Below are 72089 nucleotides of genomic sequence, written 5' to 3' on the forward strand. Positions count from 1 at the left end.
TCAAATCCTAAATCCAAATCCAAATCCAAACAGGTTGAATTTTGTTTTAAGCTATTTTTCACTCAAATTTGATGACATGATCAAAATTTCAAACAAAGCCCAATAAAGCAGAAAGTAAAATAGAAACATTTACAATGAAAGGAAAAGGCAAGGATATGGTGATGGAAATAATAACTAATTGAAGGATGGACCAGTGCATAAACACCTTTAAGGTTAGGCTATTTTTGACCAAACTATAAACCAGATTTCATAACATACAATAGACAATACTACAGATTCTTGGCCCCTTAGAAAAAATAAAAATCAAAACCATATAACATCCATACCCCATGATAATATATTTATTTTCTTTAGTTTAGGACCACTCTTACAAATATTTTGAAGGCAGACACTATTTAAAAAAAAAAACACAAAATCTCATATTATATCACCAAAACCTCAAGACATGCTCTAGTAGTCATTGTAAATTCACAATTCATAAAAATCCCTCAAAATTTGGCAAAAGAATGTATAAGATATAAATCATGATAGTTCATATAACTAAATATATATATAGATATAATAGAAGTACCTAAAAAACTCCAGTAGATCAGCGATAGCGTCGAAGGGAGAGGGTCTGGTTCCTCTTCCATGTAGCCCTTCTAGAAGGCATTGCTTTGTGGTTGAGGTGGCCTCTTCCTCGAAGACCTCTGTATTTCTTCCCAGCAGAAGTGAGCCCGCGAAATTCCCTGTGTTTATGCACTGGATTGCAGATCCAGTTGATCCTTGGGTCATTGCGGACGGCAGAATGCGCCGGATCCACCAAGATTACTTCAATGTACTTGTAGGTGGAGTCCTGATGAGAAAATACAGAGTTATCATTAAAGTGCAAGTATCAGACAATCAAAATTATCAAAAATATGAAATAACTAGCTGCATATCAAGATTTTGAATATTCTACTATATATATATATATATATATACACATTCGATTTCTAACTAGTGTATATATTTCAGACATCCCTAAATACATTAAGCCAAGAGGACTTTCTGAAGAACTCTGCAATTTGTCTAATGTTCTGTGTAATCCAATTTTGTGATGTTTGATGCAGAGTCGATACAAATTCATCGGCTTGTTGAAGGAAAATAGAAATAAAAAAGATAAAAAATTAAGGGCGAATCTGCTATGCAAACCTCATTGATCCAGTAGGAATTCAGAACCCTAAGACCACCAAGTTTCCGGCCAGCACATTCCTCGGCCGTTACTCATTTGTTCTTCTGAGATTTCAGCTGAGTGACACCCTGGTTTCTGGGCTTACCGTACACAATACCCTTAGGAACCGGCCTCTTCCTTCCACCACGTCTAACACGAACTCTGTAAACCACATACCCCTGCAAATTTTAAGAGATTTTATTCACCAATTGCATATACACGAAACCTAACAAGAACTAATGAACATAAATGTGAATAAAAAGGCTTTTGTCTTAGTTGTCTGACAAGCATTACACCACATCAAGTGTTAGGCACAACAATACAAGACAACAGATACATCAGATGATACAGAATAGGAACAAAATCGAACAATCAAATATATGAAAGTGTATAAACTTTTCTATGGAGGGAGAAATTTTATTAGAAAGGGTGTGATCAAGCCCTTTCAACCTACGATTTTGATGAATTGAAATAGGAATTACACAACACTGACAGAAGAACAGGACGATACTAAATTGAAAAACCCTAAACCCTAAATTTTACGAATCCTAAGTCAATTTCTTATTCTAAATCGTCACGCGCATCAGATTCAACCAATCTTCGAAAGCTAATGCCAATGAACAAAAATATAATTACGAATTGGCACCTGCTTGGCGCTGTAGCCGAGGCGCCTAGCCTTGTCGGGGCGGGTGGGATGGGCAACTCGCACGATAGAGGGAAGCTGGCGGTACTCCCAGCAGCGAACCCTAAGCAAGAACCGCATCACATCCGATTGCTACTTCTTCCATAACACCGACATGTACGTGTAGGCACCTACAAATTCCCCAACAAACCAAATAGAATCAAAATTCAAGAAAAAATATAAATTAAAAAAAAAAAAAAAATTGCATGACCTCCAATGTCACAATTTCGAATCAGTAGAAAGAAGAAGAAGAATTACCCATTGCTCCGGCCGTGGCCCCACACCTTCGCCGCCGGGGGATTGGGGAGGGAGATGACGATGACGATGGTTTTTCAATGAAAGATGAAGAACATTAAACTATGGGCCTAATTAATACAGAACCCCAAGGCCCAAAGTTCAACAATGTTGGGCTATCTATACTATATCTTTATTGGAGTTATATTAATTATACTGAAAAGTATTTATTTGAATTTTTTAGTATATGGAAAAATAATTGTTGATGCTATTTTTCAACAATAAAAAGTAAAATCCGAAAATAAAGAAATATTTTCGAATTCGATAAAATTAGTGCCTGAAATTAAGAATCTCTAAACACTGTAGAATACTTAAATAACAATAAGAAAAATATAAAATAGAACTGAAAATAAAGTGGTGATCCCCAAATCTGACTTTGTTTAGTTGAAGTTGATTGAAGATGTCTTTTTTCGAATAGCACCGGATCCTTAAATAACCATGTTGAAGAAACGGTTCGAACGGCTATCTGGTCGGTTACCATAACCGCTGTTAACCGCCCCAAAAGTTCTCTTCTATTGACACGTGCGTCAACCGTCCTACCACGTCCGACCTTCAAAAACCGTTCGCCAGTTGCAACTTCCTCCAACCGCTCCAGAACTGCTCTCTCACCCGACCTGCTCATGCTACTTTACTATCCGACCTCATTACGCCCGACCTTATCCTGCCTCATCTCCACACCAGACCTTACCATACCCGACTTTCGAATTCGGCCTGTTTGCGCCCGACCTTTAAGCTTGGCCCGACCAGGTCCTGTCTGACTTCCGTGTCCGACTTTATCACGTCCGATCTCCGTGCCCGACCTTGTCCTGTCCGACCACGTATCGGTCGATCATCCTTCCTTGTCCGACTTCTTTTTTGTCCGACTTCTGGGCCGTTTGGCTTATATCCAGATCCATCCAGAATCCTACTCCCTCCACATCGTGAGCAGTGAGTGCCTCTCTCAACCGATCATGCATATTGCAGACCACTAAGTTGGTCAACTCTTTTTCATTGATTACTGTAAGACATCGTCCTTTCATCAACCGTATCCTTTCGATGAACTGTGAGGCTGACTCTTCCGGACATTGTTTCATTTCCAACAAATCGGAAAGAGAGACGGCTGGTAAAGGGTTGATAAATCTAGCATGGAACACCATCTCTAAACCTTCCCAAGTTTGTATTTGCCCAGGTGGCATATTTACAAACCATGAAAAAGCTGTCCTGGTAAGAGACAAGCTAAATAGTTGCAGTTTATAAAAAGGGTTATTACCGACTTCTCCTAACTGTGCTGTGAACCGACCCACATGCTCTATAGTGGATGATCCGTCTTCTCCTGAAAAAACATGAAAGTCTGGCGGTCGATAATTCCTTGGGAGAGGATAATCGTTGATGATTCTCTCTGGAAATGGTCTCTGATAAACCGGCATGTTTATCGTTTGCGGATTCATGCCGAAATGCACCCGTAAAACTTGAGCGATTTCCTCCGGATCTATCCTGGTGGAATTGGATCGAACACCAGAATGGGATGAATAGTCTGTTCCCCAACCTCTCTTCTCTAAGGATAGTTGGCTCGGCTGGGAGGGGATTGTGAGCCTGTACCCCCAACCTCTCATTCGGCTGGGTATTATCAACCCCCGGTCCCAAAGAAACATTATCTGGGAAAAGTTAAAGGAGTCTTCCCCATATCTGTTCGGTTGAAAGTTGTGACGCTTGGAAATGTACTGTCAACGTATGTTGGTCCTACAAACGTTGATCCTGAGAAAGTCGCCTAAAAACGAGAAGGTGACACGGCTGGAGACATGTTTGAATGCAGGGTGAATCTGGAAAACGCCTTATCCAACATGTTCTGCATTAGATTTTGTTGCTCGCGCAGCATGATGTTCTGTTGCTCACGCAACATATTCTGCATAGCCAGAGTATGCTTGTTGTTCAAGTGTTGAACATATGACATTCAATCGGCAGGTACTTGTGGTGCGTCCCTTGCATTCGGCATAGCAGGTGATGAAATTGTTTCTCCTATCGATGTTGAAGATACTTGGGGCTGTGAGCCTGCCATGTGGATCCTTTCGACGATTCGGCCGGACCTCAGTCATATGAAACTCTCCGTTGACGTAGGATCAGCAATCTTGCCTTTCTCCCACTGTGGTCGCCAAATTGTTGATGCTATTTTTCAACAATAAAAAGTAAAATACGAAAATAAAGAAATATCTTCGAATTTGATAGAATTAGTGCTTGAAATTAAGAATCTCTAAACATTGTAGAATACATAAATAAGAATAAGACAAATATAAAATAGGACTGAAAATAAAGTAGTGATCCCCAAATCTGACTTTGCGTAGTTGAAGTTGATTGAAGATGCCTTTTTTCGAACAGCACCGGATCCTTAAATAACCCTGTTGAAGAAACGGTTCGAACCGCTATCTGGTCGGTTACCATAATCGCTGTTAACCGCCCCAAAAGTTCTCTTCTATTGACACGTGTGTCAACCGTCCTACCACGTCCAACCTTCAAAAACCGTTCGCCAGTTGCAACTTCCTCCAACCGTTCGTCAATTGCAACTTCCTCCAACCGCCCCAAAACTGCTCTCTCACCCGACCTGCACATGCTATTTCACTGCCCGACCTCATTACGCCAGACCTTATCATGCCTCCTCTCCACACCAGACCTTACCATACCCGATTTTCGAATTCGGCCTGTTTGCGCCCGACCTTTAAGCTTGGCCCGACCAGGTCCTATCTGACTTCCGTGTCCGACTTTATCACGTCCGATCTCCGTGCCCGACCTTGTCCTGTCCGACCACGTATCGGTCGATCATCCTTCCTTGTCCGACTTCTTTTTTGCCCGACTTCTGGGTCGTTTGGCTTATATCTAGACCCATCCAGAATCCTGCTGCTATTATTTATTATTATTATTTTTTTTTGTGTTCAACAATAATAATATTTTATTAATTTTTGTAAGTGTGTAAAATAAATTTGATATTTTTATTATTGCATATACTCCCTCAATCCCATAACAAATATCAATTTTTTCATTTTACTTCGTTTCATAACAAAGTATTTATTTTTTTTAGTAACTGTATTATCTACTTAACATTACAAATACCCTTACAATTTACAATATATTACACAAATGTCATTATCTTTATATCACACATACTAATAAGGTTATTTTAGTCATTTCTACATTATTCCTACTATATTCCAATATAATACTAATATTTCTAAAACTACGTGAAAAATGGATACTACAAGGGAGTATTTTGTTTTTTTTTACTATTGTATATGTCTTAGTTGTGATAGGCACATAATTTAAAAAATATTGATTTTACAGTGATGGTAAAAAGTATAGATAAAAATCTTTTGTTCTTGTGAATGTATTAATGTAAAAAATAATGATAATTTTGTAATATTATTATTGTTATTATTGAATAATTTAGATTTCTACTTACATAAATTCTTTAAGTTTTGAAAAACAGATTGAATTAGAAACTCTAATGTCGGATGTTGATGCTTGCCATAATGGAAGTTTGAGGATTTTGTATGTATTTATATCCATAGATAAATAAAGATAAAATTTTGTTTATATATTTTAGATTTGGTGGAGGATTTTTTGAATTAGAAGATGAAGAATACATTAAAGTTAATTTTCATGGCTAACAATTGGAGAGTGATTTTGATTCCTTCCGGCTACATCAGTCCATCTAAGGTTGGCAAATCGGGCCAACCGATTTTTTCTTGCCGGATCGACCCGAGAATATATTGGGCCAACTAGGCACAGCCCAGTTTAAAATTGAATCAGAAAATTTAAGCCCGAACACAATCTGCTTTCAAATTGAACTCATGACTTTATATTTACATTTGACTTTATATAAAATCATTTTGTAATATAATTATAAATTTAAAATTTACAATTACATTTAATCTGAAATTCGAGCTGGCCGGGCCGGGCGCCAGATTCGGGTCGAATTTTCGAGTTAGTGCCAAATTTTGCCATCGAATTTTCGAGTTAGTGCCAAATTTTGCCATCTCTACGTCCACCACCATTAGGAGTCATCGGCCTCCGCCGCTGAGAAATTGCGTTTGTTGCATTTTGAACTTGGGTGAAAAATGAGTTTTAAGTTAAAAAAAAAAAATTAATAATAATAATTTTCAAATTGCGCCCGTGGTATAGTCTTAAGCACTCGAAACACATGTTCCGAGAATAGGATCGAATAAACCCATTTATAAGGGGTAGCGTCATAGGGCACTAAACCGGAAAATTTGGAGAAAGAGATAGTGTATTGGAGATGTTCTTACACATCACCAACTCATAACTCCATTTTTACATATACGATTTTCTATTTTTGCAAAATCTCTTGAAGTAATTTATCTTTGATAACCTACAAACCATAAGGGTCGACATATAGAGGTCCACGCATGAGTGTTAAGACACAAATTTACTGTTCATTTTTATACATATGATTTAACTTGAAAAGAGAAAAATGACAGTCTCATATGTAATAATTTCACTAAATATAGACATGCAATATATATATATATATGCATATAAATATGAAAACCATGGCACAGGTCCAGCAACATTTTGATGCCAATAGGCCAGTAATGTCATCAAAGAGTAGAACTAAATCAACAAGACAAAAACAAATTAAATATGAAGTTTTCGAACATGTACACATAAGAATGGCGTAACCAACCGTTGCCCAGAAATCGCAGCGTTGTAGAATGAGACGACTTGGAGTTTCACAATAATGAATGCCGTAAATCTGCAAGAAGCAAAAACCAGCGAGATCCGAGATCCCGAATCTGTGATATCATCAGGCGAAAAGATTTAGACGTTTCTGAATAATAATGACAGAGAAAGATGTAAAAACTCCATTGAGAAAGAATAGTTTTTTGTGATTCACTCTCGAGCTTCAAATCCGTAAAATAGTTGTCAAAGATACGAAAAAGCAAATCCTGATACTTTTACACATTATGTGAAATGAGTAAACTGCTCATGCTCCTTCTGATAGTGTTAATTGAAATGAACGTTGCGAAGTAGAATAACATTTAATTATGAACAGCATGAGAAAAGACGAGAGATAAACAAGGCGCAGATTAAAAGCCGAATAAATAGAACATTTAGAAACGTAACCTTGAAATCAGGAGCTTGTGCTGCCGAGATCGAAGTCCATAGTGTTATCGTACTCAATAGTAGGTATCACAGAGGCCATAAATTTCAAGAACAAGAAGAGGTACCTGAAAAAGGCAAATAATAATTCGTACAAACTTATGCCGATAAACATAACATGATTGGAAAAGTTACCAATATTAGACCATGATATATAATACATATTAAAGAATACTGCACGACTGATCGATACAACTAAAGTTTAAGAAATAATGAAGAATGTGAGCTTTCATATACCAAAGCATGGTTAGGGTATCCCGAAGGATTGAACTAAGTAATGGTATCCCACAAATAGCAGTCATTATTCAAATATATATATATATATATATAGTGAAGAAATTTACTTGTCCACTTCAGGCTCCACCCCCCGTGACATTAGAACGTCGATAATTTTTTTCATTACAGCCCCATGGCGGCATGGATGAATGGAAGCATGTTTCCCAGCCAAATGAGGATGGTCTTCGATTGTCACCTGACCTCAATGCATAGATAATATCAATCATAAGCAACAAATTGCTGAATTACGGTCAAACGATTGAAAGACCTAAATAAATATAACAAAGACATAAAACCAAAAAACATTTCCATCGTTTCACCAATTGTAATGCTCTTAGATATCGACACTACAACCTCGAGAAGTTTTCTATTTTTCTAAGAAAGCTAGGTAAAAATAATTCCGAATCATTAAGACAGACAATTTGTCTTACAGTTTTTCGTGCATGGTCTTGACTGACATCTTCGAGCACAAATTCAGGTTGCAAAAGCATCCTTGACTGCAACAGAGAAGAATAAACAAGCAGGTATTTATCACCTTCTAAGGATTCTGCTCTGAACATGAATTGTTCATTTTAAATGGCTCAAGAGGTTGGATGAATAACATATTAAACCATAACATCGAAGAAAAAAATACAGATAAAAAATAATACATAACTAACCTCATCATATCCAGTGAGCCACACACGAGGAGTTTGGTAATACTTGTCGTACCTGAGTGAGATATTGTCAGGCAAGGTGACCGAACTTCACTGGTAAAGAATATTTTCAAGCTATATTAAAGCTTACGTGATGGTGACATCATATGTTCGAGTTCGTAGGATGTTGTCATCTTCAGGCTCATGAGCTACAAGGTAAGCGTTCTGGAGAGTGGCCTACACTCGTTCGAAAAAAAAAAAAAAGTAAATAAATTAAAATTGCTACCTGCAGTTTATCAGCGTGGAGATAAGCTTGTACAAAAAATTATCCAACATTTAAACTAAGAAAGTAACTAAGAATATATAACGATTTCATAGTAAGAATAAAACATACAAATATGCAAAAATTGAATTTTATAATAAGCTCAAGGTTTCTTCTACCACATCATATATTGCAAAGGCACAAACTAGCAATACTAGAAACTATCAGTTACATCAGAGAGTTAATAACTTACAGGATCAGTTTCAACGAGGTTGTCCGTGCCTTCAAGTTCATCCATGTCTGGAATATCCTCCTCTTCACCTCCTCCAAAATAAGATGAGATGGATTGTATTTTTCTAGTGTTTGAGCTGATTTCTAGTGTCTCCATTGATGGCAAATTTTCATCCTCTTCATTTTTATTTTCTAGAGGAAAGAGAAGCTCGAATTCAACAAATGAACAAGCAGAACCAACGTAACTAACCTAGTTCACAGCATTTCTTTCTTCCGGGAAATGTAGACCACGTACCTTTAGGTTTTCCATGGGTTGCCAGCCATCCATCATCATCCTCATCATCAAGTAGTACTTCACCTCCAGCATCCTCATACTCTTTTTCAATTGAAGAAGCTCTACGGAGACAGGCAACTGCACAAAAAGACATAGTAAGACCAAGAAATGGCAACAAGAGAAGAAAACTGCAAAATATTTCATGAACATAGATTTTAAAAAGGTAGTCATTCAATATAAAAATATATGTATATATAAATTTATTTACTTTTGATCATACAATATGATATAAGGAAAAAAAAAAAAAAAACAGTTAAAAATACTTAAACTTTTAAAAAATCGATCATAGAATTGATGGTATGCTTGTGAGTGGACGATACAATAATTGTAGTCCACAAAGAAGGTGAGTGGGAAGATACAGCAATTGTAGTCAGCAAGGTTGAAATTGTGAAAATTTGAAAATAAAATCAATGAATATGACCATAATAATATAGAATTTGAAATTTAGACATGTATAATTATAAAGATTTGTAACTTCCATTTTGAAAACTATTAATTTAAATGGGCTTGGGATGGGTCAGGGAGGGTTTTCGATCAAACCCGTAACCCACCATAAATTCAGCTATGTTCAAATTTTTAAAACTAATAACCCGTTCCAAATGTTAAAATATATTTTCCTCTAAAAATCATATCCAATCCATTTTTTTTATTATTAAAAAGATCACATCCAAAACTTATTTTTTCATTCAAACATAAAATTCAACATCTATTTTCTATTAAAAAATTTGTAAATCTAAAGCGCTTCAAAACATCACAAGCACAAACACATCACTAATATAAGGACTTTAAGTGATAACATCATGCTACATAAGTTGATTGAAGTTTTAAAGATATCGACACCAAGATAAAACCATCAACGGCAGTTTAATATCAAAACAATTATACAACAACATCCATAATAACACCATTGAAGCTGAATCAAAACTCAGGATAAAGATCCACTAACCATTTCTAGTCACCAAGAACTGCTTATCTTGTGGCAGATACGACTTCCTCTTGCTAGGCTCGCCCGATTCCCTGCAGAACATACCAATAAGATGCAATCAAATATCAAAATAATGCCCCATTTTATCACCGCCCAAACCAAGAAGTCGGAAACAATTTCTCCCCATAGAATCAACCCAATTCCTCAATTCTTTTCCACAAATGCATATATTACCGTTCCAGATTACAACTGTGTAAGCTTTCGACGAACACAAATGGCAAACTTAGGAAACAAAAACTAAAACATAACCAAAACCATTAAAAAATCGCAACAAATCCACATTACACTTTTATGTCCTCTTCCTTTTATACTGAGAAAATTACAAACTTAGCATCAATTATCATCTAGAAACAACAGATTTCTAATTATGCTACCCATAATTACTCCCAAATCCCAATTCCACACATAAACAGCTATAAAATAAGTTGGAGTGAGCGAGGAATTTTACCAAGACCAGGTAGGGCACTTGGAGACAAGGTTATCGCCGGCGAGAATAAACTCGTTGATGCTTAGAACGCCTTTTTCTTTGAAAGCGGAGACGGTGCGGGGGCCCGTCATTCGCTCCACAGTCCCCTTGAACGCATCGTGGATCTTCTGCTTCAGCACCATCTCCGCCGATAAATTAGCCGGAACTGCAATCAGGGTTTAACCGGTGATCAAAACCAAGGATTTTTGCCGACGAAATTGGATAAATCCTGTGAGGTCAAAACTTCCGAAGGTTGTGAATGGTCGATTGTGAGTTTGGAGAAGGAAATTGACTCCCTGATTCTCAAGGAATCCTAGATCGATCGATCGCTTGGAGGAGTATGTCTATTTGCTGATTTTTCTAAGACGAGAGAAAGTTCCGTAGAAATTGGGTTTGTTTGGATTTGATTTGTGATTTATTTATTTCTTAAATTGATTTTAATTTAAATAACATTTTACCGAGAAAAAATTAATTTCAAATTTTTGTTCTCAATATAAAAAAAAAAACTCATAAATATCATCTTAAAAAATTTCAATCATTACCTTAAAAAATTTCAATCATTACTAACTTAGTGTTTGTTTATTTAGTCATTCACCCAAAGTTTCTATTATTCGGAGTCTACCTTTTTTTAAAAAATATATATTTTTTTCTATCATAAAATATTTCATTATACATTATTTTAATATCAAATTCAAGCTAAAATTTTCTCTTTAATTTATTTATTTTTATTTTTCGATATATAAATATTTTCATTTATATTTAAAATTTTTATTTTTTTAAAAAAAACTAATTTAACTTAAGCATAAATATATACTCCCTCCGTCCCAGGTACCGTGTCTGCTACGCTGTATACATGGTATTTTAGAAGATGTGTAATTAGTAGATAATTAAAAATATATTAGTGAAAATAATTATCCTATAATATAAATAATTATTAATTAAGATTAAGATAACTAATTAGTTTAATTAAAATTAAAAAAATAAAATTTAAAAATTTAAAATGAGATTAAAGTGTGTAATCATTTAAAAAAAAAAGTGACAAGACAGACAGAAATGGAAATGTGGGCATGGTATTTGGGACAGAGGGAGTATTATTTATTTATATTATATAAAATTTTACTCCATTTTCCCATGATAAAGTATCCATTTTTTCATTTTAGTCCGTCTCATAACAAAGTATTCATTTTTTTTACTAACGGCACTATCTACCTAACTAACTTTACAAATACCCTTACAACTTACAATATATTACACAAATATCATTATTTTTATATCATACATACTAATAAAGTTATTTTAATCATTTTTACTTTATTCATACTCCATCTAATTATAATATTAATATTTTTAAAATTACGTGCAAAAAGTAAATAAATAGTTAATTATAAACAGACTAAGTATTATTTATTGTTTACAAAATAATATTTATATTTATATAGTATATATCTTAATGAACATAATATTAACTATTTAATATATATTTTATTTTTTTAATTATATTTATATATTATTTTATATTTTTAGAATCTAATACTACTAATATTAAAAATAATAAAATAATTTATTATTAATAATTACTAATATAAATTATCTAAATAACAATATTAAAACAAATAGTCATTGTCCCGAGATATGTTAAAATATCACTATGTCCTAACTCAAAATATTTTTTTATTATTTTTGTTTATTTCACTTTAAAATATCTGTTTTTAATTTAATAAAAATAATTATATTTTAATATTAAAATATTTTTAACTTTTACCTAAACTACAAATATACAATTACATATACAATTACTTTTTAAAAAAAATAAAATTGTCATATGCACTTATAACTTAAAAGATTTTTATACTACCTTTCAACTCGAGTCTCATTTACTTTTTACTATATAGTTTTTAAATATTAATTATTATATCAAAATGTAGTATAAATTAAAAAAAAATTATAAAAATACTTCAATTAATATCTTGTAATACTGATAGAATGACGTGATATAAAAAATTATACAAATATAAAAATAATTTTAATATTAAATACAACAACATAAAAACATAAATGTGACCGTACCGAAGAATTATTATATTACTCCAAACTCTACCTATTTGTTTACTATTTTCATATCTCATTTAAAATATTAATTTTATATTTTAATAAATTAATTATACATTAATATAAAATATTATTTATATTATTATTTTATGACTTGAAAATCAACAGTCGGCTACCAAAAAATACGCATTGCATTGGGTAAATTTCGACGGAACTTAATACCTTCCAAACTAAAAATATTATTAATTTTTATTTAGGGTGTATTTTTTTGGAGAATTGGATTGGATTTACACTATTTATCCAATTTTTTTTCCCAAAAACATCAAATCAAACACTATTTCAGTGTCCACGTCACGTAAATAACCAAAATTTATCAATTTAGTAAAAAAATTTCTCTTACAAACATCCAATTAATGTATTGAAATTTTTGTTAAATAGTATAATTTTAGACAAAATCTTCCCAAAGAACATACTCGATAAATACTTATATTTGAACTAAAATTGATATATTTTAATTATATTATGATTATTTTTTTTTTTTCTATTTTAACTATATCAACTATTCTAAATTCAAAAAAAATAAATAAAAATATAACAAAAAATTAAAATTTTAGACCGAAACAGAAAGATACACGGCCGTGTAGAATTATACATGGTCGTGTAACAACATGGTCATATATAATTATACACTGAAATATATATGGTCATGTAACAACATAGTCGTGTATAATTGTACATGGCCGTGTAACAACATGGCCATGTATAATTATACATTGATATATACATGGCCCGGTAACAACATAGCCGTGTATAATTGTACATGGCCGTGTACTTTTTCCAGGTCAACTGCCACGTCACCTCCGTTATGTCCACGTCAGCAATTTCGGTTAGTTTTTTAACGATTGGACCAAAATTGATAAAAATTGTTTATAATGGGACCAAAATTGATTGAAATTGTTTATATTGCGACCAAAATTGATGAATTTTTATATTGGGACCAAAATTGATAAATTTTGGTTATATTTGACCAAAATTGATGAATTTTTTACATTGAGACCAAAATTGATTAATTTTGATTATATTGAGACCTAATTTTTTCCCTTTTTTATATTATACTATTAAAAATTAATTTTACATCAAAATATCACATAACCCTATAATTATTCAAATTCAAAATTTTTAGCGTTAAAATCCCAACTCAATTCGAAAGCCCCAAACAAATTCAAATCCCAACTCAATTCGAAAGCCCCAAACAATCATAACTTATTTTCACTATATTTTCACTGATCAACAGAGGATTGAACATCTATACGCCAACGCCGCCCCAATCGACCTTCTCTTCTTTTCTTCTTTTCCGTCTTCTTCTTCTTCCCCAACAATTTAAGAGAAATCAAAGACGGCGACATCGTGAACCCACGGTAAGGTTCTGCACCTAAACCCTAGAAAATATTATGGAAAACATTACATATATCTGAATATATATATATATAAATAATATATTCATGTATAGTGGAATTTTCTGATTTCATTCTCCCGGACCCTCTCGATATAATCAGTGGATCCAGTAAGCTTTCGATTGCACCAAAAGGTTATTATTCTCAAATCAAATAGCAGTTTTTTCTTGCTCGTTTAGTTTAGTTGTCCAGTAATTTAGTGCGAGATATGCACGCCATGTGTTCGATTAAATGCCTCGTAGAATGATAAATGCCGAAATTAGTGAAAAATTCACAGCGGTTTTATGGTGAACATTCCATGCCGTTTTGGTACTTTTTTTTTTGGTTGATTACTGCTGTTTGTTATTTTGGGGGATTGGATTTTTTTCTTGGAATCTTAGTCGTAAAAATTTTGAATTGAAATATTTGGATGATCTGATATAAATAAACATGTGCTGTGATGATTTGAATGTACAAGTGATTAATAGTATAATATAAAAAATGAAAATTAGATTTTTGATTTGATGTTGTTGGTTGAAAATTTTGATGAATAGTAGAAATTTTTCGAAATTGGATAAAAGAACACACCTTGAATATCTGGTACTGTTAAGTTTGAATACCTATGGTGTGTTTGTTTGGGGGTTTGGATTTTGAGTTGAGATTTAAATAGTTAAAATTTTGAATTTGAATAGTTGTATGATATGATATAAATAGGTGTTGATGTGATGTTTTGAATGTAAAATTGATTTTTAATATAATATAGAAATAAAAAATAGGTGTTTGATTTGATGTTTTTGGAGGGAAAATATTGAATGAACAGTGTATTTGGGGAAAAATCCCAAAACAAACACACCCCTAATAACTAATGGAAGTATTGGCTGTACACTATTGTGCTGTTTCTTGACCTGGTTGCGATTTTTTGTTTTCGCTTTTTGATTGTGGTTATGCTGAAAGTTTGTTACGATCATTGTTCTTATATATTTTTCTTCTTTTTGTTGACTTTTAATTTCCATCTTAATAGAATCGTCATTTACCTTCGCTGGTTCTTTAATACCTGCTTCGTTATATGTTTTCTACGAGTTTGTTGTTTGCTTGTAAGATTTTGGTTTTAAATAGTAAAATTTTAAATTCAAATAGTTGTTTGATGTGATATAAATGTGTATTGATACTATGTTTTGAATATAAAATTAGATTCTAGTGTAATATAATAAATAAAAATAGGTATTTGAGTTATTTTTTTTTAGGAAAAAGAAAGTTGGAATAGTAGAATCAAATGGAAAGTTATACAAGTAAGTAGATGTGTTTTTATTTTAAGCATAGAGAATTGTGTTTGTAATATAAAAAATAATATTGCGTTGAATTATTTACTTTTTGTGAGAAGATAAAATATATATTATATATATTGTGTTAATATGTGTGTAAATGGTATTTCTTTAATAAAATTCATGGGATTCGTTCCAGCAAAAAATGTTAAGTGAACAAGTCTTACTGGTGTGTTTGTTTGTGGGTTTGGGATTTTTTATTTGAATTTTTGAATAGAAAAAGGATGAAATTGAATATATATTAATGTGATTTTTGAATGTAAAATAAATTTACGGTATAATAGAAAATAAGAAAAATAATTTTTTTGACTTGATATTTTTTCGAGGGAGAAGAATTTGAACAGTAAAAATATGTGGTAAGATCTACAAAAGAACTGCCATAGCTGGGGCTTATCAATCACATTTTCTGGCTGACTCAATTGCTAAAAATCCAATTAATAAGTACTTGAATTCTGGTAAATGCTTTTGTCATCGTAGGGTTATAGCAGCGGGCATCAATGGAGTTCTGCCCGTTTTGTGCGAACATGCTGCTCTGTGAAATGCACCATTCTTCTACTAGACTTTTCTGTCCAACTTGTCCTTACATATGCAACATAGAGGTATCTAATCTAATCTAATCTTATCTATGCACAACCTCTTCTCTAATTATCTTCCTCTACATGCTTGAATCACTTGCTTATATATTTTGCTTGAATCTTTCTTCCAACAGGGTAAGATAAAAAGACGTATGCGCTTGCGGAAGAAACCAGTAGACCCAATTTTCTCTGAAGCCGATAGGGTGTATTTAAACAAAACTACAAGTGAGATTTTTTATTTTTTATTTTTTTGTTTTTAATATCTTCTCTTGAGAACTATAATACTTGATGGTTGCTAGAACAGACACTTTGAATTTTATATGCTTGGGGGTTTTCGATTTTTAGAATTTTCATTTTCATATTTGCTGAAGATCGCGAAATTGCAAACCATCTGAACCATTACTTTGATCCTTTTGGTACCTATTTGAGGATCTTGCTATCAATGTTTGCGAATTTGTTTGTTTTCATATCGTGACAGAACCAAGATTAGAAACCCTTCCTTTAATCATTGATGAAATGATCATTAAATCCTACCAACCTCCAAGACAATTGACTTGTTTCAAAAAATGTGAATCCATACATAGATAAATATAATATATATATATATATATATTTCTGGCCATTTCTTGTGTAGGTATCGTTCTTGGATATGAATCCCAATGCACACATATTTATGTGTTTTGGATTTGGGAACATTTGATGAGTTGATTGTTTTGCAGGTGTGTCTTGTCCCGAGTGCAACCACGGGGAAGCTTCTTTCACCCAAGTTCAGACGAGGTCAGCAGATGAACCGATGACTATATTTTACGTCTGCACCAAGTGTAAACACACCTGGACAGAGAATTAGGTTCGGTTTCGCCATTGGGTAAGTTGCATAGGGAGTATGGGATTTCATCATTTGTTTGCATTTTTAGAAGTGATCCATGAATTTTAGGAGAATCATCCTTTTTACCTATATATTCTTTAGATTTTTACCATGTTTTCGTCTCCAGCTATGGTTAAAAACACGTGGAATTGAACCGAAGTGAAACGAAACATAGGTGGTGAATGATGCACGGGCGCATTTTTTAATTTTTGAACCGTAAGGGTGTGTCTGGGATTTGGATTTTGGTTTGAGATTTGAATGGTAAAAGTTTTGAATTTGAATAATTGATTTTTAGTATAGTATATAAAAAAAAAATAGGTGTTTAATTTGATGTTTTTTTAAAAAAAAAATTGATGAAAATAGTAAAAATTGGGTGAAATTTGATATAAAAATACTTTTAAGTAAAATGAACAAAAATTAACCAAAAAAAAATTTTGTATTGAATATTAATTTTTTAAAAATATATATTACTCTCCATTTTTTTACAAAAAAAAAAAAAAAATATATCTCTACTTTTTCACAATAATTATATAAAGCATGAATATTTTGGTCATTTAAAAATACTTTTATATCAATTATCAATATAATACTATTATTCTTTAATTTTCATGTCTGTACCAAATGTCGGTTTTGGAATAGAGGGAGTATATACTTAGGGTGTGTTTGTTTGGAGTGTATATACTTAGGGTGTGTTTGTTTGGAGTTGGATTTTGAGTTGGGATTTGAATAGTAAAATATTTGAATTTGAATAGTTGTATGATGTGATATAAATAGGTGTTGATGTGATATTTTGATTGTAAAATTGATTTTTAGTATAATATTCCCTCTGTCCCATGTAACATGGGTGTATTACTGTAGACACGGAAATTTAGGTAAAGTATAATTAATAAGTAATTAAAAAGTATATTAGTAAAAATAATTATAGATTAAGATTAAAATAAGTAAATAGTTTAATTAAAATTAAAAAAATTATAAAATTTAAAATTTAAAATGCGATTAAAATGCATAATTATATTTCCAAAAATAGAAATGACAAATTATGTGGGACAGACGAAAATAGAAAATAGTGACAAATTATGTGGGACGGGGGAGTATAAAAAATGAAAAATAGATGTATGATTTGATATTTTTGGGGGAAAAAAATTGGATGAATAGTGACAAAAAATCCAATCCCCCAGACAAACACACCCTTAATATATTAAAAACAGTATCAGTATAAATATGATTTAAGTGTATCCACTCACAAAATTTCTATCATTCATTAATTTTTTTTTTTCCAAATATATGAAATTAAACATCTATTTTTTTATATTATATTAAAATTAATTTTACATTCAAAACATTATATCAATATTTATGGTGTTTGTTTTGTAAAAATTGTTTGAAAAGATATTTTTTATATATAAAAAATTGGATAGATAATGTAAAAATAATGAATGTGTGTAATATATTAGGAGTGTTTGTTTGAAGGATTTTGGTGGATTTCCACTATTCATCCAATTTTTTCCCCCAAAAGATATCAAATCAAACACTTATTTTTTATTTTTTATATTATACTAAAAATCAATTTTACATTCAAAACATCACATTAAACCCTATTTATATCACACCATACAACTATTCAAATTCAAAAATTTTACTATTCAAATCCCAACTCAAAATCCAAACCCCCAAAACAAACACACCCTGAATATTTTTAGAAAAATGTGCGAAAAGAAATTCACTTACATCACATGCAACTATTCAATTTAATTTTATTTTTTTTATTTAAATCTCAAATCAAAATCTAAACTCTAAAAAGAAACATATAGAATTTTTTCAATAGAATGGGTCTGTTCCTTCGCCATTTCTCAATGAAATAATTTTTCATAAATATTATTAAGAAAATACAAATATACACACCTAATATAATATATATATATATTATCTACTTATAAAAATTCAATCAATCTACATAAAATAATATAATTTTATATATTACCAATACAATTCATCGTATCATACATAAATAATTAATTCATCTCACAACGTTGAACCAACATACTGAAAGTTTTTATTTTATTAATAAAGTATATATATTTATTAAAATAAATATATTAAAATAACACTCTTTAAACATTTCCATTGTTAACAATAATAATTTTTCTTAAAATAATCACATCAAAGACAATTTACTATTTTAAAATTTTTTCAAAGCCCTAAAACTTCGAAGTGAGTCCGAAAATCGTTAAGTAAACATAAAGTGTAGATATGAAATGTCTCAGACATTGGCCTTTGTCCGATTAAGTCAGCGTGGCGATACGTTGATTTAACCGGATCAGCACATGTTATAAATTAATTATAGGTATTTGATAACATCGAACACCCAATTTGGCAAATGTACGACCAATTAACCATTCTCTAATCGAAAGAACTAAACTAGGTACAACTATAGTAAAAATTCTTCAATTGAAAATAGTACAAAAAAAAAACCCAATTTGAATATTTAATCAATTACAGAATATTTTCTATTCGATCAGCCGTTAACCTATTTACTATTTTATTGAATATATACATCATTACAGATGCAATTATTCAATTAGCACACAATCAATAGACAAATTTAAAACTTCGCCACAATAATAAATCACATCTAATGATTGTAAACACGCTACACAAAAATCGCACAAATACTAATTAATTGAGAGATTCGATTAAAACCAAAACTATCTCACAATTTCATAATCCAATAATTCGATCCAACCTTAGATTAGAATAAAAAGTTAGCTACTAAACATGACTAGAAATAAAAAACAAATAAATTCTACTTAGTGTTTGTTTGACTGATTGGGTTTTAAATCCACTATTCATCCCATTTTTTTTCCCAAAAAAATCAAATCAAAAAGCTATTTTTTATTTTTTATATTATACTTAAAAATCAATTTTACATTCAAAACATCACATCAACACCTATTTATATCACATCATACAACTATTCGAATTCAAAATTTTTACTATTCAAATTCCAACTCAAAATCCAAACCCCCAAACAAACACACCCACGGGGGGAGAGAGAGAGAGAGAGAGAGAGAGACGCGTAACGGTAAGAAAATGGGCCATCCATAAACTTTTCATAACTAAACCTAAAGTTTGCTCACAAATTCCTCAAGCAATCTGTTTATTACTACCAAGTTCGTTAAAAAAACACTTACCGGTCTTACGCCGCGTCCGGCACGAGCACAATCGATCCCGACGTCTTCCTGCTCTCAAGATCCGCATGCGCTTGCGCCGCACGAGACAACGGGTACGTAGGATTTATCCGCACCCGAATAACACCCGCCGCGACATTCGTAAATACCTCCGAGGCCGTCTCCAGCAGCTCATCCCTGGTAGTTGTGTAGTGCATCATTGAAGGCCTCGTCAAGAACAGCGATTTCGCGCCGAGTGACGGTAGCGGGACGGGATCGGGAAGTCCCGAGGACTGTCCGAAGCTCACTAGGTGTCCCCGGGGCTTCAGGACCGACAATGATCCCTGGACGAATAATCAAGCAATTTTGAATCAATAAAATTAGAAGCGGTAATGGCATCGAAGGTTAATGAAGAATGTTTTGCCTGTAAAGTGTCCTTCCCGACGGAGTCGTAAACGACTTCGACTCCTTTTCCGTCGGTGATTTCGTTGATGCGGGCAACGAAATCTTCGTCCTTGTAGAGTATGACATGGTGGCACCCGTCTTCTTTGGCTTGCGCCGCCTTTTCATTGGTTGAAACAGTTCCGATGACGGTGGCTCCGAGGGCATTTGCCCATTGGCATAGCACAGACCCGACTCCTCCGGCAGCAGCATGAACAAGGACAGTGTGTCCGGGTTCGACCTATACAATGATACAACTCTAAAAACACAACATTTCCAACATATAAAGTGTTGTAGCGGATTAGGAAATGATCGATTAACAAACAGAAACGTAAAGAAGTCGCATATTTATGTGGTTTAGGGCGGATAGGTTAGAGATTACATATACCAATTTCTGATACAGATTAACCTAGATTGTATATCTCTAAACTTATTCAATATTCAGATAAACTAAGAGAATACATCGGACGGGCTCAGCCTAGTACGAACTCAAAAGGCCAATACTGCATACCGTCGGGTTAGCGGCCACTCCTCCCCGCCTTGATCCCCGACTCGCTGCCGGGCAGTGAAACCCCGTAAAAATTTAGCGAAGTGATAAACTAGATTAAAGGCATATCAACATATAGCACTATAGAAAGGAAAAATTGCTTATAATGTATGATTTGGAAAGTCTGCACCATTCAATTTTTTCGAAAACACGACGGATTTCAAACACAATTTCAAGGAAATTCTAATTTTTTTTAAAACACTAGTAATCCCTGCACAGTTTCTAAATCACGAAGGAGTATGGTCTATAGGTGGATTATAAACAATGTTGCCACATAGAAAAGAGAACTCATATAACTAACAACACAAATCCAAAAGCAATGAACAAACATCGATATAGGAGAAGGATTTTGAGCATTACTACATACGGAACTCTATGATGATTCCGGAAATAGTGAAACAAAACTCCTAGTGCACTTTGATTTGTTGATTATTCGCTAGACAGGAATTCCACCTTGCGGAGTTGAAAAGTAAAGGAAGAACCAACACTGAAATTATTATCAGCACAAAACTAAAGCATACATATGTTCGATTGTTCCCTTTTTTTACAAAAATTTTAAAACGAAAAGAAAAACTAAGCTGCTCTTAAGGATTAGTAACTAAAACAAGTAAAGTTATAGGAAAGTTAGCAGTAGAAGACGAAAGCGGTTTACTCAATATGAGAATACAATGCAACAGGCACCTAGTCATAATGCATAATGAGTAAGTAATCGTCCCCGTAAGGTATCCCAACCATAATTTTAAACACTTAGAATAATCTAAGGAAATACGTAAATGCTAGAATACTGTAAGTAATATAGAAAGGAGGAAATTCCTACTTTGAAGCATCTGCGAAGGAGAAACTGAGCTGTCATTCCCTTGAGCAAGATAGCTGCGGCTAGAATTGGATCGATAGAAGGCGGCACAGGAACCACTTTATCAGCAGGAAGGATCTGCTCTTCTGTATAGGCGCCCATGGGAAGACCGGCATAAGCAACAAGATCTTCGACCTTCCTTCCAGTAAGTCCAGGACCTACAGCAGTTACCTCGCCGACAGCTTCCATACCTGTGATTAAGAAACACTTGACAGAGAATTTCATATAGGCAGACTCCAATGTTACCAAACTTGTACAAAAATAGTTCACATTTAGGAGCGGATTATCCATGTGTAATATTCACGGCTAATTTATTTTTTTGAAAACAAAGAATATTGAAGGATCCATTGTTCTTCTATGAATCGTCACAATGCAGTCTTTATTTTTCTTCTCATGTTGCTACCCGAAATTTGAACCCAAAACTTCACCCACGAGATATTCAGGTGTCTTTGGAGGAACACTACAACAGATATCATTAAATGAGGTAAGGTTAGGTATCAGAGCCAGAACGTTTTGTGTTCAAGTCTCACCGTCCCCTATTAGCCATCATCTAAGCGCAAGATCCGTATGTGGCATAAATCCACCTTGTACTTAAGGCGGTTTGTTGGTTGATGCTATAATATATATACACATAAATAAATGATATGTATCATTTAAAAGCTTATGTAGTGTTCTCTTGTAGACTCTTGCATGATTTTTACTATTCACATAATTTCTATTCATTTCCTTATACTACTCTAAAATTAATTTTACATTTAAAACATCACATTAACACATTTATACCAAGTCAAACAACTATTCAAATTCAAGCTTTTTACTATTAAGAAATCTAAACAAAAAATCCAAATCTAAAAACAAAAGCTTTTAAGTGAGATTGTCATTTAACATACTCAAACGTTAACCGGCAATAAGAATGGCTAGTTAAAAGGCTTCCATATCAAGGTGTCAAAACTCTGAGAAACCAAAAAGAAATCGAACCTGGCGTGAACGGCATACTGGAAGCACTGTAAACTCCTTTTCGGTAATAAATATCAATGAAGTTCACTCCAATCGCCTTATGTTTCACTCTGACCTCTCCATCCTTTGGATCACCAATTTCCACATCCTCCCATTTCAGAACCTATAGTAAAAAAATGCATTATGCAATTGTACTTACAGTTACCATAGCAATAAGATGAACAATAACTTCAAGCAAAACAGCATACAAATGCATTATTCAAGTTCAAATCTGGATGATAAAATTACTAACTAAAACTTACATCTCCACAATTCAAAGTGCAGCCATAACAACACTCCTTTTCAAAAAGCACAGATTGAACTTAGCAATTGAAACGAGTTTTAGTGAAATCTTCGAAAAATAGAAGCAAATGACGACATAAACAACTCACTGCAACTATGTGATTAGAAAATACATAAAAAGACAGTCAATCCATACAGAGATGATTCCAATTCCAATTCCAACAATTCTCCATACAATGGTAACAATAAGCTGAATTGAACAAAAAAAACCTATAGATTAACTTAGAACAGTTCAATTCAATCAAACTCAAAACACACACTGAAATAATTGGTTCTAATAAAATTAACGTAATCATAAATTCAACGACGCAAAGTGTCAAGGCATAAGAGAGTAATACCTCAGGTCCGCCGAGTTCGTGGATCCTTATCGCTTTAACCATCTTCGAATCGACTAGTGCGGACGAAGAAATTGCCCTCACAGCTACTTTCCTTCGAACTTCGAGTCCAGACCTGATGCGTCCGATCAATTTTCTCCGCAGATGATGAAATGAAGCAGATCCGTCCAAGGAGCTTTGAAGAAGGCGGTGGCTATGATGAGCTACAATGGGTTGGATTAAAAGCATTGAATTTACAGATAAATTGAACCGAAAGGTCTGTATCACATATCAATCTGACAATGACGTAAAGGTGGAGTCCTCTCCAGTGACCATTTCTACAGTGTTGTACATTGCACCCATCGGATCACTGCCACGCGTACACTGAACAAAATCAACGGCCCGATGAGAATTAAAGATTTGTTTACATGATAATTCGGACTCGTGTGATTTGGCTTGCTTGATTTATTTAAAACAATGGGCTCGGTTTACCGGAAAGATTTTACTTTAATTTTATTATTTTAATTTTTTTTTTCAAAAATATCAGTTAAATATTTAATTTTACTTATTTTATTATATTAAAATTTAATTTTAACATTCAAACTCACGTCTAACTTATATTTATATTACATTAAATAATTTTTAATTCAAAATTTTATTATTCAAATTTAAAATTAAAAAACTCTCAATCATTCAAATTTACTCTTAATTCAAATTTTTTTGAACAAAAACGTAAAAATTTCAATTTTTATCTATTTTTTTTAAATTCATACCTGGTCAAAATAAGCATGTAATTAAATAATAGATGAAGTATCACAAAATATATTATTTAAATAAAAATTCAAATAACTAAATTAATTTCAATTTAAACTATCCAAACCAAATTCTATTTAAAATATTCATAGTTAGGTTTATTTTACTTGAGTTTGTTTTGTTTTTCCAATATTAAAAATTATAAAAAAATAATCTCTATACTAAAAAATCACAATTAACAACTATTTCATTTTAAAAATATAAAAACTAAAAAAAATACAAATAAACAACCCTTATTCTATTCCACTAAAATAATTACCAAATTCAAAACATTCCAAACACAAACAAACAAGAATTACTTCCAAACCTCATCAAACACTAACTATAGATAAATTAAAGCATCCCTTATGCAAAATTTGAAACCAAATTTGCATTGGAAGCCCACACAACTTAATTCTTACAAAAAAAAAAAATAAAAAATATATATATATATATTAATATATTAGCAAATTTAACTAAGGAAATTAACTAGAGATCTGTAAGTGCCATTAGGCTTCCAGCCAACAGGGATCACATTTTTGGCAACTAGGATTTTGTCCGAGTACGCTGACGTCAGCCGGATAGACAGCGGAGGCCGGAGCTCCGACCCCGGGTTCAGCTGCCAGATGGCGCCCCACGATTGGTTCATCTGCCACCATTTTCCCGGTCCGTCCGACGCTTGTTGCAGATCGACTCCGGATAGGTCTCCGTCTCCTTCTTCGAACTCGATCAGCACCGCGATGTAGTTAGGGTTCGAACCCTGGTCCACGTGGAAGACGACGTTCTTGCCCGAGTAGTCGCATGGAACGCTGATATTAGACGTGACAATGGTCATTTTTGTAGTCCGAAAGGGGACTTATTTATTTTGACATACTCCCTCCATCCCGGAAAAATATTTAGGGTGTGTTTGGTATAGAGAATTGGCAACAGAGAAATAGAAAATTTTTATTTTTCTTGTTTGATGAAATTTGAAAAATAAATCTGTATATATTTTTTTATTTTTTTTGTACTATTTAATTTTATAATTATTTATATTATATTATTTCAGTTTTACAAAAATTAGATTTAATTTATCATTCAAGTATTTAATTTTTTACGATTTTTTTTAAAAAAAATAAAACTAAAATATGATCTTACAAAATTTCGTATATAATTTATTATTTTTGTAAAAAAAAGTCATCAGAAATATTTTTAATAAATTCTCATTAGCTAAAATTCTCTTTTGTTAGATTAATCATTTATTCTTGTCCGATCCATTCATTTTTTAACATTTCTCAACTGAATTCTCTACTCTACCGAACAAGAGAATTAATTCTCATTCTCTACTCGATTCTCTTTCTCTCAAATTCTATTTTCTATTGTCATTTTTCTGCAATTCTATTATATGTATCAAACGCTCTATTACATTTGTTTCTATGGATATGAAGATTAAGAAAAAATATTGTTATGATGTAAAAGCAAAAGTTAACGTGGGATAGTTTGAAAAATGTATTAAGAAATGATATTTAATTGATAGAGAATGAGTAATGCAATAGTAATACGCTTGGGTTAAGGTACTGATTGGAGATTTATTATTACTATATTGATTGTCTCTGTCAACAAATAAAAATATTATAAATAACATACGACAAGAAAACAGATTATTTCTATTTTATGTGTGCGGGTGGAGTTTGTGTACTAAAATCAATTGTAGTATCAATGGTATAGACTACTATCATATCCGGTTAGTTTGTGTATTGTATATTTGATAATTTGGTCTTTACTTTCGTCCCAAACATCATGTAATATTTTTGAAATAATAAAAATAATTAATTATACTTAATTCTTACGTTACATTTTATCTTAATCACAACATTCAATTAAAAAACTAAATAAATATAGACTCTTCTCTCTCATATTGCACCATCTCATTTTCAAATTATTCTACTTAATAGTACTCATCTAATTTTTTTGTGCGAAAAAAATCAAATATTACACCATATTTGGAACGTATGGAAAATTAATTAGGAAAAAAAAGAAAAAGAAAAAGAAGAAGCTATATGTACAAACAAAAAATTTTGCGGAGATTTTGAAATATTCTAACTTAAAAAATTATGAAAAAAGGTGATATGCAAATAAATGTGTAATAATCATAGTACCGTGCAAATCGAATTTGTAGGACACCGGCGTCGCGGAGGTTGCCCTCCTGGCCGGGAATGGCCATAGCGCCGAAGGCAGTCCCACTAAGGTCGAAATGTGCGGTGTCCGACAGGCACAAACCTCCGGGACAAAAGTCCGTTATTACAACTCGAACGGCTTTCCTAGAACACGACCGATGCCTTGTGCATTTCACCTACAAAAGTGTTTACGAGGGTCGTGTGGTTTTTACTCGTGATATTTTGTTTTAATTTGAAATTTTTATTTTTGATTTGAATAATGATTGGAGCATAATATTTTATGATATAAAATAAAATGAATCATGAAATTTGAATGGTAGAAATTTTGAAAATAATTTTTAATAATATATATTTTTTAGAAAATTTGTTGTGAAATATACAAAATAATTGTGCGTACTCAAATATATCTTACCATATAGCAAGCGCCGCATTCCTTGCCGGATTTGTAGAGAGACGGACCGATTCCGGTGACCATCGACAAAAATGGAGATTTGGATACGAGGTTTCCATATCCACACGCCCCTCCTACAATGATATATATATACTTGTTATATTTCGCTACGCTGTATGTGTTTGAAAAAATTTCAAGATTTTTTATTATTTATGATATTTTTTTAAAAGATATTAAATCAAATATATATTTTTTATATTACATTAAAAATCAAATTTACATTTAAAATATTACATATCAATATGAATTTATATCATTTTAAAAAAACTATTTAAAATCCGCATCCAAAATCCAAACACCTTAAACAAACACAATGTTACATTAAGTAGTTATTAATTAATATGAATTACATTCATTTAACATTATACCTATAAATAAATTTAAATTTTTTCATTATTAATACATCTTCCATCCTAATTCAATTGGGGCATAATTTTATTGCGCAATACTTAAAAAGTATTGATAATTTAATAATGATGACACAAAATATTACTTAAATGTCCTTTTTATTCATGTGAATGTATATTTTAATTTAATTTTAAAATATAGTAACATTTGTATAAAAATAAAAATAATTTTATAGTTAGATGATTATTTATATTAATATGACAATTGATTTGGGATAATAAAAAAATAATAAATAGAATAATAGATATGTGACAGATGAAGCACATAACTAAAAAAATCTCCAAAAATATACTATTTTCGTCTGGCTCGAAGGTCTCATTTATTTTTTGTTTGTTGATATTTGAATATTAATTATTATATGAAAATATAGTAGTATAAGTTAAACAAAAATGATAAAAAATACTTCTATTAGTGTATTGTAATATCATTACAATGATATTTGTGCAAAAAAATATATAAATATTACGATATTTTTAATATTAAATACAATGACGCTAAATGAGACCTTTAGAGTGGGACAGAAGGAGTATAATAATAAAATTATTATATTTAAATAATATATATTTAATTATACCATCACTTCCGGCACCGTCGGGGCTGCCGTACCAGGTTGCTCCGGCGGAGGACCAGTGGAGACCTCCGGTGGTTGCGTTCGAATGCCGGCTTCTCGTGTGCTTGTGTCTGAAGCCGAGACAGAACTGTCCCGGCCACAACAACACGAGAAAAGTCGAAAATAGTAACCAGTATTGTAATAACTTCGACAGCATTTGCATTTTTTTTTTGCTAACACAAATATAATTCTAAGTAGTGACTGCCTGTAGCTAGTTTGCTGCTGCTATTTATACTTAAGAATTTATGAATATATGTATGAATATGTTTATTTTAGGAGTTACATAATTCCAAAAGTTGCAAACGTCACAGGCACATGAAGCTTCGATCGGGGATTTTTAATTATTTTTTATTTTTGCTATGGACGTTTGTGTTCGAATTTGTTTGCCTGTATTTTAATTTGAATATAATGATATATTTTAATCATGTAATTTGTACTCCCTCTCTCCGTAAATTCGAAAAATACATTTTGCTATTTTTTTGTTCAAATACAATATACTACTCCTTCCGTTCCAATACAATAGTCTTATTTACCATTTTTGTCCGTTCCAAAATAATAAATAACTATATCACCATAAAACTATCCCTACTTTTTTTTATTATACAATTGCCACTACTTTTTACACTAATACATTCATAAGGGCAAAAAATTCTTTTATTCATACTTTTTACCAACTACCAATATAATATCAATATTTCTTAAATCTCATGTCCAACTCAATTAGAATTATATTTATGGGACGAAGGGAGTATAATAATAATAATAATAATAATAATGATAATGATAATAGCAAATTTCTAGATTCGATGCACATGATTCGATTTATTTTTTCGAATCTAATTTATAGTTATTAGATTCGACCAAAAAATTACTGAGAGTGCATTCAAAAAGTAACAATTGCATATTCTTATATCATTAAAAAAAAAAAAAAAAAAAGGATAATAATGATAATAATAATAATAAATTACTAACTCTCTTGCGCGTGACTAGTCTAGTATGACACTTAATTGTTGAACCTAATTTACAGATTTTTAGATTCGACTGAAAATTATTTGCAACAAATTCGAACAGTAACAACTGCAATTCTCATATCATAATATAATAATAATAATAATACTAATACATTTTTAAAAGAATGATTAGGGAGATATAAATAAATTAATATATATATTTTTATTTATTTTCATATTAGAATTTAAAATTGAGAAATAAGTTACTCAATTTTTTATTATTTACATTCAATTGTTTTGTGAAAAATTAGAGAGAATCAAATTTGTGGGAATAAACAAAAAATTCGAAAACTCATCTCTTACCACATTTAAATCTTCTATTTCCCTGCCATCACGTCATCACATCGTCATCAAATCCCTGGTGTTTCTAAATTTTGGAATTCTTTTATAAGATTTATTTTGCATTAAATAAGAAATACTATTAAACAAAAATAATATTAATATTATTATTTATATTGATATTTTTGTATCAAAAATAATAAAAATTATTTTATTTATTTATTTATATTTTATTATAGATAAAATAAATATTTTTATATATATTTAGAGTCTTCATTTTTTTTTTATTTCGCTCCAAATTTTTCGAAAACTAGGACCAAAAGATTATACCAAAACGACATCTACAGATCTTAAACATACTATCTTGCAATTTCAAGCAAAAATTAATATTTCCTCTGTCCCAAAAGTATAGTCTTATTGTATTGGGCACGAAATTTAAAAAATATTAATATTATATTGATAGTTGGTAAAAAATAAGGATAAATGATTTTTTTGCCCTTATTAGTATATTAGTGTAAAAAGTTGTGACAATTGTGTAATAATAATGAAAAAGTAAAGATAATTTTATGGTGATATAGTCATTTATGAAAATAAGACCATTGTTTTGAGACGGATAAAAATTGTAAACAAGACTATTGTATTAGAACGAAATAGATAAATAATAATTATTATTGTTATTATTGAGATGAGACCATTTATATGGTACTCAAATTTTTAAACTTTGTTTAATTCGTACTATTCTAAAAATGTACAGTTTCCGTTATTTAAATATGCACTCATTTTAATAAAAATAGGTCAAAGTAATTTTTTAGAGTAAAAAAATAGTAGAAAAAAATATTCCCTCCGTCCCAATAGAATAGTCCTATTTATCATTTTTATTCATCCAAAAACAATAGTCTCATTTCTATAAATAACCATATCACTATGAAACTACCATTACTTTTTCATTATTATTACACAATTGCTACTACTTTTTACACTAATACACTCATAAGGACAAAAAGATCTTTTACCAAAATTTTTTACCCACTACAATATAATATCAATATTTTTAAATCTCGTGCCGAATACAACTCTGACTATAGTTTTGGGGCTGAGGGAGTAGTATTTTTACATAAAGAAAAAAAATAAAAATATTAGATGATAATAAAAAATAAATAAATAAAGGGTAAACTGTTTTTTTAGTCCCGTAACTGGACCCCTTTATCATTTTAGTCCCGTAAGTGGAGCCTGTCGCAAACTAGTCCCATAAGTGAAAAATTTTCGCTGTTTTAGTCCTCCGGCGCCGGAGGTGACGTGTCCGCCAGGTGTCCCGCCAGATCAGCGACACCTGGCGGACACGTGGATTTATTATTTTTTTAATTTTTTTTAATTGGATCAAATTAAAAAAAATAAAAAAATACAAATAAAATTAAAAATAAGTTTTTAAAAAATTTTAAAAAATGAAAAAAAAATAATAAATCCACGTGTCTGCCAGGTGAGCGACACCTTGGCGGACACGTCACCCCGGCGAGCCACGCAGGCATCTCCGACGCCGGAGGACTAAAACAGTGAAAATTTTTCACTTATGGGACTAATTTGCGACAGACTACACTTACGAGATAAAATAATAAGGGGTCCAGTCATGAGACTAAAAAAACAGTTTACCCATAAATAAATAAAAATAAATTTGAATAGGTATACGATTATTTTTTGTAAAATTAAAATAACTACTTACATAGTTACATACCTAACTTGTGATGATTAATTAAAACTAAGACGCACACTTTGTCGGCAGAAATAGTCTGCTTAATTATTGACTAAACTAGGGCATGTTTGTTTGTGCTTTTTCGTATTTTACTTATTTATTATACTTAATACACATTTGTATTTTATTAAAACTACACATGATATCTTTTATTTTATTTATTGGTTTTTTTTTTTTAATGTTAAATTAAAGTATGCATAAAATACTTTATTCATTATGTTTGACTGTAACCACGCACCAAATTATTCAATTTTTATACAATAAAAAATATATTTTTAAATAATTTTACTTGAATAATATAAATAAATTATTAATCAATCCTTCATTTTATACTTTTATTTTAAAAATTTAAGTAACTTTTCGTCTAAAAATTATTAAATAAATAATTGATAAATTATTTAATTATTTCTTTTATTCAAAAATAATATTTAAGATATTTTTCTATTTATATATATAATTTGTATAATTGGAAGTGCGTTTTCAATCAAACATCAATTTTGCACAAAATAGTGATTTGTGCATATTTTAATTTAACAAAAAAGAAATTTATACAATAAATAAAACACAAAATATTTGGTACTTTTTAACTAAAACGCAATAGAATATTATGCAATTTACCCTTATTATTATTGAATAATCTAATAAATATTTGTTCAGGGTTTTTGGTATTTTAATTATTTATTATACTTATTATTGAATAAACTAGAATCATGTTTGTTTATAATTTTTGGTATTTTACTTATTCGTTTTTGTTTCTACGTTGAATGAGTTAAATTAATATAAATATAATTCTTCTATTTTTTTTTTCAAATTTTCTTCTAAATTTTAATTTCACTCAAATCCACTCTATTTTTTCTTCTAAAAAAAATATTTTATATATATTTTTTATTTTTTCTTCTTCATATACATCAAATAAATAACAGCACAATATACAATATATATGTATTCTAACACAATGTATTATTGATTTTTAGCATAATAAACATGTGTATACAGCACAATACAAGATATAAATTGCTTAGCATATATTTTTATACTTTCTCCATCCAAGAGTAAGTTTTTCATTTAATTTTTGTATTTTAGAAATATATAGGATAATAAAATAATGTATTATTTATTTTACCCTTGACATTTAAGTAAAAATAATATGAAAAGTAAAAGGTATGAGCATTTTGATATTTAGATTAGAGTTACTTTTTCTAAAAAGGAAATACAAAATTTTTATTTGGACATACTAAAATAATAAATTTACTTTTGAACAGGAGGAAATATAACATAATACTTCATTCGTCTCATATATTTTTTCCATATTATTGTATATATGAGAATTTAGATAAAATATACTTAGTAAGTAATTAATAAATGTATTATTAAAAATAGTTAAATAGTTTAATTAAAATTAAAGAATTTATAAATTAAAAAATTTTAAATATGATTAAAGTGTATAATTATACTTAAAAAAAATTATATGAGAGGGACATAAATGAAAAAAAAATGGACATTTTATATGGAACATAAGAAGTACTACCTCCATCCGGTTTTAAGGGTCTCATTTACTTTTTACATGTTGATCTTTGAATATTATTTATTATATGAAAATGTAGTACAAATTAAGGGACAATGACAAAAATACTTCTATTAGTGTCTTGTAATACTATTATAATGACATTTGTGTAAAAATTATACAAATATAAGAATATTTTTAATGTTAAGTACAATGATACAAAAGGTAAATGAAACTCTTTGAGTCGAATGGAGAGAGTATTATATTGTGAATTAAATCATCAACACCTTTAAATAAATAAATTCACTCGTCTGTTCTGCCCTAACTCGTCCAACCAAAACTAATCAAATTATTTTTGAGTAGCTATTGCGGATTTCCACAAAAAAAAAAAAAAAAAAAAAAAAAAAAAAAAAAATTCTTGATAATTTTAAAATGAAAATGAAATATGATATTTTTCAGAAAATAATATATTTTATTTAAATTTTATAATATGCCGATAAATCCGGCATGGATGGTGGTTATTTGGTAGTTGGAGCTTTAATTATTTTTATAGCCAAAACTCAATCTTAATTGCTACAAAACAAATTACTGTCGGCATAATTCATATTTCTTGTGGGATTTTTCGTACATCATTTTATTTTATTTTATTTTTTAATATGCATGTTTAGGCTTTTGATTTATTCTTTTTTTTTTCTTCATTTTTACATACTCTATTTTAACATTATAATAATATTACTCCCTCGGTTCTAGAATTATAGTATGGGTTGTGTTTGGCACTGTTCTAAAGAATATTGATATTATATTGATAGTGGATAAAAAATATGGGTAAAAGACTTATTTGCCTTTGTGAGTGTATTAGTATAAAAAATAATGACAATTGTGTAATAATAATGAAAAAGTAAGGGTAATTTTATAGTGATATGGTTATTTATGGAAAGGTTAAATTGCACAAAATCCACATGTGGTTTAATGAAATTGCACCAAATCCCCCATACTTCTAAAACTGCGTCAAACTCCCTCGTGGTTTCATAAACTTTGCATCTAACCCTCTCAGCGATCATTATTTAACGGTATTTGACCTAAATGCGCTCAAACTGTAAATAAATTTTAGAATTTCAATTTCTAAACACTTAAAATTACAAATATATTTATTTATTTTTTATATATATTTAGCCTAAAAAATAGTAAAAATAAACTTTTAAAACTTGAGAAAAATAACTATTTTTGAGTATATACTGTTTTTTTAGGATAAATATAAAAAAAAAATATATATTTGTAATTTTAGAGGTTTATAAATTGAGATTCTAAAATTTATTCGCAGTTTGAGCGTATTTAGGTCAAATAACGTTAAATAAGGATCACTAAGAGTGTTAGACGCAAAGTTTATGAAACCACGAGGGAGTTTGACGCAGTTTTAGAAGTATATGAAATTTGGTGCAATTTCATGAAATCACAGGTCGATTTTGTGAAATTTGGTCTTATGGAAATGAGACTATTGTTTTATGACGGACAAAAATGATAAACAAGACTATTGTATTGGGACGGAGAGAATATTTTTTACTCTATGGGTTGGATCAAAACTATATTAATTTCCCGAATAGAGGGTGTATAAAATATGATGAAATATATTCTTCAAGAATGTTAATTTTCTTACATAGCTCCAAATCCACGTCGAATTTAAATAATTAGTGATTTTGAAGGATGTTTTGTCTTGTCTTTTAACTATATATAAAATTATTTATTTTAATTTGGATGTATTGATGAGATAGATCTTATAGAGAGGGAAATCATACCTAACAAATCCTTTTTATTTATTTATTTTACTTTTCTTTCTTCCAAAATATTATTGATTTATTTTTATAATTTTAATATTATATACCCTCTCCATCCCATAAATATAGTGTTAATTGAATTGGACACGAGTTGGTAAAAAGTATGGATAAAATTTTTTTTTACCCTTGTGAATGTATTAGTGTCAAAAGTAGTGACAATTGTTTAATAAAAATGAAAAAATATGGGTAATTTTATGGTGATATAGTTATTTATGAAAATAAGACTATTGTTTTGAGACGTACAGAAATGGTAGACAAGACTGTTGTATTGGAACGAAGGAAATATATTTTTTGAGTTTTAAAAATTTCTTTCAAAATTATGAACATACGTAAACATCATAACTTTTGATTTATTACTATATTTAAAAATACATTAATATATAGAATTGTTATTATTATTATTATTATTATTATTATTATTATTATTATTATTATTATTTAACCTAAAGTTCTGTTTATTTGAAATTTCATTCCATTTTTTTTCTATAAAATTTTTCCACAAAATATTACATTTAAATTAATGTTGAAAAAAAATAAATAAAATCAAACTCTAAATAAATAAACTTTACTAAAGTAATTATACTATATTCTAACCATGTTTGGATTTAGTCTCTAATTATTATCATATTTCTTCTTTCCAAATTTCTCAAATAAATTAATTAATTTTTTTTAATATATACAGAAAATAAATTTTAATTCAAAATATTAAATTAAATATACATATTTATATCAAATTAAATATTAATTTATTTCAACCTTTTATTATTATATATGTAATAATGTATTTTTGGAAGAAATAATATTAAAATCTACTATTTACTAAATTTTTTCTTTCCAAATATCAAATTATATATTTACTTTTTTTATTATATCATATTACACTAAAAATAAATTTAATATTCAAAATATTACATTGATAACTATATAATATTAAATAATTATTACAATTTAAAATATTATTATTTAAAACAAAAAATCTGTAATTATTTTTTTATTTTTTAGGAAGAAATAAAATTTAAATCCCGCTATTCACTAATTCTTTTCTTCTCAAAATAACAAATAAATTATTTATTTTTTATAATATTACACTAAAAATTAATTTAACATTCAAAATATTAATTCGATGGCTATTTATATTATATCAATAAATTATTCAAATTAAAATTTTATTATTTAAAACTCAAGTCTAACTACTAAAAAACCCTAAAGGCATGAGTATTGTAATATTATAAAACCAAAAAAATTATTTTTGGTATCCTTGTAAATTACAATTATTAATTTTAATTTCATTGATTTCTTTTATTAATTTTGGTTTAATTCAAACTAAAATTAATCAAACTATCACACTTGACTAAAATGAATTAATTTTAGTTTAATAAAACCAAAATTGATTTTTTTTTTAAAAAAAAAACCAATGAAATTAAACTTAATAATTGTGATTTACAAGATATTAGGTTCAGTCGGGGGTTTACTCAATGCATATTTTCGGGTAGCGACTGCGGGTTCCCACATCATAAAAAAATAAAAATAAAAATATTGTGAGTTACAATAGTACCAAAATTAATTTTTTTAACTAATATCTTAACTTATAATCAAACATACCCAAATAAATAAGTCCAAGATATTTATTTTACTAAAAAAAAAATAAAAATTAATTTATATAAAGAAAACCCTTAATTTCTAGTCAACTAATAAATGAGGTAGATTTAATTCCCAAATTAAAAATTTTCCCTCTATCTTATCCAAAACTGATTTCTTCTCATTTCTATATTCCATAAAAATATATCATTATTTTATTTTATTTTTTTTATTATTAAAAAAAAATTAAATGAAAAGTGAAGCCCCTTCTTCATCGATCATCATCCTTGCATTTTCTTCTAACTCAGGTACGAACATTTTTATAATTTATTTAATTTTAAAGTTTGGTATGTATTTATTTTGTTTAATTTTCTGATTTGATTTCATTGTTTAATATAATATTTTATATGAAAAATATTGTTTGGTTTGATTTGAAATTGAGGGTTTAATTTGAATTTTTGTTTAATTAGGATTTTGATAATATTTTATGAGAGAAAAAATTATATATTTTGACTAGTAAAATTATAAATTGAAATAATTAATTTTAATTTTATATAAATAAATATTTGATTTAATATTTAATTTTTTTAATAAATAATAAAAATCGAATTCAAAACCAACAAACAAACATAATTTTAATTATTATATAATAAAAATATTATCAAAAGATAAATAAAAAGAGAACAAAGCATCATATGTTTAGGCTAGTTAATTTCAAAAGTATGGTTTGTTTATTATTATTATTATTATTATTATTATTATTATTATTATTATTTATTGCTAATTTTCTAGATACATTATTTTCAATGTTAATATTTATTCAAAATAATTATATTGAATAATAATTTATTTATAAAAATAACACAATTAAACAAATCTATTTTTTTTCGAAAGAAAATAATTTGTTTTGTTTGTATTTGGATTTGAGTTTTTTTTTTTTTTTTTTTTTTTTTTAGTTTGATTTGAAAAGTTTCTTCTTTTTTGTTTTTCTTTAATTTTAATTTTAGTTACAAACCAAACAAACCCTAAAAAAAAGACTGGATTAAATAGTACAAAGGTAAAAAAGAATACATATAATAATTAATTATATAAAATAAAGTATTATAGTGGCTTATTCATAATAATTCAAAATACTTTTTTTTTAGTTGTATAACTTCTAACGGGGCGTTTGGTACAGAAAATTGAATTGCAGAAAAATGATAATAGAGAATAGAATTGGAGAGAAATGAAATTGAATAAAGAATGAGAATTAATTCTCTTATTTGATAAAACAGAGAATTGATTTGAGAAATCTAAAAAAAAATGCAGATATATGAATGAGCAAACAAAAATAAACGATTAACACAATAAAAAGAGAGTTTTAACGAATGAAAATTCATGAAAAATATTTTTGGTAAATTTTTTTTAAAAAAATTATAAATTATATACGATGTTTTTTAAGATTATATTTTAGTACAATTTCTTAAAATGTCTTAAAAATTAAATGCTTTTAAAATAAATTAAGTTTGTTTTTTGTAAAATTAAAATAATATAATTTTTAAAAAATTATAGAAATTAAATAGTACAAAAAAATTTAAAAATTAAAAAATATATACACTGCAATATAATTTCTCTCTATTTCTCTGCATATGGAAGAGAAATGAAAACAGAGAAATAGAAATGATTTATTTCTCAAGTTCCATTTCTCTTGACTCAACAAACAAGAGAAATGATACTATTTCCATTTCTCTGGCCTCATTTCTCTGTACCAAACACAACCTAATTGTTTCATCATATGTTTCATCGTATTTTCAAATTTTTTATTTTAAAAAGTAACATTTCAATCTCATTTCTATTGTTTTAAAGTATATTTGCACGGGTTTTTTAGGATATTATCATTTTGTTATGAATTGACAAATTTGTCCTTAATTGTATGGTAGAGATTAAAATTAATAAAAATGAATGAAGGGTAAAAATGTAAAATTTATGTTTAAAAAAAGAAAATAAAACAATAGTTATTGGACGTTCCAAATACGAAAGTAGGGCATTAGTTCGGGAGTATTATGTTTAACAATATTACATTAAATAATAATAATAATAATAATAATTCTTTAATCAAATTGCTAAAAGTTATTTTTTTAGTTCAAAATTTTATTATTTTAAATAAACTTACAATTTCGAAACATTATTAGATACCCCTTAATTTAAATGTCCATTAAACTGTAGGGTGTATATTAGGTTGCCTTCAAAAGAGTTTTGGGCCCAAAAGGCATCATTATTCATAAGCCCATATTTGTTGGGCTTTTAGTATGTTAATGGGCTTATAAAAATTATATATATCTATTTAAAAATATTAATATATCACATATTTATTATTTTTATATTTTATAAATAATTATCTATAATTTATATAAAAAAAATATTCTTTTAAATTATCTCACTAAACAATTTTTGGTACGTACCATAAAAGATGACCCTTTCCATTTTTAGTAAGTTTATCAATCTTAAATATATTTAATAAATATAGATCAATTTAATTAAACTTCTAACATCTTACACGTAGAATCCATTCAAAACTTCTTTATTTCTATTTCTCTCATCAATTAACAAATATTTTTATCTACCTTTAAAACTCCTCATTTTTTATAACTAATTTATGATAATGATAAATAAATAAATATATATTTTTTATTTATTTGTATTATATAAAATTTTATTGTTTACAAAATAATATCCATACTGTATATATTTTATTGAAATATAATTATTAAAATATTTAAAATATCAATAACATAACATATATAAAAAAAATAATAAAATATTTTTTAATTTATTATTAATAATTTAATAATCTATCTTACTTAAAATACCACATCCCTATAAAAGACTTCAATCTTCCGCCACACAGACAGAGGAGTATTATATATTCTATTTAATTTTTGTATTTTAAAAAATTTTCAAAATTGCAAAATATTTGAAATAATATCCAAACACAAGTTAAATTAAACAACTCATATTATTCGCTCACTCCCTTGTCCGATTATGACTGACAATTGACAAGAAACACTTGGGACCATTTTTTTTTGTTCATTTTCCAGCACCCAATTTTGACTTTGACTTTAATTTTGACCCAAAATTCTCTGCAACACACTCTTAATTTCAAATCCCTAACAGAAATCATATCCAAACCATGGCCGGCGGAGCCTTTCAAATTACCGGCGGCGCCGGCGGACAGTACACCGGAAAAATCACATGGTTCGTCGTAGTGTCTTGCGTCATGGCCGCCATGGGTGGCGTCATCTTCGGGTACGACATCGGAGTCTCCGGTAATATAATTAATGAATTAATTACTCCTAATTAATGAGAAATTAGAGATATTAATTAGATAATTAATTAGGGGGGGTGACGTCGATGGCGGCGTTTTTAAAGAAGTTCTTCCCGAAGGTTTACCGGAGGATGGAGGAGGAAACGGCCGTTAGTAATTATTGCAAATTTGACAGCCACCTGCTAACGTTGTTCACGTCGTCATTATACTTGGCGGGTCTTATTGCCTCGTTTTTTGCATCCTCCGTTACCACCGCTTACGGCCGCAAACCCTCCATCCTCTTCGGCGGCGCCGCCTTCCTCGCCGGCGCCGCCCTCAACGGCGGCGCCGTCTCCATCTACATGCTCATATTCGGGAGAGTCCTGCTCGGCGTCGGCGTCGGCTTTGCCAATCAGGTAACATTTTTTTAAACTGGTAATTATATTTTTTCACTATTATTACTTCATTTGTTCCACTTATCCATTATTTTTCTATTTTTTTCAGTTCCACATATCTCTTTTTTTTTTTTTGAAAATAATTATACTTTTTAATATCATTTTAAATTTTATAATTTTTAATTTTTAAAATTTTTATTTAAATTAATTAGTTATATTAACTTTAATTTAAAATTATTTTTATTATACGATAATTATTTTCACTGATATATTTTTAATTATTTACTAATTATACGTCTCCTAAATTCTCATACCTATAATAAATGGGACCCTGTAGCCGAAACGGAGGGAGTATTATTTATAATCTCAGACCAGAAAAAATTTTGCAATTTATTTTACCCAAAGTTCTTTTATTTTCCCTACAAAATGGTAAAAACATTTATAAAAATTATACTGTTTTCTGTCCCATATAATTTTTTTTTAAAAATATAACTATACTCTTTTTTATTATATTTTAAAATTTATAATTTATAATTTTGTGTGTTTTAATTAAACTATTTATTTATCTTAATTTTAATTTATAATTATTTTTATAAATTATTATTATTTTATTGATACATTTATTAATTACTTACTGATTACATAAATACTTAAAACTCTAAAACTCAATGTCCTAAAGTGGACAAATTAGGGAATAACACTTAAAAATAATTATAAAATTAAAAATAACAAAAATTATGGGATAGAGAAAATATATAGTGACTCTATCCCTGACAAATATACTATAGATATACTTTATTGGGTAAACTATATAACATCCCTATCTGTTTTAGTAAAAATGGACAAAATACTCTTTATTTTATTTATTGCGTGAAACCTCTTTGTGTTTTGTGTTAATGTAAAATTTATACAAAACACTTTTCTTGTCCAAAACTAATATTTAGTTCTAAATAAATACCTAAATTAAGTAAATTTTATATAAATAAAAAGTGCAAAATATCTTAAATAATTTTTTTACATTAAATAAATAAATAAAATAATTTATTAATAGTTCATTTTATAATTTTTAGAGACAAATTGTTGTCTGATTTTTATAAAAATTATAAAAATAAATGATTGATTAATTATTTATTTATTTTATTCAAAAAAAATTATTTAAAATATTTTACGTTTTTTATTGGTATAAACTTACGTAATTTAGGTCTTTATTTCGAATCAAAAATCAGTTTTGGACAAGGAGGATATTTCATACAAATTTTCCATTAACACAATGAGTTTCACGCAATAAATAAAATATAGGATATTTTGTGCATTTTTAGTAAAATACAAGAATGTGTTATATAATTCATCCATACTTTCTTAATTATTCTTTAAATTAATATATAATTTAATTATGATAAATATTTTTATTTATTTATAATTTTATTATCTATATTTTAATAAATAATAATTAATTTGTGGTTAAAGCTTTTATTTACACGACCAGTTTATTATTAATTCTTTCATAAATTTTTAATAACAATTTATTGAATTGATATTATCAAAATAATATTTATATAAATTCAACATAAATGACAGCTGTACAATCAGTCAAAGTTGAGCTTATAATTTGTAAATTTTATATTTGTGATGTGTCATCATTATTTTTATTATTTCATTTTCTAAGTATATTTTTTCATAAAATATTATAATATTTTATTAGTCAAATTAAAATAATAATAATAAAAGAATGCTCAATAATTGGATTAGTGTCGTGGCATCATGAGTTTTAAAATATAAGATTGTTTTAGATATATTAGAATCTAGTTTTTAATTAATTAATTTTTTTAATAATAGAAACTTGAATAATAAATTCTATTTTTTTGTCATTTAATTTTATTCTGATTTTATTTGTAATTTTTTATAAAGAAAGTGGACATATAACTATGATTTTTTTAAATGTAAATACAAAATTCGAGAACGATTGAGATAGTTATTTAGTGTGATACTACTTTCATCCGGTTCTAAGAGTTTTATCTATTTTTTGCGTTTTGATATTTGAATATTAATTATTATATCAAAATATAGTACAAATTAAGAAAAATTTACAAAAATATTTCAATTAGCGTCTTGTAATACTAATAACAAGATATTTGTATAAAAAATTATACAAATATAAGTATTTTTTAATGTTAAGTATAATGATATAAAATGTAAATTTAACCCTTAGAGACGGACGAAGAGAGTATAATATATTTGATATAACATTATTATCTTAATACCGTATTATTAATGAAATGCGATCAATTAATGAAGAAATATAATAGAAGAAGGTAAAATCTATTTTATTTTTTATATTAGTGTGATTAGAGAAAAAGTATGAAAAATAGAAATATTTTTTACATTTAATTGAGAGTGATTTTTCAAAAAAAAAAAATAAATATAAAAGGAATATTTTTTATTTAGACAAAGAAAATATAATATAAAATATTTTATTCATTTATAATAAAAGTCATCTATTAAATGCATTTATAAGATATTTTATGCATTTATTATAAAATTGACAGAAATTTTTTTTTTTTTTTGTTCCACTTAAATTGTTTATTTTACTTTATATATAGAATTTGGTATTGGATAATTAATAAATAATTAAAAAAATGTATTAATAAAAATAATTATAATTTAATAAAAATAATATATATTAAAATTAAGATGAGTAAATTATTTAATTAAAATAAAAAATAATTATAAATTATAAATTTTAGAATATGATTAAAATGTATAATTATTATTATTTTTTTTAAAAAGAAAAAATTAAAGGGATGGAAGACCAGTAAAAACTGATTAGATTAAATCCAATTTCATTTATGATTTAAATTAACAAACAGTTAAAATTTAATGCTAAGATGTTGCTGACGTGTATCGTCGGATTCAGGCAGTGCCGTTGTACCTATCGGAAATGGCGCCGCCGAAATTCCGAGGCTTCTTCAACAACGGCTTCCAATTCAGCGTCGGAATCGGCGCCTTAGCCGCCAACCTAATCAACTACGGAACTCAGAAAATCTCCGGCGGCTGGGGATGGCGCCTCTCCCTTGCCCTCGCCGCCGTGCCGGCGGCGGCTCTAACCCTCGGCGCCATCTTCCTCCCGGACACTCCCAACAGCATCATCCAGCGCGCCGACGACGGCCACGCCGCCGCCAAAAAGATGCTTCAGCGCATCCGCGGCACCGCCGACGTTGACGCCGAGCTGGAAGACCTAATCCGCGCCGCCGAGACATCCAAAGCTGCCGCCGCCGCCAACCCCTACCGGAAAATCCTCCGCCGCCGCTACCGCCCCCAGCTAGTAATGGCTGTCGCCATCCCCTTCTTCCAGCAGGTAATTACATTTTTTTACAGAATTTCAGATAAAGATTATTTTATCTATCATAATTTTGCTTAAAAAAAATTTATTTTTTAACAAAAAATAAAACTCATCCCGTCCATTAGGGTCCGATATTGACATTAAAAAATAATGTTTTATTAAAAAAATAATAAATAATTGGAAGTAGTTTTAAAATTTTAGTTAAAAATAAAAATAAATAAATAAATAAATTAGTGATATTTATTATAAATAAATATTGAATTAAAAATAATAATTAAATAGTAATTTGTTAATTTTGACAAAATTAGTAATATTATAAATTTAATTAAGAAATCAACTAATAAAAGAATAATAATAATAATAATAAAGTTAGTCATTTTCTTTTTTCATAACGGAGACGTATGTAACTGGATAAGATACAAATTTGAAAAATTTGATAGTAAATTAGTTTTTTAGTCCAGTAATTAGACTATTTTATTATTTTAATCTCGTAATTGAAATATGTAGCAAATTATGAAAAAAAAATTGCAATTTTAATCCTCCAACAAAGGAGATGCTTACATGGTACTGTGTGGCTAGCCGGAGGACAACGAATATGATCTATATTTTTATTTTCAATTTTTTTTGAAAATTTATAATTTATTTTAAAGAAGATATATGTTCTCCAACGAACTACGTGGGTGTCGCTGGTGCTGATAAACTAAACGTGTGAAAATTTTCTATTTACGACACTAGTCTGCGACAAACTCTAATCACGGATTAAAATGATAAAGGCATCCGAGACGAAAATATGAGTTTACCCTAAATTAAATTAAATGATAATTTAATCTAATAAACACAATATCAAATTCAATTGCAGGTCACCGGAATCAACGTCATCGCGTTCTACGCGCCGATCCTCTTCCGCACGGTCGGCTTCGGCGAGAGCGCCGCCCTCCTCTCGAACGTGATGACCGGCGCCGTCGGGATCATCACGACCTTCATCTCGATGCTAATCGTCGACAGGGCCGGGCGGCGCGTGCTTCTAATTTCCGGCGGCGGCGCGATGCTGGTATCCCAAATTCTCGTCGGAACCCTAATGGCGGCGAAGTTGGGGGACCACGGCGGGCTGAGCAAGGGGTACGCCGACGGCGTGCTGGTGCTGATCGGCGTCTACGTGGCGGGGTTCGGCGTGTCGTGGGGCCCGCTGGGGTGGCTGATTCCGAGCGAGATATTTCCGATGGAGATCCGGTCGGCAGGGCAGAGCACGGCGGTGGCGGTGAACTTTCTGCTGACGTTTGTGGTGGGGCAGATGTTTCTGGCGATGCTCTGCGGGATGAAGGCCGGGCTGTTCTTCTTCTTCGGGGGGTGGGTGGCGGTGATGACGGTGTTTGTGTATTTGCTGCTGCCGGAGACGAAGAACGTGCCGATGGAGCAGGTGGAGGGGATATGGCGGCGCCACTGGTTTTGGAAGAAGGTCGTCGGAGAAGATGCGGAGGAAGAAGAAGAAGGGAGAAAGGTGGTCGGGGATAGTAGCTTGTGACTATTGTGTCCATTTTGCTATGACATTAAAAATAATTAAAAATGCATTAGTAAAAATAATTATTTTATAATAAAAATAATTATAAGTTAAAATTAAGATAGCTAATTAGTTTAATTAAAATTAAAAATTTATAATAAATTAAGTATAATTTTCTTTAAAAAGAAAATATCAAAATAAGTGAGACAAGATAAATACCGTAAGTGAAACCGATGAAGTATATATATATTATCTACAAAATATCAGTTTAATATTCCCTCCGTCCAGTTTAGAAAGTATACATATTTCTATTTTGGGATGTCCAATTACAAAGTAAACATTTCATTAAATACTTTATTTTTTTCCACAAATACCCTTGCTTTACTTCACATAATTACTTTTACACCAAAAAGCAAGGACAAAAATATCATTACACTACTTTTAACTATCCACTATAATTAAAATATTATTATTTCTTAAACACCGCGCCAAAATTAATTGTATACTTTATGAGTGGACGGAGGGAGTAGTATTTAAATTAAAACTCAATTAAAAAAACAAACAAACAAACTATATGACAACATTTTATTTAGAGTTTAAACTAAAAGTAATTTTGTAATTTTTGTTGTTCGATTATTTGTTTTTAGTTAATTAGTGAATTAGCCTTGCATTTCATTTGATTAATTTCTATTGGGTTAGGTTATTAAATTTTGGGCATATACTCTAGCCAATAATTAATTTTCCGCTATTTTTTTTTTTTATTTCTTTTTACTTATTTCACCACTTTTATTAAATTTTTATAAATTTTATATAATATTTCATTTTATTTTATTTTATTTTCTTTTATATTAAAATATTATTATTGATTGATTTATGTCCGAACAAAATGATATAATTAGTCGGGACAAAATTATTTTTTTTATGAAATAAATATTTATAAATAGTAATTTGACAAGGTTATTTATTTTAATCAGTTTTTTTATTTTATTTTGTAATTCTATTTTAAGTCTATGTATAAATTGCGAGGCACTAATTGGGTCAAAAATAAGTTAACAAAAAGCAATTTTAAAAAAAGCAAAGTATTGATATCCTCGTAATTTAATTACTACTCCCTCCGTCCCATATAATTTATCCATATTTTTTATTTTCGTTTATTCCACATAATTTGTCTTTTTTTTTTAAAAAAAATATAATTATACACTAATATTTTGCGACACCCAACTGTTCCGTTGCTAATATTTTGTGACGGAATTATATGACGGATTTTTTTCTGCTGCAAAATGGAATTATTTTAGTTGTATTTTGTGACAGAATATGTTCTGTGGCCAATTTTAAAGAAATCTTCAGCTATTTAATTTAGCAATTCAATACTAAATCCGACTACAAATTTTCTAATTGAATTTAGTGCTAGAAAAATTCAATTAGAATATTCAATAATCAATTACGAAAAAAAATTATATTCGAGCGTGCAATTTCTAAGGCAAACTTATTAGCCTAATTACCATTTTAATTACCAAACAAGTACATAATTACGAATGTAAGTATTCAATTAACACAAGTTCTAAAACAATATGAAATCCAACAATGATAAAAATATATTTATATATGTAAATATAATTTATTATAGGCATAAATCACTAAAAGTACACAAATACAAAGTAATTAAAAAATTCAAGTCATATCAACTCACATCTCACAAATCCAAAATCGGAGGGTATTAAGTTCGACCGGAGGTTTACTCAGTGCGCACTTTCGGGTAGCGGCTGCGGATTCCCACGTCATAAAAAAATAAAAAAAAAAATTTGGAGTTTATATTTGCCTTGAACTATAGTAATATATATAGCTACTTGTTGAAAGTGAATTGTATTTATTTTTGAGTTTTGATTGATGTTGTTTGCAGATGGCCCGATCAACGGACAAACAATGATAGACAGACGCGGCCTAATTTATCTTGAGCCCAATCAAACAAGAAAAATTATTCAAAATTGATCAATTCAATGAAGACCCAAATAAATTGATATAGAAAGCTCGTTGGTCTCTCCAATTCATGTGTGAGAATAACAAAAATTGGTTGTAACAAACTTTGTGTAAGTAAGAATAAATAGTGAAGGAAAAAATTCTATTTTTGTTGAGTTTGTTAAAGTGAATATTCTCATGTTTATATTTAGCTTTATCATAGAATATAGAGTAATGAAAGATAGATTTAAGAGTATAGAAAAAATCTGAACGTAATTTCTTTAACGAAGATTGAGATAGTTTGTAGATTCTTGGGTAAAATGAGAGAGACACTAGTTTATTAAGTTGATTGTGACGAGGAAGATAGATTATGGGTGGGGTATCTTCAAGAAATATGGAGATAAATTTCCTGAGAGTTGTAACTCTAATTGTATCCATGGAATATCGACTGCTTTGATAGTGAAACTCGTCTGGGTTAGAACCCCCAAATGTAGATCGTTGATAACCAAACTGAGTTATTAATTGTTTTGTATTTTCTGTTCTCGTCACCACCAGTGTGTGCATTCGCAATCTGATCATCCAATAAATAACCGGTCCGAATTTACAGTCTGATCATGAAAATTGTCTCTGTTGTTGATATATTGCTTCTGATTGATTTTGAACGAATTTGGGACCAACACTGTTCGTAATAAAATAAACGAAAGCGATGTACTTGCGATGCCTTCTTCGATTTGTCAATTATATTCACTAATCTTCTTCAACCCAAAAAAAGAAAAATAATAAAAAAATATTGATAATGATTCTTCAAGTGAGAATATAGATAAGGATTCTTCAGGTGAGAATATGAATAATGATACTTTCTTCCATTCCCAATCATATATTTAACCCTTAATAATTTATTTTCTTCTTTAATGCCTTAATATCTTTTTAATAAATTAAAAAAAAAATAAAAAAATAATCTCACTTTAGTTCATAATATTCCCTTTCATATTTATCCATATCTTCATTGCCTTTGACATATAAATTCAGCATGGGCATACTTACATTAAATTCTGAAGTTTGTTCTTAATTTTTTTCAATTTTTTTCTAGCACCAAATAAAATTCAATAATAAATTTGGTAGGTTTTACAGCAAATTATAAAATATAAATACAATCAATTTACAAAAATATACAAAGCCCAATTGGTTTTTAGTTTTTTGGTTTGGTTTGGTTTTTTTAATGGTAAAAAATTGAATTTGAATACTTGTTTGATGCGATATAAACAGAGGTTGATGCGATGTTTTGAATGCAAAATAAATTTGTAATATAATATAATGAAAGAAAATTAATTATTTGATGTGATATTTTTAGAGAAAAAAAAAATAATCTGAATCGTAAAAACACGAGGTAAAACCAACAAAAGAACACAACCTAAACTGTCGATTTTTTACTATTTGAACTCTACATTTTCAAAAAAAAGATATTTCTTTCTCTCATAAAGTATTCCATCAAATATTATTTTAATATTAAATTCAAACCAATTTTTTTTTTTTTTTTTTCTAAACTATTAAAAAAAACACACATAACAAGCAACCAAGAATAGAGATGAAACTAGGATTTGTGCACATTTTCTATATATACATACATATATATATATATATCATTTTCTATATTTTCCAAACTTAAATTTTTTAAGTTTACTGTAGTGAATTGTGCACATTCAATATATTTATTTTTTAATATAGTATTTGTTTGCACATACTAATAAATATCTTTATGTTTTAACTGAAAATACAATTATTTTACTCCCTATTAATTGTATTTTCAATGGTATTTTAGTTAATACATTCTTATATACTATCTATCACACATAAAATACTAATATTATTGTATTTACATTCAGAGAGTAATATATATATATTTCAGACAAAAAAAATATATTCCCTCCGTCCCATAAAAAAATATCAATTTTTTCATTTTAGTCTGTCCCATAACAAAATATTCACTATCTATCTAACATTACAAATACTCTTGCAACTTACAATATATTACACAAATGTCATTACCTTTATATCATAAAATACTAATAAGATTATTTTAGTCATTTCTACTTTATTCCTACTACATCTCAATATAATACTAATATTTCTAAAACTCCGTGAAAAAAAACAGATCACTTCAATATATTAATTTATTTGGTAACTATTCAATTTATTTATCTCTATTATTATTATTATTATTATTATTATTATTATTATTAATGCAAAAATAAAGTCTAATACCTTTGTGTAGACAAAAAAAATTGAGTAAATTTTTTAAATACAAAATTCCATAAACTTATGTAGATGGATCATTTGATTACCTCTTTTGGTCGATTTAATTTGTCAACTTGGCTTTGATTTAATTGTTTTTTTAAATGATTTTAAGGTTTGATACTTCAACTTTAACTTTACATATTTGTTTATATATATATATATATATATATATAAGGAATTTGATTTTATGGAAATAGATTTTATGCTCCATAATATTTTTTGACATAAAATTTTCTGGACTTTTGAATCCAAGAAGATTTTATTGTTAATTTCCACAAAGAATGTAAATATATATTTTTAAAATTTTAATATAAACTTAATTTTTATTTATTTTTTCTCGAATCAAACATATTTTTTGAATGACTTGAAGAATTAATCTTCTCATGAGCTCGAATATACTTAAATAATTGGATCATTTATCCAAATTTATGATTTTCGATGAAGAACTCTTCGAATTAGAAGAACAAATATTGCAAATAATACCTAGAGAGGTTTATTTTAAAATATATTTTTTTTGTTCCAACTCAAAGTAAATTTTTACTATTTTTATTGTCCCACTAAAAGTATTTTTTTATTTATTTTAATAAAGCTAATCATATATTAATACTAAAATACATTTAATTTTTATATTAATTATAAATATACTATTACATATGAAATTAGTTTATACATAAAGTCAAATAGTAAAAATGACACTTCACTCATTAATAAAATATTACTACTATTTTTTAATATATTACAAAACTCCAAAAAAATATTTTGGAGTGGAGTGGGGTGGAAGAAGTATATAACTCATAATCCCAGCGGTGCTTCAAGACAAATATTACATCCGTATAAAAAGAATAGTCTTATGTTTTCATTTTCGTCTATCCCAAAAGAATAATCTAATTTTCATAAATAATCACTCTAAAATTATCTTTTACTTTTTCATTATAATTATATAAATGTCATTACGTTTTATATTAATATATTCATAAGAATATCTTAATTTTTTTTTACTATTTATTTTATACTCACTCTAAATATAATTATACTCCCTCTATCCCATAACAAAGTATCAATTTTTTTTTTCATTTTAGTATGTCTCATAACAAAGTATTCATTTTCTTTTTTAGTAACTGTACTGTCTATCTAATATTACTAATACCCTTACAACTTACAATATATTACACAAATACCATTGTTTTTATATCACACATTTCTACTTTATTCCTGTTACATTCTAATATAATACTAATATTTCTAAAATTACGTAAAAAAATAAATGAATATCTAATTATGGGATGAAGAGAGTATTATTTCTGAAATCATACGCCAAAACCAAAGGAGACTATTATTTCAGAAAGAAAGGAATATATAACAATAAATTGCTAATTAAAAATAAAAATAAAAATGGAGGTCATAATCATTATTATTTGCACATTATATTTGGTATCAATTATTTGGAGAACATAAAATTGCATTTATTCCTTGATGGCCCCCAACCCACCACAGACACATTTTGGGCTTCCTTCTACCTCACAAAACCTTCACAACCTCAGCCAATCAAATTCGGACACGTGTGCCGAATAATTAATTATATATCTCCATGCGTAATAATTAGCTGGACTTTGAATATCATTCAGATAAAAGGTCAACGAAAGATACACCACGCTCGTGACTTGTAACTAATATATTTCTTCCGTCTAACAAAGGATCTATTTTTTCCATTTTAATCCGTCATATAACAAAGTATTTATTTTTTTTTAGTAATTGTACTATCTACCTAACATTACAAATACCTTTACAACTTACAATATATTACACAAATATCATTACATTTGTATCACACATACTAATAAGATTATTTTAGTTATTTCTACTTTATTCCTACTATATCTCAATATAATACTAACATTTCTAAAATTACGTGCAAAAAGCAAATGAATATTTAATTCCGAAACGAAAAAAGTACTTTTTTCTTTTTCATTTCATATAGAATGTTGATTTTTATTTTTATTTGTTTTGCGTGCTTTACATAATTGATTTATTTATTTTTTTAAAAAATATAACTATATATTTTAGTTATATTTTCAAATTTAATAATTTTATAAATTTTTTAATTTTAATAAAATTATTTAATTATTTTAATTATATAATAATTATTTTTTTAATACATTTTTTAAACGGAGTTTTAAAAATTTCAGTATTATATTCGTCCGGCTCTAAAGGTAATATTAATTTTTACGTTTTGATATTTAAATATTAATTATTATAAAAATATAAAAATGACAAAAATACTTCTATTAGTGTCTTATAATACGATTATAATAACATTTGTGCAAAAAAATTATTCAAATATAATGATATTTTTAATGTTAAGTACAACGACACCAAAAAATAAATGAGATCCTTAGAGCCGGACGGAGAGAGTATTATATTGGAATGTAGTAGAAATAAAGGTAAAAATACTAAATTAACCTTATTAGTATTGTATAATATAAAAGTAATGACATTTGTGTAATATATTATAAATTGGAATAATATTTGTAATGTTATGTAGATTGTACAGTTACTAAACAAAAATGAAATGAATATTTTGTTATGAGACGAAACAAAATGGAAAAATGGATAGATTGTTAAGGGACACGATGAATTATATAAAATTATGTCAGTTTGGTTAGTTACGAAAATTAAAAAAATAATACTCTATTCATCTCAAAACAACAGAGACATTTGAGATTGATATAAGAATTAAAAAATAATAATATTATATTGATAGTGGGTGTAAAAGTGTTTTTAAAAGACCAAAATACTCTTAATTTATTTAATTATTGTGAAAAATATGGATAGTTTCGTAAAAAAAAGGTGAGTTAGTTAGCAAAAATAAAATAAAATAATTATTTTGAAATAGACAAAAATGGCAAAACTAAACTATTAGTTTAGGACGAAGAGAATAATATTTTAATATTAAATCGAAGTAAATAAAAAGCAAAATAAAAAATATTATAAAGAATTTATTAAATGATTGATGAACATAATGAATAAATAGAAAAACAGTGACAAATTAGTTGTTATTTGTTAAAATAAAAACGTAATAAAATTGTGGGTACATAAAGTTGTTTACTATGAATAAATTGTGCATAAATTTAAAATATGACCAAAATAAATTGTGACATAATTTTGACGGACGGATGAAGTATTGTACTACTTCCATCCCGGAATGAAATATATATTTGTTTTTTGCGCATATTATTTTTAATATTAGTATATATTGATATGTAGTATAAATTAAGAGAAAAATAAAATAAAAATAGTTATGTTACTATTAAATAATATAAAAGTATTGATATTTGTGTAGTATACTATGAATCGTAAAAAATATTAGTTAGACGGTAGAATTACTAAAAAAAAATAAATATTTTTATTTTGAGACTGATAAAAATAGAAAAATAGACAGTTTGTTAATGGACAAACACATGAACTTAAATTAAGTAATTTGTTAAATGATAGTATATGTCGTAGTATATAATAAGTTAAATGATACTGTTTTTATTAAATCATCTATTTTTCTGTAAGTTAAATGATAGTATATGTCGTAACTATTATTAAATTACTTTCTTCTCTTTCGTCCATTAAAATTAATTTATTTGAATTCGATGCAAATATTAAGAAAAATAAATATTTTATTAAAAAAAGATGGAAATATAGAGATAATTGACAATATTTTTTTGGAAATTTAATTAAAAATTAAATTAAATAAAAATAGAATATAATACATGTAGTGATATTTGTTAAAATAAACATGGAATGAAAGATAATAATTAAATGTTGATTTGTTGAGTTTTGCCAAAATTAGGAATGAGATATTTGTATGTAATGTATTTGAATAAAATAAATTGAAAAGATATATTTAAATATTTTAAAATTTATATTTTAATAAATATATATATTTATATGAATATATTTTATAAAAATTATACTTCATCCGTCCCGTAAGAAGGTTGTCATGGTCTTTTTGCGTGTTGATTATTAAATATTAATTATTATATTAAAATACTGTAGAAATCAAGAGAAAAAGACAAAAATACGTTTACTAGTATCTTATAATATAAATACAATGATATTTGTCGAATAAATTATTCAAATATAAAAATATTTTTAATGTTAAGTACAATAACGTAAAAATTAAATGACAACATTCTTGCGGGACGGAAGGAGTATTATAATATAATATAAATGAATAAAGAAATAATATTTATATATGTCTAATGAATATAAATTAATATTATAAAAATAAAAAAATATATATATATATAAGTGTGTATATAAGTAAGGTCTATTTTGAAAATTCTCAAAGAAATATTTTTAATAAAATAATAAAAATATAATGTGAACGGAAATTAGGATGATAAACCAACAGACCCATTTGTTGTACATTTTGTAGATATATATATTAATTTATTTTTTATTAAATTATTTTATTAAATATTAATTTGAATTTTAATATTTATAAAATAATCCTAACACAGACAAAAAGAGCCGTTGTCAAATTAATAGATACATATAATATATATACCGAGCAACCATGCTACAGATTACATCACACATGTCTAATTTTTAAATTATATATATATAGGACAGCATTATTTTCCCAAATTTTATTTATTTATTTATTTATATATATTTTTTTTCTTTTTATCGAAAAAATGTTTATAAATTATTTGTAAGATGATAAGTAGAAAAAGTTTGCATAAATGAAAAAAAGAAAAAAAGTAGCAAAAGTTTTAAAATAACAAAAAAATTGAGATGAGATATAATTTACATTAGTATTATTTTTTAAAAAATACAGTTTATTTAAAATATTTGTTATTTAAAAGTTACATATAATATGGCTGCAATATACTCCGTCCATCCCATATCTATATATCTATTTGCTTTTTACACAGAGTTTTAGAAATATTAGTATTATATTGAGATAAAGTAAAAATAAAAGTAAAAAGATTAAATTAACCCTATTAGTATTGTATGATATAAAGGTAGTGACATTTGTGTAATATATTGTAAATTAGAAGGATATTTGTAATGTTAAGTAGACAGTACAATTACTAAAAAAAAATGAATACTTTTATTATGAGACGGACCAAAATAAAAAAATAGATAGATTGTCAAGTAGCTGATGGAGTATTACCTTTTTCTTAAAAAAATTAATGAATTTATTATGTATTATCACTGTTATAAAAATATTACTTTTAACAATTTTTCTTTTATATATATAAAACAATATAATTTATAATATTTAAATATCATGAAAAACACAAAAAAAAATGCTTTTATTTTTCAATAATAAAAAGGTATAATTCAAAATTTTAACATTTTTATAAAAATTACACAATCAAATATGCGTAACATTTATTATTATTATTATTTTTTTTCGAAAGACATAAAATCTAACTATAATTCAAACTATATATAAAAATTAAAATATAAAATCAACTCTCAACTCGACCGTATTTATTTATAAAAATAGTATTATATTCTTCTATCAAATTTATTGTCATTTATTAAATTTACTTCGTTACTATTTTTAGTAAAATCAAAATATAAAAAATTTATTATTATCTATAATTATATTTATTTATAATAAATGACATCGTCGTTATCACACATCATTTATAAATATTATATCTGTTTATTTTCTTTAAATTTTTATAAACATTTTCAACTATTTTATATTCTTTCTGTCAAATTAGAAAGTATATATGTTTTTATTTTAGTACGTCAAATTACAAAGTAAATATCTTTTTTTTTTTATTTTATTTTTACAATTACTCTTATTTTACATCATATTAATACTTTTTACACTAAAAGGTAAGAACAAGGTTATCATTACACTACTTTTAACTACTAATAATAATTAAAATATTATTATTTTTTAAAATATCACGCTAAAAATAAATGCTTACTTTCTATGTGGAGAATATTTCTTTAATAAAATATTTATACTCCTTCCGTCCCAGAACTATAATCTGGGTTGCGTTTGACACGAGATTTAAGGAATATTGATATTATATTGATAGTGAATAAAAAATACTGGCAAAAGATTCTTTTGTCCTTGTGAGTGTATTAGTGTAAAAAGTAGTGACAATTGTGTAATAATAATAAAAAAGTAAGCATAGTTTTATAGTGATATGATTATTTATGAAACGAGACTATTGTTTTGAGACAGATAAAATAATAAACATGATTATTGTATTGGAACGGAGGAAATATTTCTTATCATCTGGCAACTTAAAATAGGCTAAAATTATTGGAAGGACAAAAATATATGAAATGATACACACAATTAATTATATATTTAAAAATAATTATTAGAAATATATATATATATACATATATACAATTTCTTATATTGGTGCATAAATATAATAAATACAATTAACATAATGGCACGTTTTTCAATAAATATTATAAATTAATCTTATTTATTTATATATAAATAATAAATGCGTTAACGAACCTAGACAGCAAGTTAGAGTAATAGTTTTGTTTTGAAGTTTTCGAAGTAATATATTAAGACTGTCTTCATATAATAATTTCTTTACGGATATAATTTTTAATATATATAATATTTATATTTTATTTTTTTATATATAAAATTTAATAATTCAATAAAAAATATTATTTTTTATATTATTGATACGATTCTTCCTATCTTAAATAAAAAATACTAAATAAACATACATTAAAAATAAATTAAGTATACTAGTTTAAGTTATTTTTGTGATGTTATTGTATAATTTTTATTATTTTCTATATATATATAAAATACTATTTACTGTCATTAAAATTAATTTTGATTATTATTTAAATACAAAATATAAACGTCAAAATCAACTAAACAAAATACTAACATAATTTATATACAAAATAAATATTTATAACCAACAGTTAAAATATATGACTAAAAATATTTTATTTTGAATTTTTTATTTCAATTTGAATTTATATTATTGTTAACGAGGTATTTTATGAAAAAAAATTATATTTTATTGAAAATCAGACGTAGATGTGCGTTGAGTTTTCAATAATAAAAATTTAAATTAAAATAGTTTTTGATTTGATAGTAATATATAATATAATATTTTGAATATATAATTAGATATTAATATAATATAAGAATAAAAAATTATTTGATTTTATATACTTTTAGAGATTTTTTAATAATAAAAATTGAGTGAAAATTCTACCAGCAAGCACACTTCTATTTTTGTTTTGTTTAATTTAAATACTACCTCCGTCCAGTTAAAAAATATATATATTTTTATTTTGGAACGTCCAATTACAAAGTAACCATTTCATTAAATACCTTGTTTTTTCTACAAATACTCCTATTTTATATCACATCATTACTTTTATACCAAAAAAGTAAGGGCAAAAATGTCATTTTACTACTTTTACCTACCCACTATAATTAAAATACTATTATTCCTTAATCTCCGCGCCAAAAGTAATTGTATACTTTTAGCTTAGACGGAGGGAGTATTATATTTTGTAAAAATCCAAAAAAGTTTGTAAAAATTATATAATAAAAAAATATAAAACCAAAATTCAAATATTCAGTGCATTTACTGAACTTGTTTGAGAACTCTTTCTCAACCTGTGAACTCATAGACTACAATAGTTATGTTTACCATTTTTGTCCGTTTAAAAAAAATAGTTTCATTTCCATAAATAACTATATCACTATAAAATTACTCATACTTTTTCATTATTATTACATAATTGTCACTATTTTTTACACTAATACACTCATAAGAACAAAAAATTTTTTTATCCGTACTTTTTACCCACTATCAATATAATATCAATATTCCTTAAATTACTTGCCAAACACAATACAAACTATAATTTTTGGTAAATAATTGTTTGAAAAAGTAATATATATATATATGTTTTAAAAATAAATTTTTAAATACTAATAAGAAAAAGGCTTTGGCCGTCCAAAAAAACAGTGAATAGAAAAAGGGTAAAAAAGTAAAGTAAAAATGAAAATTCAGTCAAAGAGAATAAATTTTAATTCCAAAAGATTAAAAAAGAAAAATTAAAAAGAAGAGATAAATTCCGTTAACTATACCTAACTCATTTCTTAATTAACTCCACACTGCCCAAAATATTGGGGGTTTGAACTTATTACCTCACGGTCATAAGTCCAACCCCAGACTATCCCAGACTATTCCTTATTGGACAAAAAAAAAAAAAAAAAAAAACATTTTATTAGGACACATGGAGTATTATAGTTGTGACTTGAAATTTATTTGAAATAAAGTATTGATTAAAGTTTTCCTTTAAATAGTATTTTGATATAATATTTTGTAAAAAAAATAGGTAAAATTGTTTATAACTCTCACATGGTTTTAAAATTTAGCATAAAATCTCTTTATATTTTAAAAATTGCATGTTACCCCTTATACTTTCAAAAACGTTTGAATGAAACTCCACTACCATGAAATGAAGATGGTTTAGGGTTTTCTATCTATATGTTTTGCATAAGACGTGGTTTTATACAATATTTTTTAAAGTATAAGAGGAACGTCATGCGACTTTTAAAAGTAAAATGAAGATTTACGATGAGTTTCGAAAAATAATAATTAACTCAATAAAAATTTAAAAATTATAAATATAAAGCTTAAAATATGATTAGAATGTAAAATAATTTTTTTTTAAAAAAATAAAATTGACATAATATGTAAGATAAACAAAAATAAAAAATATCAGTTGATACGTGGAACGGAGACAATATTTTCTTTATTGAAACTGATGAGTCATTTTAAAAAAACTTTCAATCATCAAAACATTTGTTTTGTTATCCAATCATGAACATTTATATAAAAAAAAAAAACTCAAAAAATTTGAGTTTTTTTTTTTTGAGTTTCGATTTAAATATTATTACAATATAAAATAATATAATATATTTTAAAAAATCATATCATATTATCAATTTTGATTTAGAGCCAAAAACCAAAGTTTGTTCGATCATATTTTGGTGTGTTTGGATATTTTAGTATTATTTGAAATAATATATATTTTTAATTAAACTAATTATGTATTTCATATAATATGAATATGTATATACTGTGATTCTTTTATTAGATTTTTTATTCATAGTATATTAAGTAAAACAATAGATATATGATGTAACATTTCAATAATAAAATAAAATAAAATAAAATAAATAAATTGTTTGAAATTAATAGCAAGTAAAACATAGAATAAAAATTGCAACCAAATCTTATGCTAGTATTTCTAATTTGAGACGTGCTAGATTTTTTTTTTTAATTTTTATTCTTTTACACTCTGATTTTTTTTCCCTATTTTACACTTTAAATAAAATTTATAAAATAATTTTACAATTTATTGATAGTAAATAATTTATCCACTCATAGTTTTATTATTTATATTTTAAAAAATAATAATCAATTATGCCACTATGTTTTATACTTATTTAATTACTTTTTTAATCATTTTTTAAATAATTTTTTACAATATCATAAATTTACTTTTTATCTATTTTACTTTTTATATTAAATTATTATTATTTTTTAGTTTATGTGCTCAAACAAATGACATATTAGCACGGATGAAGAAAGCAATAACTACTTATATATATCTATATATTAATATTTTACTATATAACTATAAAAAATTTCTATAAAATTATATATATATTACAAAATATTATAATTTAAAAAAAACACTATATAACAAACACACCTTAATAACGTAATATTTTAAATAAATTATAAATTATTGTATGAATAAGAATTTTTTGCTTTTATTTATATAATTTATGTATTTATATGGTATATTATATTCTATCTGAGGTAGAAATTGAGTATTTATTTTGTGAAAAAAATAGTTTAAAATTGTATAGTAAAATAATAAAAAAATATTTTAAATAAATAAATTAAAATAGTCGAACAAACCCTTATTTAATTAGGTTTGTTTTCAAAACCAATTTTTTATTAGTTAAATACATTATTAAAATAGAAAATATATTAACTTTTTTTTTTTTTATAAATTTATAATATCGATAAAATATTTATTACTTTCTATGAAAGTGCAGAATATTATTTTCCAATATATATTTTAAAATATTATGTTTCAAAACTATTTTAATATTTCATGTATAATAATATTAAAAAGATAATAATAATATAATAATAGAATTGGAAATAAATATTAAAAAAGGTAGTAATATTTGTAATTAATAGGAGAATTGATGTTACTCAAATAAATATTTTTTTATTGAACAGTAGAAAAATAGAAATATGAATTAAGATGGATAGGAGTATATGTTTACTTTTATTTTTTTATTGTTATAAAAAATATATAGTAAAAATTATTTATTATTTATTATTTATAGTATATATTTTTTAAAAAATTATTTTTATTAACATTCATGTCCAGATATTTAAATACACAGTTCAATTAGGAGGATATAATATTTACAAATATAGTATGAACCAGTCACTGTCTTGAACAGAAAATATAAATTCTATGTATATTCATGTGTTATATTTATATAATACACTCTCTGTCATCCAATTATGTGCTCATTTGACCGGATACGAATAAATATAGAAATATTTACTTTTTTTGGGTGAAAAAAATAGAAAAAAATGGTATTTTTTTACTAAAAATAAATTTTGATGACAAATAAAAAAGAAATGTGAGAAGATTTAGATAACAGATAATTAAAAAAAACGGATAACATATACTTCCTCTGTCCTAAAACAACATACATATTTTATATTTTAGATGAACACGAGAATTAAGAAATAATAATATTATATTGATAATGGGTTGAAAAATATTTTTAAAAGATCAAAATATTCATACTTTATATAATTATTACCAAAAGTGGGGAGCTAGTTATTAAAAATAAAAATGACACTATTGTTTTAAAACAGACAAAAATATAAAATAAAATTATTGTTTTGAAATACGAATTAGAGTTAATCTATAATAAAAAAATAAAACAATTATCTAATTTATATATCTTTTTTTTGGATGGCGTGGAACCCGCAGTCGCTATCTGAAAATGCACACTGGGTAAATTTCGGCCGAACCTAATATCCTGTAAACCAAGTCTGACGAGAAAGTCACGCTAGGCGAACCAATATCTGATTATATTTGCTATATACTATACTGGCAGCACAATACAAGATTTTGGGAGCGTAACAACCATAATCAATATAATACATCATATTATACATTTTTAACGTGTAAATAGTAAATATATTTGAAGATAATTATTTTACCCTAAGAATTAAAGACCATGCGCCGAACTTAACGCAGATGTGGGCCCACAACATTTTAAATTTTTTTTTTTTTTTCTTTTTAAAAATTATATTATTTAAAAATTAAAATTATGGAGCATCCACAATGGGTGATGGAGGAGGAATCGTCAATGGCAGAGACAGATATGTCAATTTTCTCTATAAATACACATTCTTGATTGCAACAAACACACACAGACACAGACACCTCTCTGACTCACCCCCTCCCCCCAATCTTGTCTATTTCTTACCCACCCCCCACCCCTATTCAATTATTTTTTTTTCAATTAATTAATTAAACCAACCGAGCTCAGCTAACCAGGCCAGCCATGGCGGTTGGTGTCGCCGTACAGGCCGACGGCCGCCACTACAACGGTCGAGTGACCGCCTACGTGCTCCTCTCTTGCATGATCGCCGCCTCCGGCGGAATAATTTTCGGCTACGATGTCGGCGTCTCCGGTAAGAATTTAATATTCTATATGTCCAATTTCGACTTTCCGATCCCCTCCGGTGCTGTTTTTACTGTTCTGTACAGTTACACTGTTTGTCGGAAAAGTAATTCGATTCTGACCGGCGGCGGTTACTTGCTGCAATAATTCAGGTGGGGTTAGTTCGATGGACCCGTTTCTCAAGAAATTCTTCTCAGGAGTTTACAGGAAGATGAAAGAAGACACTAAGATTAGCAATTATTGCAAATTCGACAGTCAGCTTCTGACAACCTTTACATCGTCGTTATACCTCGCCGGCCTAATCTCCTCCTTCCTCGCCGCCGTCGTCACGCGGGACTACGGCCGCCGGCCGTCGATCATCATCGGTGGCGTTGCCTACATGACCGGCGCCGCCGTCGGCGGCGCCTCCGTCAACATCTACATGCTCATCCTCGGCCGAATCTTGCTCGGCATCGGCCTTGGCTTCACGAACCAGGTCGGTTTTCAATCGATTTTATCCGCGATTTTTCGATTTCCGATTTAACGGAATTTTCGTCGTTTTCATCGTTGCAGTCCGTGCCGTTGTACTTGTCGGAAATGGCGCCGTCGAAGTACCGGGGAGCGTTCAACATCGCGTTCCAAATGTGCGTCGGCATTGGCAACAACATGGCGAATTTCATTAATTACGGCACCGTGAGGATCGCCGGCGGGTGGGGGTGGCGAATCTCGATCGCGATGGCGGGGGCCCCGGCGGCGTTGCTCGCATTCGGGGCGATTTTCTTACCCGAGACGCCGAGTAGCCTTGTCCAAAACTGCGACGATTCGGACAAGGCGGAGAAGGTGTTGAGGAAGATCCGAGGGACGGACGATGTCCGGGAGGAGCTCGAGGATCTCGTCGCGGCGAGCTACGCGTCGAAGGCGATAAAACATCCCTTCAAGAATTTATTACAAGCGAAGTACCGGCCGCAGTTGGTGATGTCTGTGGCGATGCCGTTTTTTCAGCAGATCACTGGGATTAATGTGGTCTCATTTTACGCGCCGTTACTTTTTCTAACAATAGGTTCCGGCGAGAATGCCTCTCTTTTATCGACGCTGGTGATTGGGCTTATCGGGTGTTTATTTACGCTTTTATCGGTGGTTTTAGTGGATCGGGTCGGGAGGCGGCCCCTATTCCACGTAGGCGGCGTGCAAATGTTTGTATCACTGATAATGATTGGGGCGATGATGGCGACTAAGCTCGGCGACCACGGCGCGATGGGGAAAGGGTATGCGATGTCGATACTTGTCCTAATATGCATCTACATATTAGGTTTCGGGTTGTCGTGGGGCCCGCTAGGGTGGGTGGTGACGAGCGAGATATTCCCGATGGAAATCCGGTCGGCCGCGCAAAGTATCGTGGTGGCGGTGAATTTGTCAATGACGTTCATCATCGCGCAAGGTTTTCTCGCAATGCTATGCCATATGAAGTCGGGGATTTTCTTCTTTTTCGGGGTGTGGGTGCTCGTGATGTCGGCGTTCGTTTATTACATGCTCCCGGAGACGAAGGGGATTCCGATCGAAAAGATGGATCAAATTTGGAGGGAACATTTCTTTTGGAAAAGGGTTGTTGGTGATGCCTATGAGGATGTTAAGATTGACACAACCTAAAGGTTTGGTTGATTTTGATTGAGTTTTAAGGTATTATTGTGTGATGTTCCCTTTTTCTAATGATTGTCGGAACTTATAATTACCGATCTTCGATTGCGCGCTGAGTAAATTCTGAAGTAATTAGTAGTTTAGAAACTACTCGAAAGTAGATTGTAATTGTGATATTTTTTTTACTTTTTGAGTATGTGCCGAGTAAATTTCCAACTGAATCTAGTAATTTATAAATTATATCCGTTAAAAAGACAAATCATACTGAGCGAGTAGAAATAGACTTAGGACATGTACAAACTTGGGGACATTTTTATTGTTGTGGTCTTTGTCTTGTCTTGTGGAAATATGCCCCTATTATGTGTCGAAACGTGTGTGTGTTAAGCCTATAGAAAATGAATTTTGTGTTGTGTGCACTTAATGCTTGTCTAATTTATTTTTATTTCTGGATTCTGTTTTTATTTTATTATTCTAATAAAATATACTAGTTCAATATTATATTAAAGCAATTAATTCATCCAAAAAAACACAAACAAACAAAATCAAATTTGAACCACTATTAAAAAAATTAAAAGAAAACATTCAAAGGATCATTATATATATATATATCATTATATAAAATACTATTTTTGACAATTGTTTCACCTAAAAAATAAAATAAAAATAATAACAAAGTGGAGTACCACTAAAATGAATTACAATTCTTAAAAATTTAAATAAATTAAATTATTTTTAATTAATTAAAATATTAGATGGCTAAAATTTATTCAACATATGCTTAATATAAATAACAAATTAGCACACAATCCTTTTCCAAATAAAAAAAAGATTCTTTTCAGTCCGACAAGGGATTGCCTGGTGGTGTAGGACGGCCTCAGGTCATCCTTATACACATGGTTCGCTTAGTGTGACTTTTTTGTTGAACCTGATTTGCAGGGTATTAGGTTCGGCAACCATTATATTATGTCAATGGTGGGTGAGGATTCTTTGACCATTTGATTGTGTGGTCTTAATTAGGTACAATATTTTTTAAAATAGAATCTCTTTATAATAGATCATATAATATAAAAAAGGCAAACCAATGTATCTTATTTTTAAAATATATATATTAGAAATTATATGATATGTTATGGAATCATATTTTACTATACAAATTTTAGAATCAGACAACCAACAACACTTTTTCTTGATATTATTATTATTATTATTATTATTATTATTATTATTATTATTATTATGATTATGATTATTATTATTATTTCTACTTTTTCAATTGTTTGTGCAAATTTTTTAATTTGAATTTGTTTAACCTCAATTCAATGTTGGAATTTTCCCAACATTATATCTTTTTTTACCATATAACTACTGTTAGTGATTCAACAATGCATTATTTAGTGTTTTTTGTTTTTGCTTGAATGAACCATAATTTGGTACTTATTTAAAAATTTGCTAATTAATGTTAATGGTAAATTACTTAGGAATTCTTTCATTAGTGGAGTACTAGAAGTAAGCTATGATATTGTCTTAAATATCATGGTCTCAATTAATGGAAATAATTTTTTCTTTTCCACACACCTATATTGGTATTAGAGATCTCATTTTTAGGAGCTGTGACAAAATTGATTTGAGCAATTCTTGAATTCTAATATGATAGTGAGGAATTAAGAGATGGATAGAAGATTCTTGAGAATGTAGGTCTATATGGAAGATTATGATTTTGATGTGCTGTGAAGATCAAATTGGAATCCGTTTTGATTTGATTGCCACTTCCCGTTTTGAACATGAGTTTGATGTGTTGTTAAGCTCAAGTTGGAATCCATTTTGATTTGATTTCCATTTTGCATTTTGATTATGATGATGTGTTATAAAGCCTAAGTTGGAGTCCAGCGTGTTAGAGTTTGGTTTAGGCATATATATATATATACTTAATGTATTTTTATTTTTAGTTAACACTCTAAAAATAATAGTGCAAAAATATGGCTTGGCCGCCCCCAGACCTAGATTATCCTAATTGAACATGATCACCAAATTATTTGTGTTCTTATGTGTTTTTTTTTTATTTTCTAATTTTCGCAACAACTGGTATCAGAGCCCTAGGTTTTGTTTGAGTAGGAGTCAAGATGAGCGATCATCCTTCTATCAAGTTATATGATGGAATGAACTTCGATTTCTGAAAGATGCGATGAAAGATTCTTTGTATGCTAAAAAAAATCTGAAGGTAGTGCTAAAGAAGAAACTTGGAGACAGATGAAGTCGAATACAAGAAATCAACAGAAAGACGATGATTACGATTTGACTAACCGTTTCAGAGAACTTTTGGTTTCACAGGGTTCAAGCAGAATTGACACCGGAGATTCTAAGAATAATGTCGGATATATACGAGAGAAACCGTGTGCTACAAATAAGATTTACCTGATGCAATTTTTTTTTTTTTTTTAACTTGAGGATGACCGAAAGAACTCTTGTTTATGTGCATCTGAACAAATTCAACCTAATCACTGCACAATTTTTGATCTGTGAATATTGAATTTGATTCAGATATCAAAGTTATAATCATGTTATCGTCTACGCTGGATAGTTGAGATTCGATAGTAAAACCCTTAAGTGTTGCTTCTCCTAGAAAGAAAAATATAAAGTTTGATACAATCACAGATCTAATCTTGAGGGAGGAGATTTCAGAGAATTTTGGGTATGAATACGAGATCTGAATCTGGATCCGGATCTCCTATAAATGCTTATATTATTTGGCTCTCTTTATTTGTTTGAATGAATTATAATATTAAGATATATTTTAAAATTTATATTATATTTAATTAATTATAAACATTTGTATGAAATTCTATTTATTGTATCAAGGATCCAACGTAAGTGCTGACCACCAATCTATGGCTGTATGATTGCTGCACTGTCTATGATCGATGTCTTATTTGACTATTGTTTTGATGAACTGATATAAGCACCAAGACGAGAGAAATTAAATCTTTCAATGCCTGATATAAATAAGTGAAAAAAAAAAAAAAAATGTCAAAGAAGGAAGAAAAAGTATCTAGCACACATTGCTATTTTCGATAAATATTTTTCTCACTTTTAAAATGGAATTTAATGAAGTTTGGACAAGTCAAACTCGTTTTCATATGCTTTGATATTTGACATTATAGGGTGTGTTTGTTTGGAGGATCGGATTAGATTTTCACTATTCATCATATTTTTTTCTCCAAAAACATCAAATTAAACACCTATTTTTCATTTTACATTCAAAGCATCACATCAACATCTATTTATATCACATCATACAACTATTCAAATTCAAAATTTTTACTATTCAAATTCCAACTTAAAATCCAAATCCCTAAACAAATACACCCATGTTTATCTAAGAGTAGCCGCATCGGGCGGTTCTCTTATGCCCATTATCGCCGCTTCAACTATTTTTTTTTTTATTTAAAAAAGTCAAAATTGCTCCTCCGTTGTTCTACGCAGCAAACAAGGAGCAACTTTTTTTTTTAAAGTATTATTTTATTTGTTTTCATTCAAAGTATTTTTTTATTATTTCTATCTGTCATATTTTAAAATATCCATTTTATTTTAAAAAATAGTAATCATACATTAATAGCCTTTAACTTTACTTAAATTACAAACATATCATTACATATACAATTACTTTATACATAAAGTCAAAAGACAAAAAATATCAAATTTTTTTACACACTTTCACTAACCAAATATTATATTTTAATCTATTATAGAACTCCAAAAAGTCTCGTTGAATTGAGACGGAGAGAGTACTTATTAAGTTAATTATTTTTGTTTTTTTTTTTGTTTTTTTTTTTTTTTTTTTATATTTTGTATTATATATAAGATTTTATTTTCTACATTATGATATATATTGAAGGTGTTCTAGCAATATGTTCCGTTGACGAACGCCAATGGGTTTGTTTATTAAACTTAAAAGAAAGAGATTTCAAAGAGTGTTGAAGAAGGAGATGATGGTGAGTTGCTAACATCGACATTACGGTCCCTCTTGACCATCTTCAATCTTGCCTTCTCCATGTTTGAACTTGAGACATTACCAACTGTCATTCTTGTGAAGATGACTTTATTAACGTCTGCCTTCGGTCATAGACAGTCTTGAACTGAAGGCTTTGACGGCTGAGTGCTAAGTCCGTCTCTCATAAGCTCTTTAGTCGACATGATATTAGCAGTAGGAATAAACCCTTTGGTTAGCTCTAATGCCGGACACAAATATTTCTTTCCATTTGCTAATTTTGTAGCCAAAGCTCTGCCTTTGTAAAGCTCTTTTCGTTTGAAGTCGCTAGAGCTTCTGCCCCTGTAGGCTCCTTTTTCGTATGGAGAGCCTTTGCCCTTGTAGACTTTTTCTCATATGAAGTTTCCATGGCCTCTAGAGCCTGTGTCCCGGTAGACTTTTTTTCGTCCGGAGCCTTCATAGCTTCTGTAGTCTCTACTTTTGTAGCCTCCTTTTCGTATGGAAGTGAATTTTCCACACTCAAAGTGGCGCTAGGCTTCTCTTGAAACTTTCTTTTTGAAAATACTCTACTTATGCAATTTGGTATGAAATTAACGTCCATTGGAATTGGCCTTCTGTTAATTTGGTGGCAACGGCTGCACTCTAGCTGCCCGCTGATGAAAGGTGTGCGGCGGCTGCATCTGTGCAACCTGCCCTTCTTGCCCCCATATTTCGACGGTCCTCATCAATTGGAGATTAGCCACGTATGGACTGTGACATCTCCATGGCGGTGTTGGCACATTTCACATAGGTTGTCCGTTGAATCGCCCTGGCGGGATCATGCCAATTTTTGAAAATTCGCTTGCTCATCGTGGAGGCTTATACTGCTCTCCAAAACTCCAACGGCCAAGAGGCTCTAGCCCTCCGCAGGCTGTTGGCTCCAACCTCCTGCCTGCCCCGGCCCTGAGGCCTGAAGCATATAATGTCTTGTGATAATTCCGTAGCTTTCTTCCAGCGGTATAAATGAACCCCTTGTAAGCCTTGACATTATTTTTCATAAAATCCAACTTTGGTCCCACTGGGCGTGCCAATTGTTGAAGCAAAAAATTCAGATGCTTTAAGATAATTCGTTGACTCGGTTGGTGTGAGTTCCGGAAGCACTCCAAAGAGCCTGTCCATCGTCGGATTAGGGGGCAGCTCCGGCAGTGCAGTCTGCATTGCTTCGAGCCTAAACAGATAATTTCGATGGATTTAACCTAAAATTTACTGGAAACATAAATTAACATGAAACTAAACTTAAATTAACAAAAAAACAATATAAAGTAGGACACAATTGGATAAACTTCTTGTTGTGTGTGTTGTGTTTTATTTTGCCATATTTATCCTAACATAAGCAACTACCCCTAAATTCTAGGGAGAGTATTATAGTTAGTCTTTCAAACTCCCTAATTCCTTATCCACTTCCTCCAATTGCAAAATATGGGCTTTAACCATGCCTTTGGGAGTTAAAAACTTAAAATTGGATCTTAACTGATCAACCTCCATTGGGCTCTGCTGTTGGGCAGCTTCACTGACTGGAGGTTCCATTGCCGTTGGGCAGCTCCACACCTCTCTTGTTGCTGGGTAGCTTTACAGACTAGGGCTCCTTTGCTGCGCTTTTGTCTTCGAACCTTTTTCATGTTCAAGTGTTTTTGGACCTATATTCAACACTAAGCTAGAATATATTTTTTTTCTTAGTAAATTTATCAACAAATGTTAACACATTCTTCATAAAAGCGCCGCTAGAATAATATTAACCATATTTTGTGTTATCTTCAAGAAATATATAGTTTGGTCTTTTATTCAAGTAAATTTTAAATAAATTAATTGATTATGTTAAATTGCCGATATTTGTTTTTGTTTTTGCTTTTTGTTTTTAATTTACTCGTATGAATACAAGTATTGTAGAGATAAATTAAGCATTCCCTCAATTCTGCTCCAATATTTTATTTTTATCATTTTTATCCATTCCATCCAAATATATCTATTTTATGTTATTGTCAAAATAATTACGACAATAATACAAAAATACTTTTAATTTTTATATAAATTACAAATATATTATTATATATACAATTAATTTATATATAAAATTCAAAAAAATATTAAAATTATCTTACATATTTTTATAAATGAATATAGAAGTACTACCTCCGTCCCACAAGAAGGGCACCATTTGCCTTTTGCGTCATTGTATCTAACGTTAATTTGTACTGCGTATTAATATAATAATTAATATTCTAAGATATACACGCAGAAAAATCATGTTACTCTTCTTACTGGACGAATGAAGTATTATTTTAAATTTACTTAAAAAACACAAATGAGGAATTAGATAAGGTCGGAGGGAGTGTACTGTGTAATTGTAGTTTAATCTACTATGATAAATTTTCTTCTATAACATTATTTGAAAGTAAATTAGATTGCAATTTTTTTTATTTTTTTATTTTTTTTAAACGTAAGAATTCATAGCTATTAATTTTTTAGTGTGTTCTTAGTAAATTTTTAATCGAAACTAATAGCTTCCAAATTAATATATTGGATAACTTAATTCAAAGAAAAACATATCAAATGAGATGAGATAAAAAGACATTTCATTAAAAAATAAAATATTCAACCACAATTTTTATGAAAATAAAAAAAATTATGTATAAAAAATCAAATTAAATGACAATTTGGACCAACTTATTCACTATATCAATGCCAATTGCAAAGGCACACGAATGTGTCGCTTTAATTAAATTCAATAATTTCCATATCAACTAGAACATATTAAAATAAGAAAAATTTAGTACCTCCGTCTGGAAAAATTACGTAAATTTGCTAGTACACGAACACTAAAATATAATAATATTTTAATATTAAAATAAGATAGTAAAAAATAAAATAGAACTATTATAGTAAATTTACTAAATATTAATAAAAATATAAGTGTTAATACAAAAAATAGTGACAAATTAATTATTAGTATTTGTTAAAATAATTGTAATAAAATTTTGAATGAATAAAATTGTTTACTATATATAAATATAATAGGCATAAGTTAACATATACTACCTCCGTCCAACCATGAAGTAATCATATGTTTTTGCTCAATTGTATTTAACATTGAAAATATTTTTATATTTGTATAGTTTACTAAAAAAATATGATTATATTTGTATTATAAGAGATTAATAGATGTATTTTTGTCATTTTCTCTTTATTTATACTACGTTTTGATATAATAATTAATATTAAAAAATCAACACAAAAAAGTCACTGTGTACTTTGTGGGTGGACGGAGGTAGTATATGACAAAAAAAAAAAAAACTCCCTCCGTCCAATCCAACTAGAAAATATACACATTTTTATTTTAAGACGTCCAATTACAAAGTAAACATTTGATTAAATACCTCACTTTTTTTCCACAAATATCCTTACTTTATATCACATCATTATTTTTACCAAAAAAAAAAAGGACAAAAATATCATTATACTACTTTTAACTACCAACTATAATTAAAATATTATTATTTCTTAAACACCGCACCAAAAGTAAATGTTTACTTTATTTATGGACGGGGAAGTATAACATAATTTTAACACGAAAAAGAAAATACTCCCTCCGTCCAGCTGCAAATTATACATATTTCTATTTTGGGACGTTCAATTACAAAGTAACTATTTCACTAAATATCCCACTTTTTTCCACAAATATCCTTACTTTACAACACATCATTACTTTTATACCAAAAAGTAAGGGCAAAAATAACATTATATTACTTTTACCTACTAACTATAATTAAAATACTATTATTTCTTAAACTCTGAGCAAAAAATAAATGTATACTTATTACATTACTTTTACCTACTAACTATAATTAAAACACTATTATTTCTTAAACTCTGAGCAAAAAATAAATGTATACTTATTGTTTGGACGGAGGAGGAATTATATAATTTGTTTTTTAATAAAATTCTAACGTATAATAACATTAGGTGACAAGTTAGGTATATAGATTGTGGCAGCTAAGTGCTACAAGTCACTCATTAAATTTGCCCATTAACAGCCTTTATTTCCTAAGTGTGAACACATAAATATTCTCCACACAAGACACTCACTTTAAATGCTATAATTATATAAAAAATATATTTTCATTATTAATTCTAACAAATTAAAAAATAAAAGTAATTTTTCTGAACATGAAATCTCTTATGTTTTGAATGAAGAAAATACATAAAAGAAAGAGGGATTTTCAAAGACAAATTTCTCTTATGTGTTAACAATCACATTTTACAGGAAAAATATATAATAGTTTTTGTTATTTTTTTAATATTTGGTTTTTGTTATATTTATATTGATAGTTCTAAAATATATATGTTGAAGTAAACACATTCAGCGTGATTTTAAGGTACGATAGCGAAAAATTCCCCTGTGATTTTTCGAATTTGTTGAAAATCTCTCGTAAACTCCAAAAAGATACTTATGGTTTTCAAAATATTGCAAAAAATGCTCCTTCCGTTAGGATTTAACGGTGGTTGTATATCACGCGCCTAAAATACGATTTTTTATGCATAAACTGATATATTTCTATGGAGATAGAGACGAGAATGCGTAAGTTATTATTCACTTTCAATTTCTTTTTATGTTTTACCAAACTTAGAAATCTAAAAGATGGAAGAAGAAGTTAGGGAGAAAAAAAGAAAGAAGAGAGGAAATAAATTAAAAAATATATAAATAAAGGTATAATTGTCAAATTTGATAAAATCTAAGCGTCCGTTAGTTAAATTTAGAGAGGGGAGATATAATATGCAACATTTTAAAAACGACAAGTAGATTTTTTATAATTTTAGAACACTAAGGTTTTTCAGCGAATTCATAAAATTACAGGTGATTTTTTTGCTATTTTGCAAAAAATAATAATAATAATAATAAAATACATTATTTTAAAAAAATTAATATATTAAACGTATTTATTATTTTTATATTATCTTTATAATTTTCTATATCTCACGTAAAAAAATATATTTTCAAACTATTAAACAAAATAAACACATCCATTAGATCTCTGCAAAACTAAAAGATTTGTAGTAGAATCATCAAGGGTTAATATAAGCTCATATTGGTTCAATTCTTTCAACATCATTTTTCAATTGCGATTTTTAAAAAATAATAAATAAATAAATAATAACTTCAAATACTCATTATAAATAGTCGAAAAATCAAAATTTCAAACTAAAATAATATATTTTATTTAATTTTTACACAATTTTATATGTCGCACACTGAAAATCATTTTATTTATAAATGTTGGGTGAACAGAGCCATTAATTTCATGAATTTTCTCTTCAACTATAGAATAAATTTTCTCTCCAAATGACGATTGTTTTCTCTATAAACTTTCGATTTCATCTTCACCCTCGAATTTTCTCTTCAAATGTGGAATAAATTTTGTATGTCAAATCTTCTCCAAAATTCTATTCATTAGTATATCAGAAAATTTGAAAATCTTCCTTAATTATTCAACCATATATCCCTATCTAAAATAATCACGTCGAATTATATTAGAATGACTTAATTTTTACGATCAAATCATCATTATTCAAAATTTACAAATATTCAATGTTATCAACTAAACAGAAATGTCAGTTTGATGATCTTGTAGATAACGTTGTCCTCCAAATAGACAAGTTGTCATATGATGATCCTACGAATTACATCCAACCAAAACAAATGTCAAAACATATATATATATATATTTCGTTTTGACTCTATTTAGATATGAGTTCAAATGTATCATTTAAAGGTTTTTTAAGTAAGAGATCTGAAAATAGTAAACTTTCAAATTAAACACTAATTAATGTAATATTTTGAAGAAATAATTATATTTTTTAATTTTAAATAAAAAAAAAAAAAGTGCGAGATCATATCCCCAGAAAAAAAAAAATGGTTGATGTAATGTATATATTAGATGTGATATTTTTATACAATATAGATTTTAATACATGATTTTAAATAAAAATAACTATTCGATATAATATCGAAAAAATTTGATGAACAATGCTAAAAGAAACTTATTAGAAGAAATAATTTATAAATGATACAAAAAATTCCATGTATTCATATTAAACTTGTTCACAGTCTTATTTATTTTATATCATTTGTAATCAGTACTATAAAAATAAAAAATATATATATTATTTTTCTAAATATTG

At 28.1% G+C, this 72089-nt stretch overlaps 6 protein-coding genes and 1 pseudogene across 10 annotated transcripts; 3 read left to right on the forward strand and 4 right to left on the reverse strand.

Annotated features, from left to right (window-relative positions):
- Positions 1-394: 394 nt before the first annotated feature.
- On the reverse strand, positions 395-2790 carry LOC127256056 (60S ribosomal protein L15-like; annotated as a pseudogene).
- Positions 2791-6641: 3851 nt separating this feature from the next.
- On the reverse strand, positions 6642-10905 carry LOC127256503 (autophagy-related protein 3). Of its 2 annotated transcripts, none has more exons than XM_051282545.1 (10): positions 10488-10905; positions 10001-10071; positions 9016-9132; positions 8743-8912; positions 8379-8464; positions 8252-8303; positions 8024-8089; positions 7661-7788; positions 7281-7384; positions 6642-6909 (listed from the first exon to the last, which is right to left on the reverse strand). In XM_051282545.1, the coding sequence occupies exons 1-9, from the start codon at positions 10646-10648 to the stop codon at positions 7288-7290; spliced, it is 948 nt and encodes a 315-aa protein (XP_051138502.1). In that variant the 5' UTR covers positions 10649-10905; the 3' UTR covers positions 6642-6909; positions 7281-7287. The 2 variants fall into 2 exon arrangements, with proteins under 2 accessions (XP_051138502.1, XP_051138501.1); XM_051282544.1 differs by having other exon boundaries at positions 6642-6949.
- Positions 10906-13779: 2874 nt separating this feature from the next.
- On the forward strand, positions 13780-16955 carry LOC127256340 (uncharacterized). Of its 3 annotated transcripts, none has more exons than XM_051282312.1 (4): positions 13780-13977; positions 15787-15908; positions 16019-16109; positions 16604-16955. In XM_051282312.1, the coding sequence occupies exons 2-4, from the start codon at positions 15807-15809 to the stop codon at positions 16729-16731; spliced, it is 321 nt and encodes a 106-aa protein (XP_051138269.1). In that variant the 5' UTR covers positions 13780-13977; positions 15787-15806; the 3' UTR covers positions 16732-16955. The 3 variants fall into 3 exon arrangements, with proteins under 3 accessions (XP_051138269.1, XP_051138268.1, XP_051138270.1); XM_051282311.1 differs by having other exon boundaries at positions 13786-13972; XM_051282313.1 differs by lacking the exon at positions 13780-13977 and adding an exon at positions 14047-14142.
- Positions 16956-19727: 2772 nt separating this feature from the next.
- On the reverse strand, positions 19728-23634 carry LOC127256358 (uncharacterized). Its single transcript, XM_051282333.1, has 5 exons — positions 23395-23634; positions 22736-22877; positions 21722-21948; positions 20341-20598; positions 19728-20260 (listed from the first exon to the last, which is right to left on the reverse strand). The coding sequence occupies exons 1-5, from the start codon at positions 23617-23619 to the stop codon at positions 19946-19948; spliced, it is 1167 nt and encodes a 388-aa protein (XP_051138290.1). The 5' UTR covers positions 23620-23634; the 3' UTR covers positions 19728-19945.
- A 785-nt stretch (positions 23635-24419) lies between these two features.
- Positions 24420-27974, reverse strand: LOC127256414 (expansin-B15-like). The gene is made up of 4 exons (XM_051282421.1): positions 27752-27974; positions 26731-26843; positions 26301-26494; positions 24420-24971 (listed from the first exon to the last, which is right to left on the reverse strand). The coding sequence occupies exons 1-4, from the start codon at positions 27948-27950 to the stop codon at positions 24635-24637; spliced, it is 843 nt and encodes a 280-aa protein (XP_051138378.1). The 5' UTR covers positions 27951-27974; the 3' UTR covers positions 24420-24634.
- Positions 27975-38853: 10879 nt separating this feature from the next.
- LOC127256486 (hexose carrier protein HEX6-like) lies at positions 38854-44357 on the forward strand. 2 transcript variants are annotated; one of them, XM_051282518.1, is made up of 4 exons: positions 38854-39042; positions 39114-39436; positions 42330-42770; positions 43615-44356. In XM_051282518.1, exons 1-4 carry the CDS (start codon positions 38907-38909, stop codon positions 44275-44277), a joined length of 1563 nt encoding a protein of 520 aa, XP_051138475.1. In that variant the 5' UTR covers positions 38854-38906; the 3' UTR covers positions 44278-44356. The 2 variants fall into 2 exon arrangements, with proteins under 2 accessions (XP_051138475.1, XP_051138476.1); XM_051282519.1 differs by having other exon boundaries at positions 38900-39022; positions 43615-44357.
- A 15716-nt stretch (positions 44358-60073) lies between these two features.
- On the forward strand, positions 60074-62304 carry LOC127256415 (hexose carrier protein HEX6-like). Its single transcript, XM_051282422.1, has 3 exons — positions 60074-60284; positions 60427-60749; positions 60827-62304. The coding sequence occupies exons 1-3, from the start codon at positions 60155-60157 to the stop codon at positions 61898-61900; spliced, it is 1527 nt and encodes a 508-aa protein (XP_051138379.1). The 5' UTR covers positions 60074-60154; the 3' UTR covers positions 61901-62304.
- The last annotated feature ends 9785 nt before the right edge of the window (positions 62305-72089 follow it).

This window comes from Andrographis paniculata, unplaced genomic scaffold (assembly GCF_009805555.1).
Source record: "Andrographis paniculata isolate CXL003 unplaced genomic scaffold, ASM980555v1 Contig55END, whole genome shotgun sequence".
NCBI lineage: Eukaryota > Viridiplantae > Streptophyta > Magnoliopsida > Lamiales > Acanthaceae > Andrographis > Andrographis paniculata.

Coding starts and splice junctions, on each gene's coding strand:
- LOC127256503 (XM_051282545.1), bottom strand. CDS start 10,648: ATGGTGCTGAAGCAGAAGATCCACGATGCGTTCAAGGGGACTGTGGAG. Junction 9,133..10,000: donor GTTCTTGGTGACTAGAAATG/GTTAGTGGATCT, acceptor CTTTTTGTGCAG/TTGCCTGTCTCCGTAGAGCT. Junction 8,465..8,742: donor ACCTCGTTGAAACTGATCCT/GTAAGTTATTAA, acceptor GAACGAGTGTAG/GCCACTCTCCAGAACGCTTA.
- LOC127256340 (XM_051282312.1), top strand. CDS start 15,807: ATGGAGTTCTGCCCGTTTTGTGCGAACATGCTGCTCTGTGAAATGCAC. Junction 15,909..16,018: donor CTTACATATGCAACATAGAG/GTATCTAATCTA, acceptor TTCTTCCAACAG/GGTAAGATAAAAAGACGTAT. Junction 16,110..16,603: donor GTATTTAAACAAAACTACAA/GTGAGATTTTTT, acceptor ATTGTTTTGCAG/GTGTGTCTTGTCCCGAGTGC.
- LOC127256358 (XM_051282333.1), bottom strand. CDS start 23,619: ATGCTTTTAATCCAACCCATTGTAGCTCATCATAGCCACCGCCTTCTT. Junction 22,878..23,394: donor ACGAACTCGGCGGACCTGAG/GTATTACTCTCT, acceptor TTTTTACTATAG/GTTCTGAAATGGGAGGATGT. Junction 21,949..22,735: donor CAGTATGCCGTTCACGCCAG/GTTCGATTTCTT, acceptor TCTTAATCACAG/GTATGGAAGCTGTCGGCGAG.
- LOC127256414 (XM_051282421.1), bottom strand. CDS start 27,950: ATGCAAATGCTGTCGAAGTTATTACAATACTGGTTACTATTTTCGACT. Junction 26,844..27,751: donor CGACGGTGCCGGAAGTGATG/GTATAATTAAAT, acceptor ATATCATTGTAG/GAGGGGCGTGTGGATATGGA. Junction 24,972..26,300: donor CTACAAATTCGATTTGCACG/GTACTATGATTA, acceptor GTCTAATATCAG/CGTTCCATGCGACTACTCGG.
- LOC127256486 (XM_051282518.1), top strand. CDS start 38,907: ATGGCCGGCGGAGCCTTTCAAATTACCGGCGGCGCCGGCGGACAGTAC. Junction 39,437..42,329: donor GCGTCGGCTTTGCCAATCAG/GTAACATTTTTT, acceptor CGTCGGATTCAG/GCAGTGCCGTTGTACCTATC. Junction 42,771..43,614: donor CCATCCCCTTCTTCCAGCAG/GTAATTACATTT, acceptor ATTCAATTGCAG/GTCACCGGAATCAACGTCAT.
- LOC127256415 (XM_051282422.1), top strand. CDS start 60,155: ATGGCGGTTGGTGTCGCCGTACAGGCCGACGGCCGCCACTACAACGGT. Junction 60,285..60,426: donor CTACGATGTCGGCGTCTCCG/GTAAGAATTTAA, acceptor GCAATAATTCAG/GTGGGGTTAGTTCGATGGAC. Junction 60,750..60,826: donor GCCTTGGCTTCACGAACCAG/GTCGGTTTTCAA, acceptor TCATCGTTGCAG/TCCGTGCCGTTGTACTTGTC.